General features: G+C 40.9%; 2 long non-coding RNA genes across 6 annotated transcripts; both read left to right on the top strand.

The window, feature by feature from the left end:
- The first annotated feature begins 32,240 nt into the window (after window positions 1–32,240).
- Window positions 32,241–32,757, top strand: LOC125786811 (uncharacterized). The gene is made up of 2 exons (XR_007428833.1): window positions 32,241–32,514; window positions 32,616–32,757. It is a non-coding gene; the product is annotated as an uncharacterized LOC125786811 (long non-coding RNA).
- Window positions 32,758–47,833: 15,076 nt separating this feature from the next.
- LOC125786809 (uncharacterized) lies at window positions 47,834–55,416 on the top strand. Of its 5 annotated transcripts, none has more exons than XR_007428829.1 (5): window positions 48,582–48,720; window positions 53,201–53,245; window positions 53,583–53,636; window positions 53,887–53,962; window positions 55,380–55,416. It is a non-coding gene; the product is annotated as an uncharacterized LOC125786809 (long non-coding RNA). The 5 variants fall into 5 exon arrangements; XR_007428832.1 differs by lacking the exon at window positions 48,582–48,720 and adding an exon at window positions 49,919–49,983; XR_007428831.1 differs by lacking the exons at window positions 48,582–48,720; window positions 53,201–53,245 and adding an exon at window positions 47,834–47,940.
- Window positions 55,417–62,924: the final 7,508 nt, after the last annotated feature.

Below are 62,924 nucleotides of genomic sequence, written 5' to 3'. Positions count from 1 at the left end.
TATCTACTGGAGTATTATTTTTTTTTACTACACAACTGTATTTAAGTACTAAAATGCTGTATCTGTATCTACTGGAGTATTATTTTAACTTCACTACTGTACTTAAATACTAAAATGCTGTATCTGTATCTACTGGAGTATTATTTTTTTTTACTACACTACTGTACTTAAGTACTAAAATGCTGTATCTGTATCTACTGGAGTATTATTTTTTTACTTCACTACTGTACTTAAGTACTAAAATGCTGTATCTGTATCTACTGGATTATTATTTTTACTTCACTACTGTACTTAAATACTAAAATGCTGTATCTGTATCTACTGGAGTATTATTTTTTTTACTTCACTACTGTACTTTAGTACTAAAATGCTGTATCTGTATCTACTGGAGTATTATTTTTTTTACTTCACTACTGTACTTAAGTACTAAAATACTGTACCTGTAGCTACTGGAGTATTATTTTTATTTCACTACTGTACTTAAGTACTAAAATGCTGTATCTGTATCTACTGGATTATTATTTTTACTACACTTCTGTACTTAAGTACTAAAATACTGTATCTGTATCTACTGGAGTATTATTTATTTTTACTACACAACTGTATTTAAGTACTAAAATGCTGTATCTGTATCTACTGGAGTATTAATTATTTTTACTACACTACTGTACTTAAGTACTAAAATGCTGTATCTGTATCTACTGGAGTATTATTTTTTTACTTCACTGCTGTACTTAAGTACTAAAATACTGTACCTGTATCTACTGGAGTATTATTTTTACTTCACTACTGTACTTAAGTACTAAAATGCTGTATCTGTATCTACTGGAGTATTATTTTTACTTCACTACTGTACTTACAGTAAGTACTAAAATGCTGTATCTGTATCTACTGGAGTATTATTTTTACTTCACTACTGTATTTAAGTACTAAAATGCTGTATCTGTATCTACTGGAGTATTATTTTTACGACACTACTGTACTTAAGTACTAAAATACTGTATCCGTATATACTGGAGTATTATTTTTACTTCACTAACTACTGTACTTAAGTACTAAATACTGTATCTGTATCTACTGGAGTATTATTTTAACTTCACTACTGTACTTAATTACTAAAATGCTGTACCTGTATCTACTGGAGTATTATTTTAACTTCACTACTGTACTTCAGTACTAAAATACTGTATCCGTATATACTGGAGTATTATTTTTACTTCACTAACTACTGTACTTAAGTACTAAATACTGTATCTGTATCTACTGGAGTATTATTTTTACTTCACTACTGTAATTAAGTACTAAAATGCTGTACCTGTATCTACTTGAGTATTATTTTTACTACACTAACTACTGTACACAAGCACTAAAATACTGTATCAGTATCTACTGGAGTATTATTTTAACTTCACTACTGTACTTAAGTACTAAAATACTGTACCTGTATCTACTGGAGTATTGTTTTCACTTCAATACTGTACTTAAGTACTAAAATGCTGTATCTGTATCTACTGGAGTATTGTTTTCACTTCAATACTGTACTTAAGTACTAAAATGCTGTATCTGTATCTACTGGAGTATTATTTTTACTACACTACTGTACTTAAGTACTAAAATACTGTACCTGTATCTACTGGAGTATTATTTTAACTTCACTACTGTACTTAAGTACTAAAATACTGTACCTGTATCTACTGGAGTATTGTTTTCACTTCAATACTGTACTTAAGTACTAAAATGCTGTATCTGTATCTACTGGAGTATTATTTTTACTACACTACTGTACTTAAGTACTAAAATACTGTACCTGTATCTACTGGAGTATTATTTTTACTTCACTACTGTACTTAAGTACTAAAATGCTGTATCTGTATCTACTGGAGTATTATTTTTATGACACTACTGTACTTAAGTACTAAAATACTGTACCTGTAGCTACTGGAGTATTATTTTTACTTCACTACTGTAATTAAGTACTAAAATGCTGTACCTGTATCTACTGGAGTATTATTTTTACTACACTACTGTACTTAAGTACTAAAATACTGTATCAGTATCTACTGGAGTATTATTTTAACTTCACTACTGTACTTCAGTACTAAAATACTGTATCTGTATCTACTGGAGTATTGTTAGGAGAAAATGTTTACACTGTGATTTTAACCCTATAGAATTTACTGTGTACCAAGAAGCCACCCGTCACACACTCAGCTTGTAATCTTATCCCAACCCAACCATGCTCTTGGAAATCTGAAATGGTTTATAAAACAGTCGTCATCATGGACCAAAAAACCATAGTGGTCACGGAAAACGTGCTCTCTGCGAATTCAGCCATTAGCAATATTTTCCAGTAATGCCAACGCTGCCATCTTCAACAACTCCAGCTCAACATTTCATACATGTTTATGTAAACTAGGCTAAGTGGAAACACGTTGAATGATTACTTCAGTAAGCCGATGACATTGTCTGACTTATTTACTGTTTAATTGTCTGATTAATTTACTTACTTTACTCAATAATGGCTTATTACTACAATGTGTGCGTAAAGGATATCTTAATAGTTGTCATTTCAATGCATCGCCCCAGGGGCCTATGCACAAAAACAGTGCGTACTCCATATTTCACACTCAATGCAGCGTTGGCATTATTGGAAAATATTGCTAATGGCCAAATTCATTGAGAGCGCATTTTCCGTGACCATTATGTTTTTTTTGGCCCATGATGATGACTGGCTTATAAGTCATTTTAACATAACTCAAAGTTCATCAGCTGCCATTTTCTTCGTGATTCAGGTGTGGGATTCTGCCTACTGTCACATCCTGGTCTCGTCTCGTGTCTGTGTGTCTTCCCCACGTGACCTGTGCTCCTCTGTGTCTCCCGTCTCAGTACTTTTCCACCTGTTTCTCATTTGTTGCTCCGCCCCTTCCCCAGGTGTTTCTAATTATAGTGTTTCCTGTTTCTTTAAATAGCCCTCCACTGCCACTTTGTCTCCGTCGGTCTTTGCACCTTCCCCTGTTTTGTCTCTCTGTTGTTTCACCGCGTTTCATAGCCCAAGTCCTTGCTCTGTGTTTACCTCTGTTTATCTCGTGTATATTTCTGGTTTCCTGTTTATTTCCATTGTTTTCTCCCTTGCCCTGCTTAGTTTAGTTCTCCTTGTCTAGTTTAGTTTCTTGTTTAGCTCTATGTTCCCTGTATTTAACCTTAGTCATTTGTTTCTCTTTTATTTCTTGTTTTCACGTTTATAGTTTATTTCCTTATTTATTTTCTAGTTTATTTCCCTTATATATATATATATATATATATTCCCTGTTTGTTTATTATCATCGCTCGTTTGTTATTGGTTATTTGTGTTTCTTTGTTTCATGTTTACTTGTTCCTCGTTTCCTTGTTTCTTTGTTATTTATTTAATAAATTATTTATTTATTTCGCCCTTACCTGCACTTGTGTCCGCTTTCCTCGTCACCCTGCCTGGGTCACGCCCATTTCCGTGACACCTACGCACGGTTTGATAAATCCAGATTTTTTTGTGCGTACGGAACTTTTCAGGTCTAGGCGTACGGAACATTTTAGTAGGAAGTCCACACAAGTCTTAGTACATGAGCCCCCTGGTCTCTAGTACTTTATACATGATACATTTTCTCCCCACCCTTCAGATTCATTCATATGTGGATAGAAAGATATTCTGTATTTTTCCGCTTGTCTTGTGAATTGCATATAAAGTCCTGTATGCTCATGTTTTTATATCTAACCCAGCTTTAGCTGACGATTTATCACGTCTCACTCTGCAGACTCCAGCCTGAATCCTGTTCAAGAAAAATAGGTTTTACTTTCAAGTCAGTTTTATAACTTACAGATGTGCAGCCCTCTGTGTTCACTGAAGCCTTAAAGGGATTTGCCAAATCCAGCAAAGCTCAGACGTCCCACGCCACACACTGCAGCACAATAGATTACAGTGTTTAAAGGATGAAGGGAGGCTAATGACAGAAGCATATGTAACTGTTATAAAGGTGTTACATCATTCCTCCTGTGTATAGAAGTAACTGTTCATTCTTTAATATGTACACTGAAAAACTGATGCGTAAAATTTCCTTTAAAAAGTTTTGCAACTTTCTGCATTTGTTTTTTTATGTAAATTTAATTTCAGATAAATTTAAGTAACTTCAACTCGGTTTCACAACCTAAATGTTACATAGAGTAAATAAATGAACTGAACTTCAGTCAATCCTTTCTTTTAGTAAACTTTGTTTAATTTTTGCATACAATATTACCTTATTACAATTACTTCTTTTATACAATATTACTCAAATAATCTATGATACATGATATATTATAATTCCTGAAATGTAAATATTTTTAGTTATAACTCACGTTCAAATATTTACATAATCTCAAAGATAAAACAGACCAAGCCATGTGTGTTTTAACTAAAAATATTTTTAGTTCAGGAATTATAGTATATTATGTATCATATGTGTGTGTGTGTGTGTGTGAGTCTCCAAAAGTCTCCAATGAGAAAAAGTCACTGGAGGGTCTGAAAAGTTGCTAAATAGAGCGACAAAGTTGCTAATTTGGCAACACTGGTTTCAGCCTTTTCTCGTTTTTTTGCCCTTTCTTGCGCTCACTATCTTCTTATAAGGCCGTTTTTTTCCTAGCCATGTCCCAATTCACTAGCTGGAGCAGCGGTAGTGTATTGGACTGCAACCCTGATGACATGGGTTTGATCCCGCGTGAGGAGCGGTGTGGTTATTTGTATATTTTTTAATTTCTTCTTGGGTTTACCTGCTTGATTTCACACAGGCATAAACCTAAACGCACCAAAATGCTCACCAATAAACCACGCAAGCACATTGTGTCCTCTGATTGGTCAGAGCTGTCTAGCGCAGTAGTAAGAAAGTAAATAAAGTGAGAAGATTCTGTGTTCCAGTGCGTATATCTGTGCAGTTTAATGCTTCTTCAACACTGAACGCTGAAACGAGTAGTGCGAGTAGTGAACGCTGCACAGACCGCGCATGTAAAGAGCATGGAGCAGCAGAGACAATGCTCAGACTAAAATCAACCCCACTATCTGGTCATGGTCTGGTTCTTTTGATCCACTCCAGAGTGTGATTACTGTTTTTACCCTGCTCAAACTAACCACCTAAGGGTCAAGGGAACCAAAGTCTGTTTTAACCAGACCAAAACAACTTGCACACACACCAAAGGGTAACGAAACTTTACTTTTATTTTAATAAATTTTCTTAATTTTCTTTTTGGAAGGCCCTGCCTCTGCTTTCCCTGCCTCCGCCATGATCTGCTTTCTCTCACATACTGAACAATTCCCGTCCGGGAGGGGGGAAAAACACTGCCCGCCCACACTAAAAACTGATTGGCTGTCTCACAGACTCTTTGCAGAGAACAGGCCAATCAGAACCCTCTCTGTTTTCTCTCTCTCCTTCCCACACGCGATTAGAGAATAAAAGTCTGTGGCCTGTGTGCGCGTTTGGGGCGCTCGTTCTGAATTCCGGGAGATTATATGTGACTCGCGGGCATCAGGGAGCCACTACCGAAATGCGGGAGACTCCCACAGCTTCAGGGAGACTTGGTTTGTCTGAATTTTAAAATCCTGTTAATGAGATGTTATTTCCACAGTATGAGGAGGAGGAAAATGTAAGCCACAAGAGAGAGGGCTGGGACTGAATGTGAATTTGACCTGATTATAGGAGCAATAGCCCTGTCTTTTGTAATTAAGAGGAAAGAAGGTCTCTGGTACAATTTCTACGTGATGAACTGGAGAAAACATCAGCACAGGATTTTATTTCATTAAAACTTGTTTAATGTTAAAAACTTAACCCATCAATCCCTTCTGCACACGGTGTCTCCGACTTAAATGGAATATAAACCAGCTTATATTATTGCATTTTTATATTATTGCACTCTTCTTCATTTGAATCAGGATACATGTGTAGAGGAGTGTAGTGTTATGAGTCATACTGAACCTCCCTGAAATGATCTGAAATAAAATACAATGCTATCATTTCCTGGCAGGACATTCAGGGGAGAGTCTAAAAAGCAGTTTGAATCCTTCCAACACTAACAGACTGTATCAGTCTTGTGTTATCAGTGCGATACAGATACAAGCACCCAGTCAATTTCCAGCATATGAAGCCCACATTTCAAAACAGGCTCTTTAAAATGATGCCTTTGGGCAGAAGGTACACTGTAAGCTCTGTTAAGTTGAATTTACTTTAAAAAAATTGAGAAAACCGGTTGCCTTAAAAAAGTGAAGTAATGGGGAATGAAAACATAAAAAAAAAAAGTTATGACAACTAAAGGGTAACTTTTATTTTTGTTTTACTGTGAGACCGGATAAGTTGAGTTTATTTACATTTTTTAAGGCAGCCGGTTTGCTCAATTTTTTGAAGTAATGGGGAACAAAAACTTGAGTAAGCATAAGTTAAAACATCAAATTATTACAACTAAAGGAGAACTTGATTTATTTCTAAGGTAGCCCAGGGGGAATCACTATGATCACACTGATGGTGAGTGTTAGTCAGAAACTGTTGGACACACCCAGTATGCAAATAGATTGTGACAGGAGCCAATAGAAAAGAAGCTGTTAATGACAACAGACTAAACTCAGTTATTATAAATTGGTCTAACTCAAAGATCTCAGTTTGAATAGTACAGTATATGTGCCCACAGATGTTCAACTAACTCAAAATAGTTGAGTATTGTTTAGAAATATCCAATTTTATGTAAAACAGACTTAAATCATTTGAGTTCAAACAATGTATGGGTTTACAGTGTAGCTTCCTTGCTTTTTAAAGCAAACTTTATTGAGTATTAGTATTCATTCAATACAAAAACAATTGTACAAAAAACATCAATAATAATACAAAATGAACATTTAAAAACAGTTCAAAAAGCACTGACCAGATTAGAAAAGGGTCCATTACAGATTTAAAAATGTCCATGGATGTTTTTTGTGTTGCCGTATGTCCATTGTTCTTTGTCTTTTGAGTTCGCAGGTTATTTTTTAACAGCATCTACTGAAATCTGAGTTAGGGGTGTGTTTTAAAAATCGCTACTTTGATTTAAATTGATCTTCATTTGAATGATCCGATATCAATTCATGTAAACCCAAATCGACCCTTAGAATTAGCCCATTATGAGTACAAAAAGGGGGAGGGGTGAGACCCGCAGCAGCTCCAGCAGACAGGAGCTAAACACAGAGATCTCCAAACAGAAACTTAACTTTAACTTTTATCATCCTAAAAAATCATGTACAACAATTATAAAATACAGTTTAAACCTGATTAAAATAAATTTGTACATGTTAACTGGCTTACTCACCCAAGATGAAGAAAAACTATTTTTTTATTTAAGTATTTACATCCTGAACTTCCCCATTGAAATTTAATCCATCAGGGTTGAGAAATAAAAAGTAATATACAGCTTTCCATTTAGCCACAGATGTCCTCTTCAAAATCCATCAGACTATTTTTATTCAGCACGCTTTGTTTTTTAGGAATTAGGCACAGAGCATGAGGACTTTTACGCTGAAAAGCACTCAGAAATCTATGCAGCATCACTAAAACTTTTTGTGCTTTGCCAGACCAACTAGTGTCTAGTCCGGCCTGTAACTTTACATTTAAAAATATGGCATCATTCATTCTCATTCGTTCAGATTTAACTTTATCTAATTGATTTTCTTCAATTAAATTTCTATTAGTTTTACTTTGCAATTCTACTAACTCCTCCATTAAGCTTTCGTAGTATTTATTTCGTTCTTTGTTTAATGTTTTGCATTCGGATTTTAAAAAAGGATTGTATTTGTTTCTTAAAAACTGCCCATAATTTAATATAATTAACTGTTTTATCCTCCTAACTTCTCTAATCAAATTTGTATTAAAAGCTTAACCACTGCTGCTAATTGATCAGATTCTACAAAAAAAAAATTAGTTCTATAGTTTAATGTTTGTGAAACATATATTCTATCAATTCTGTTTTTTGCACGATTGTATATTCCAGTAAAACCTGATTGAGTAGGCAATTTTTCTCTAAAAGTATAATTTTACAGAAAGTAAATACATTTTCTAATAGTTTTCCTTCTCTATTTATTTCATTTGTTTGAACAGGTATACGATCGTTTTTGTGTGTAATAGTATTGAAATCTCCACACAGAAAGATATCATAACCCACACAAAGTAATTCATTAAGCTTATTAAAGAGCGTCATTTTCCCTGCAATTTTAATTTGTTTTAGTTAGTTTTATAAACACAGTACAGTTCTAGTTAGTTACCTTTTTTTTTATTTTAATTACCGCTTTTACTAGTTTCAGTTAACAAAAAATGTTTTTTTTTTTACTTTCAGTTTTCGGTATTTCGTTTGTTTTCGTTAACAATAATAATTAGTTACTTAGCTATATTGTGATTATCATGCCAGAGCTTAAAATATAAAATGAAAAAAAAAAACAAAAAAATATAATTAAAAAAACAGACGACATCTCAAACTATTTTCTTGAGCCCGCCTCGACCCGGACCGAGGAATGTGGTGGGAAATCTCATTCGAGCAGAGAATCTAAGCTCGTTTTCGTGAGGTTTTAGTTTGTTCAGGTTCAGTGACACACGGCTGCATGTGCACCATTGCTGTAGGACTGAGGACATTTAAAGTAGGAGTGACCGCGCTGGGAGCATAGATTACACAGCTCTTCATTGGTACACTCCTTTACCTTATGTCCTAGTTCTCCACATTTCCAGCACCTCACAGCGTCGCAGTCTTTCACCTGATGTTCTGATGAGCTGCAGATAAAGCACCGTTGCAGCTGTCCCTGGTAGGAAATGCGACCATATTTATGGAGTTTGGAATATGTACTAAATTTCCCTCTTCATCTTTCCTAAGTTTGACTTTACAACGTCTAACATTGTACATGGCTGTAGAATCTCACAGAACCTCTGTAGAAATTGTTCCACGTCTGAATCAGCTTCTCGCCCAGTCCAAAACTTCACAAAAACATGCTTATTCGTGTCCACTGCAGCAGAGGAAATCATCTCCCACTCTCATCAAAAGCCATTTCCTCCAGATGCATTAAAGCCTTGAGAAAAATGCTGGATTCCACTCTCCTGGTAAAAAATTCATTTTAATTTTCTCTTATTTGCTAATCCAATTAAAGAATAATCAATGATCCCACATGAGGAGCATGAGTTGATTTATTTATTTATTTTTCCTTTTTTTTGGGTTTACCTGCTTATTTTGCAAAAACAGATTTTTTTGTGGCCTGCCATGTAATGGCTTAGAAAATATCTGGCCCACGGCCAAAACTAAGTGCCGACCACTGCTCTAGTCCTTTATCAGTGCTTACAGGACACTGTCCAGAGGATGCTGTCCACAGAACATGTTTACAGTATCAACAGAGGTTGAACCTTAAATTTTAGTGATCTATAGGCGAGCTGTCAACCGTTCACTATGCAGACTGATTCGGGAATGTTGGTGTGTCTTTTTATCGTAGGGGCGCAAAAGATACGGCTTGCGCAGCTCGAAATGTGCAAAAGGCATGTACTAATTATCTTATGTAATTAATTATGGGTGTGTTTTGGACGTAACGTGGAATAAACCAATCAATGTGTCAGTTGTCATTTCCTTTAAGAAGCAGGTGAGCTCTGACTTTGGCGCTTTCGTATCTTAACAGTGCGGCGCTTTTGTGCATCTCAGCAGAGACAGATACTGACCTGAGCGTTCACGCTGTGAAGCTCATTTAAGGGAATTTTATTCTTTATTCTGTTTATTGTTGAGTTAAAAGTCGGGTTTGTGCTCAGCAGTGTTTTCATCTGTGTGTGTGTGTGTAATAAGCAGGTGTGTATGCGCACTGGGCGCGCCTGACAAATGACTGTGGTCAGGGTTTTAATCAGTCAGTGGAGCACCTGTGTTTTCCACTGCCAAGATAGCAACATGCCAGAAATTTACCTGAACACACCTCACTTCCAGACCACCACACCCATCAGTGTAGATTTATTCCTGAACTCTGACACTATTTTAACGGCATGGACACAAGACGTGAAAATAGAATGTTGACGGGGTATAGCAGAGTGTTCGATAGGGCCCAAGAACTACTATTTGTTTTCCACAAGCCATGTAGGAGACACCTCAAACATGTGGAAGAAGGTACTGTGGTCAGATGAGACCAAAGTTGAAATTTTTGGCCTAAATACAAAACGCTATGGGCCCCTTTTTTGGTGATGTACAGAGCACTAGGTAATTGCGCTTTGTGCAGTTGGATTTAGAGGCGTGTCCTGTGTCTTTGGTTTCGTCAGGGTGCAAAAAATATGCCTTGCGCAGCTCCAACGGAAAGGGCGTGTTTTAATTTTCTTAATTATTTAAGGGTGTGTTTTGGGCGTAACGTTAAATAAACCAATCAGTGTATCTGTAGTCATTACCTTTAAGACACAGGTGTGCGCTGACTTCTGTTCATTCCTATTTTATAAGCGCATAAACTGACAGGCTGTGAAGATAAAGCAGCTGCTCATATAAGAGAGAAGTAATGTTATTTTATTCTTTATTCTGTTTATTGTTTATGTTAAAACTGGGTTTGCAACACTGAATATTAATCAAGCAATCGATTATTTACACTGAATGGGGACCCTCATTTACAATGCTGCTGAGCATTTACAGTTTATAAGGGCTAAAAAAATATTTTTACAAAATGAAATAAAAACTCACATTTACTATAGACGAATAAACTATATACGTAAAAAAGTAAAAATAGTGCATTTTAAAAAGATCATAGAAATTGACAAAAAAGTAAAGAATTTATATCTTATGAATAAAAAAATTTTAATCAATAAAAAACTAATTTGATCAATAAAAAATAATAATAATAATATAAAATATAAACTCCTTAAAAAAACGAATTTAAAACAATCACAGGCTTTCTGATAGTGTGCAAAATAATAAAAGTTTCAGTTCAGTTTCAAATCATTGAAACAGCTAACCAAAACCTCAACCTATCCTTTATATTTAACGATATCTCATTTAACTCATCTTAATTTATTTAACTAAACTGAGTTTTTATATTATTTATAGCCTCGCTCTGAATTCAGCTCTGCGCTGCAAAAGAGAGAGAGAGAGAAAGAGAGAGAGAGAGAGAGAGAGAGAGGTGCAGCGCATTTTGCCTGATTTCTCTTAATTAAATATCAGTAAATGTGTCTAAAGTGAATTTAATATCATGGATTTTACGCGTGCCTGCGGCATTTTAGAGCGCTGGACGATATTTTAATTAATTGCTGAAGACTCTGGGTGAGGTGTTTTTTGCTAAAGGTAAAGGTGGTAAAGAAGTGATGGTGTGTGGTATAGTGAGTGGGGAGCACAGTGCTCGTGGTGATCGTGATCCTGGCTGCGCCAGTGACTGTTGATCTTAGACGTGGTTTCACAGGATCAGTCGCGCAATGCTTTTTTTCTGCCGCCGAGATAGAAACACGCCCATCGTCGTTAATATATTCCTAAAGTCCAATGCTATTTTAAGGACGCGTGAGCAAGACGTAAAAATAGACTGTTGGCGGGGTGTACGATGGCAATACGCAGGGTGTATGATAGGGCCCTATGTGTTCCTCATGTGCATTCATAGTAGTGACTCTGTTTCACACCCAACACAGTTTATTTCTTTGGACTTGACGAACTGTAGTGAACTGTAGTGTTAATTGAATGAATGTATTATAATATATAATTTTATGTATATCATTTTATGTGAAATGGTAAAAATGCTGAAGCTAACAAAATTATATACAGTTCTGCTGTCAGCTTAATGGAGGTGGCATCCATTCATGGTTTCATTTCCTGCGTGCCTCCCCACTTCCCACAACCCTCCAAACCCTTTTTCTTTTCTTCCTTTCTTCTCTCTCTCTCTCTCTCTTTATATATATATATATAATATTTAAGGAAATATATATTATAGTTATTGTAAATTATAAACGTATATTTTATAATTAAAATAAAATAAAAACATTAAGAAATAAAAAGCATTAGTTTCCGTTTTTCAGTTGCTATCTGACTGACAGTGGTACTAACCAATCAAAACTGCTCTTTAAAATGGTTTCTGCTACTGTGTCTGCGTGCCCTTTCTCCTTATTTTGAGAAGGGTGTACTAATAAGTCTATTGGGCAAGTCATAGGACAATCTAACCAATCAGATTTATGATTCTCACTACGGGGGTGGGGCCATGGCTGCCTAACCCCTTCTCAGCGTTCTAATGAAGGGGCTACGCACTGGGTAGTCGTACAACGATGCACATGCTAGTTTGTTTTGATAGCTAGTTAGCATAAGATGTTCGGTAGCACCAGAATTGACCATTTACTGGATCAGCAAAGAAGAAGGGATGTAGAGACACACAATGTTAAAGTGAAAAAGAACAGAGAAATCCTCAACAGCCTTGTAGACTGTGTCGTATTTTTGGGGAAACAAGAGCTGGCGTTTAGGAGCCATGACGAAAGTGAAAGCTCCAGCAACAAAAGGTAATTACCGTGAACTGCTCTCCCTGCTTGGTTACCGGGATCCTGAATTAAGCCATCACTTATCTAAGTCCACTGTTTTTGTCGGAACCTCCAACCGAATTCAGAACGATCTGATCACTGCAGTTGCTGATACTATGACCGATGCCATGAAAGAAGAGGTTAGAAAAGCGCCGTGGGTCTCTGTCATGGTAGATGAGACCTCTGATGCAATGTAGCACAGTTGTCATATGTGCTGCGCTACGTCACTCAGAGTGGGGTAAACGAGAGGTTCTTTTGCTTTCAGAACCTGCAAGAGGACAAAGTGCTGCAACAATCTCAGAGCTGATTTTAGCTTTCCTAGAAGAAACGGACTGCAAGGCGAAATTAGTGGCGCAGTGCTACGATGGAGCAGCCGTCATGTCTCCGGGGCTGAACGGCGTGCAAGCGCGAGTGAAGGAGGTTATTCCGCACGCCCCTGTTTGTGCATGGCTACGCACACACTTTGAATCTGGTTATGTCCCAAGGATTGTCAAAAATTAGTGCGTGCAAGATTTTTTTCTCCTACCTCTCTGGCCTCGCAGCTTTTTTCACGCGATCTCCAAAACGAACACACCTGCTGGTTGAGTTCTGCAAACTCTGTGCTGAGTTCTGGAACTTCAGCTCGCGTCTTGTTTGTACCGTGTCCGAAAAGAAAGAGGAGCTCACACTACTTTTTTATGCAATTTGACCTAGATGCTGTGTGTTGAGCAGATGGATTTCTTACTCAACTCCACGGCTTTGCTTTTAACTTTCTCCTGTCTACTTTCACTCAGATTTTTTTCATTTGCTGATGTGCTTTTCACGGTGCTGCAGAACAAAACTCCTGATATCCAGTTTTGCCTCTCACGAATAGAGGAGTTCCACTGTCTGATCGAGAGGGACAAAGCAAACTTCGACCTCATTTTTGATGAAACAGTGACAGACTGGAGCATGCCACGTCAGCGGAGAAATGCAACAACTGACTTGCGGGGGTACTACCAGCGGCTACACAACACCATCATCGACAAAATCTCAACACAAATCAGGAATAGGTTTTCTGATCGCAGAAGATTGCATTTTCTTGCTCTGTTGGATCCTCGGCATTTCGCGTCATATAGGACAACTCTCTGTACTCTATGGATAATTTAAACGGGAAGAATCCTTGTGACATCCTACATTTCCTTCAAACGAACAGACTTGCGGACAGCCTCCCTAGGCTCTACTCTTTTGCGTGCCTAATTGTTACAATTCCTGTGTCGACAGCCTCCGTTGAACGGAGCTTCTCAGCTCTAAAGAGAATAAAAAGCTATACAAGAAACACAACAGGACAAGTAGGAAAAGCAGGAAAAGGATTTGCTGATTGAACTGAAAAGAAATGGGTCATTCTATGACAAAGTAATCGACCATTTTCTGGAAAAAGAGCGGAGAATGGACTTTATCTTCAAATAGGCTGCCTGACTGGTGAGTTTGGTGTTCTTAATGTTTTGGCTGCCCTGGCACACTGTGAACATGCACATGAGTGATCTTTGTTGAACGGTTGTACCTGTAGCATTCGTAGTATTTCTGAACGAGGTTTACAAAAAATAAGCACTGGAAATCTTTGTTGTGGTCTATAGTAAATGCTGCCTTTGTCATTTGTAGCTGTGTTTGTGGTCTGTTGATGTGTATTTTAAAGTTCATATAAACTGAGTCAAGAAAGTGTAAAGTTTGACGTGTAGGTCAGTGGGGGCGTGGTTAGAGAAGGGGTACACACTGTGTGCACTGCACGCCACTGATATGCACGTATTAAGATCCTGTGTTCTTCCTGTTGTGTCCTGTTGTTGTCTGGCTTTCCACTGCCCTCCTGCTTCCTCCCCTGCTGCCCGCTGTGATGCCGCCCTGCACTCGATCTCTACATTGATTCGTCGCTGCCACTTTGCACAGCTGTACTTTTTTTTCTCTTTTTCATTGATATTTTTTCTCTGTTCAGTTGTTTTTGTCCAATAAAAAACAAGAATCTTCAAAACAGCAACTTTACAGGAGCGAGAAAAAACCTTCTAAACTTCCAATGGTGGTCAATGTAAAAAGAGTTTATTTCAGGACATTTCGAAGTATTTCTATTGGTCCGTTCATCAAGAAATCTTGGCACAGTGTAAGGGACAGTTTGTGTGTTCAAATTATGTAGTAAACTAAAAACGACAAAAACAGAGATACTTGTTTTTCATTGGACAGCGACGATATTTATATATATATATATACAACGATGATAGATATATATAAACTCGGGCAGTGGAAGGCCAGGCAACAACAGGACACAACAAGAAGAACACAGGATCTTACAGTTTTTCTCAATTGGTTTGGCTCATTTCTTGAAACTGAGATGACATTCCTATAACTATAAGGTAAATTGGCCAAACAGACTTACAGTTTTTCGCAACACTTCAGATAACCAGCAAATTGTCATATGTCTCCCAAAACGTTCATTCTTGCTTCAAAATGAAGTCCCTCTCCCTTATAAATAGTCAGTACCATAAAAATGGCATAGATCCTTCTCAATTGCTTTGGCACATTTTCATTCATTTGGTCCTCCTGTCAAAATAAACTGGACGGTGCAGCACAACTACATGGATCCTCATCACATGCTCATATCGCTCCAAAAACAGTTTACCCATGTGTCAAAACTAATTTCCTTTCTCACACAAATCATCAGTGCCCCCAAAATGCACTGTCCCTTTGGCATTGTGTAAGTACTGGAGGTCAAAATGCTTAGATGTTTTGTCTTTATGGCAGAGGTCAGCTAAAGGAATACGATTTTCACACTGCACTCATTCTGCTAAAGGAAATTGTAACTATTTTTATTCACAAGTACATATTTACACATTACTGTAGGTAGAAAAGGAATAAAAATACAAAGGAAAATGTATCAAACATACTGTGTATACAAAATACAAAAACAAAACAAAATACATTACAGTATGTAAAAAAAAAACAGTCAAGCATCACAAATGCAATACAGTAACATTCTGACTTCTCTGTGTCACTCCCCTCTCTCTCCTGGTCACCCTCTTCATCTTCCTGGCCATCCATCCGCTGCTGTCTGTTTAACCATAAATTCTCATCAACATCGAATCTGATGTGTTCTTTAGCAATGCACCGTGGGAAGAATGCCTGAGCCATCCTCTACACTGATCACCTGTCATATCATCACAGGACTAGCATCAAAGTACTAGCACCAGGCCAAGCTGTATTTATACAGCAATGCCAGCATTCAAAATCATAGACAACACCTGTCAGGTAACAAACTGATGGATTGGTCACCTGTAATGTGGGACACTCCTCCTCAACAAAACCTGCTTTCACTTGTTACCTACTCACCTGATTGTCATGAACTTATGAAATGTTCCAAAATATGTGTTCTGTATTGTATTACAATTTCTTAATTCATTCATTTTGAGAATTGAGCAGACTATTCTGCAGATGATGACTTATACGATGAAATTGTGCTGACATGTTTTGGAGAGAACAACCATTACACTGAGAACCAACCAATTAAGATAGATCAACAAGATGCATTCTTTTGGAAAATGTACTAAATGTAGGATGATTGTGTTAAGTGTAGGCTACTGGTACATTACCATTTGCAAAGATGTACTGAGTGCTTGACATGTACAAAGCATTTGAAATGTGATGAAAGCAATGAGAAATGCCATTCTGTTATGAGGAACCGCAAGTTAGTTTGGGGATTTGTCCATGTTATTTTGAAAATGTCATCTCAGTTTCAAGAAATGAGCCAAACCAATTGAGAAAAACTGTAAAACAGAACAGTATTATTTACACATTTAAAAGTTCTTAAAGAAGAAACAGGATATCCTGAGATAGCACTTAGCAAAGAGAGTTACAGGCCTGAGCAAAACCCAAACAACCTTCAGAATCAACAAACCAGAAAAAACAACATGGAGAAAAGTCAAAAGTATTGGGACACTTGCTCATTTATTGAAACAGGATAGAGCTTTGGATGCTTCACTGGCCATTATGAAAAGCTCTACTGCTCAACATCACCACCCTGAGGGAGGTTTTTGTCATTTTTCAAACTGGCAGTGGCCTCAGTTCACTACCATTTCTAGGTTTAACCACCATTCAACCATTCTTCAAATCCCACTAAAATGTTGTCATGGGTAGGGGTTCTTAAATTTTGCACTGTACGACCACAAAGTAGGGTTAAATATATTTTGCAACCAACCAACCAGCCATTACCCCACCCCCTGACTCACACACATACACACAACTCACCCACATTCACAAAAAAAAAAGAAAATAATTATACAGTCCAGAAAATATTTGGACAATGACACAAACTTCATACTTTGAGCTCTGCATGCCACCAAGCTGGATTTTAACAAATGTCATTGAGATGTTATTAAAGTGTAGACTTCCAGGTTTAATTCAAGGGGTTGTACAAAAATATCCTATGAAATGTTTAGGAATGACATTTTCCATTTCAGAAGCTCAAAAGTAATTGAACAAATGAATTTTACTACAAATAAAAACTTCATTTTTAATACTTTGTTAAGAATCCTTTGCAGGCAATGAGTGTCTGAGGTCTGGAACCCATGAACATCACTAAACAATGGATTTCCACCTTTCCCATGTATCCATTTTTGCTATTTGCTTTGTCAACCTGGCTTGGCTTACACATCACACTTTTGGACTGGCTAATCGGCAGAAGGAGCCTGGTCGAGTATGCGTGAGTGCAGCGGCTTGCAGTAGATTCTGGAGGCTTCAGGTATCAGAGACCTCAGCAATTAGAGAGCTCACCAATCAGACACCTCACCATTCAGATATTCACCAATCAGATACCTCACCAATCAGATATCTCACCAATCAGATAACTCATCGGTCAGATACCTCACCAATCTTAAGATACCTTAAGATACAGAGGCCTCACCACTTAAGATACCTCACCAATTGGAGAGCTCATCAGTCAGAGAGCTGAAAAATTAGAGACCTCAACAGTCAGTTATCTCTCCAATCAGAGAGCTCACCAATCAGCCTTTACCAATCAGAGAGCTCACCAATCAGACTTTACCAATCAGAGAACTCACCAATCAGAGACCTCAACAATCGAGGAGGTCACCTGTCAGAGATCTAACCAATCAGAGAGGTCACCTGTCAGAGAGCTAACCAATCAGAGGGTTCACCAATCAGGGAGCTCACCAATTAGAAACTTCAGGAATAAAATACCTTAGTAATCAGAGAGCTCATCAATCAAACTTTGCCAATCAGAGACCTCACCAATCAGGGAGCTTATCAATCAGATTTTACCCATCATAGAGCTCAACAATCAGAGACCTCAACAATTAGAGGCTTCACCAATTAGAGACTTTAGGAATCAAAGACCTTCATAATCAGAGAGCTCACTAATCAAACTTTGCCTGTTAGAGACCTGACCAATCAGAGGGCTTTTCAATCAGACTTCATTAATCAGAGACTTCACTAATCAGAGACTTTACCAATCAGAGACCTCAACAATTAGAGGCTTCACCAATCAGAGAGCGCATCAATCAGGTACCCCACCAATCAGACAGCTCACCAATTAGAGAGCTCACCAATCAGACAGCTCACAAATCTGAAACCAAGCCTTTGTTGACTTTGAGAAAAGCTTGGGATCATGAAACCCGATGTCTTCTAAACAAGTTCATCAAGTTCTGACAAGTATAAAAACAATGGGACCATTTTTTTTAGAAGCATAATTTCTGAAGAATTACAGGATAGAATTACGCCGCTGTTACACGCTCGAAGATAAAAAAACAAAACAATGACATGTTGTTGACAATGATACGAGAGAACACAGGTCACTACATGTTGCATTGCTCAAAAAAGCCATCCTTATTTACAAAAAACATAATCCCATATTGTTGTTGGTTTTATGCAGGTATTTCACATTAAAATTAATTAACTGATTTGTGTTAGTGACTAAAACTGAAGACTGAAGAACCAAAAAGTAAAAAAAAAAAAAAAAAAAGTTGTCAAATGTAGTTAATAAGTGCATGTATGTAATTTCACTGTCCACTGACAGTTTGGGGCTTGAAAGTGCTTTTGGGCAGGACAACCCATAAAATCATTCATTTATCATTAGGTCCTCACATCAGCTATTTGTATATTGGGCATCTTCTGCTCCAATAGCGTACTTTCTGAACATCTCTTTCAGACAGCTTCCTCTCACAGCGTCCACAGTTAATCCTGTTGGATGTGGTTGGTCCTTCTTGGTGGTATGCTGACATTACCCTGGATACCGTGGCTCTTGATTCATCACAAAGACTTGCTGTCTTGGTCACAGATGCTCCAGCAAGACGTGCACCAACAATTTGTCCTCTTTTGACTTTTGGTATGTCATCCACACTCTAAAAAACAGAGGTACGATATGAACTCAAAGGTACACTCTTCATAATTGTACCCTCAAAGGTACAAAATTGGTCTTTACAGGGTCAGATTTGTTCCCTCTGAAGTACAAAGTCATTTCTAACAGCAATAAGTACATATTTGTACCATTTTAGCAGCCAAAGGGTACATTCAGTATTCTGCATCACTGTACTAATAAACAATATATATATATATATATATGTAATTGCACATTTTTTATTTGAAAGCCAGACAATTTTGGATCATCAAGTTTTTGAGCCATATTTAGTTGATGATAATGTTTATAATCTTTATTATCTTTATTGCCACAAAAAACATGGGTACAAAAAAGGACTTTCACTGAAAGGTTCTTTTTTGTACCTCAATATAAAGTACAGCCCCAGCGACAAGCTTTGTACTCTTTTAAGTACAAATCTGTACTTACTTTTCTTAGTATGCAATAATGTTGTGTGCATTGCAATATTTTGAGTAAAACTGTGCTCTTACCCTGCTAATTGGACCTTCACACTCTGCTCTTACTGGTGCAATAATGTGCAATTAATGAAGATTATATGTATATATATATATATATGTATATATCGTCGCTGTCCAATGAAAAACACTTATCTCCGTATTTGTCGATTTTTAGTTTACTACATAATTTGAACAAACAAACTGTCTTACACTGTGTCAAAATTTCTTGATGAACGGACCAATAGAAACGCTTCAAAATGACCTGAAATAAACTTGTTTTTACATTGACTTCCATTGAAAGCTTACAAGGTTTTTTCTCTCTACTGTAAAGTTGCTGTTTTGGAGATAAGTGTTTTTCATTGGACAGCGACGATATACACATTGTCTGGACAAAAAAAAAGAAATTTACTTAAAAACACACTCTAATATTTGGTTGAACCGCTTTTAGCTTTGATTGCGGGACACATTCGGTGTGACATTGTTTCAATAAACTTCTGCCATGTCATAATTTGTATTTATTTATTATTAATTTTTCAGCAAGATCTTGCAGCAGCAGCATTGATGATGGTAGAGTCTGACCACTGCACAAAGCAGCTCTTCTCCATCCAGCACATCCCAAAGATTCTCAATGAGGTTAAGATCTGGACTCTGTGGTGAACTCTCTCTCAATCCATGTGTGAAAATGATGATGATCTCATGCTCCCTGAACTCTAACCTCTTTCACAATTCCAGACCCATGAATCATGTCACTGTCTTATCTTGGAATATGTTTGTCTCATCAGGGAAGAAAAAAATGATCCATTGATGGAATAACCTGCTTGTCACGCCTGGCCCTGTTTCCTGTCTGTCCTCGTGCCTGTGTTGTCCCACGTGACCCGTGCCCCTGTGTTCTGCCTGTGATTTTCCATTACCTCATGTCTCATTTGTAGCTCCACCCCTTCCCCAGGTGTTTCCACTCCCAGTGTGTTTCCTGTTATGTTAAAAAGACTTCCTCTGTTACTTGTCCTCTGTCGGTCTTTGCACTGTCTCCTGTCGTTTGTCTTCCCGTATTCTCTCAGTGTTTCTCTCAGTGTTTCTCTCAGTGTTTCTCTCCGTGTCTATCTTAGTTAAATCCTTGTAGTTATCCTTACCCTGTCTAGCTTTAGTTATTAGTTTATTTCTTTGTTTATCTACTCCCGCTTTGTTTGTTAGTTATTATCTATCTAGTTTAGTTCCTTATTGTTTTCCTCGTTTGTTTTTGTCAGCCTCCCTATTTGTTTGTAGTATATATTTATCTTCCTGTTTATTCTGTTATTTTCTAGTTCCCTGTGTTTTCCCTAGTTTATTCCCTTGCCCTGTTTTAGTTTATCCTGCCTAGTTTTATAGTCTCCCCGTTTGTTTATCTTTAGTATCTCTTGTTTGTTTGTTAGTTTTAGCTCGCCTCTGTTTCTTGTTTTTCTTTGTTTCTTGTTTACTTGTTTATTTGTTTATTTATCATTAGTCTCTCTCTCTTGTTTATTCCTAGTTTATTTTCCAGCGTTTGTTTAGTTTTATGTTCTCTAGCCTCCCTCGTTTGTTTAGTTATTTTGTTGTTACGTGTTTACTTGTCTCTTTGTTTAATAAATTCTCACCTTACCTTTGATTACGTCCGCCTCCTCGTCTCTCTGCCTGGGTTTAATCCTGACAAAAAGACCGACCGTCATGGACGTAGCACAGTGGTATGCTGCTCGGAAGGCGGACCTTGAATATCTCCGGCTCCTCGCGGAGCAAATCCGGGGAGATGACCCGCTCCCAGCGCCTTTCCTCGGGTTGGAGCCCGTCAGCTCAGCTTCAGAGGCGCCCACCGAGACCCACAAGGGCAAAAGGTCTCGGAGGAAACAGGCCCAGAAAGCCCGCAAGGCGCGGGAGGACTCCCTCCGGAGCGGGGAAAATTTTGGGGGGGCGCTGGGGCTGCGTGCTATCAGCCTCGGTCCTCGCCTCGAGGAGCGCGGGGGTAGCAGGGATGCAGGTTGTGAGGAGTCCTATTTCTGGGACTACACCGACCTCCTCACACCTGCGTCGAGTGAGGAAGAAGAGGACTACCTCCCTACACCAGCCCGCTTGCCGCTATCTCCAAGAGCGGTGGCTGAACCGCGCTCCGAGAAACCCTACGCGGCGGGCCAGCCGCGGCCAGAGACTCTCCTCACACCTGACTCTACCGGAGCGATTACAACTCCAGTCCGGGTTTTCATTGCATCGGCAATCTCAGGTCCCACAGCTGCAGCGCTGGCTCTTCCAGCTGAAGGGCCGGCTTTCATGGCGGCTGCAGAGCTGGATTACGCCGCTGCGATCCAGCCAAGCTCTGAGACTTTCTCCACGGCGACCCAGCCGTGCTCTGGGATTATCTCCGCGCCGGTCTCTACCGGCGGTCCCGCACTTCGGGCTAGTGACTCTGCCGGCAAAGCTGCAGATCCAGTCCGGGTTTTTGCTTCACCCGCGGCTTCAGGCCCCATTATTGCAGCGCCAGATCTCTTCATGCCACGCCCCGTGAAGCACGCATCTGAAACGCTGCACCCCATGATACAAGCGGCAGCCGCGCCGCTCTTCGAGACTTCAGCGGCGGCCGCGCCGCTCTCCGAGATTTCAGCGGCGGCCGCGCCGCGCTCACAGACTGCAGCGGCGGCGGCGCCGCTCTCCGAGATTTCTGCGGCGGCCACGCCGCTCTCTCAAGCGCCAGCAGTCCCAGCTGCTCCAACTCAAGCACCAGCAGTCCCAGCTGCTCCAACTCAAGCACCAGCAGTCCCAGCTGCTCCAGCTCCGGCCCCAGCAGTCCCAGCTGCTCCAGCTCCGGCCCCAGCAGTCCCAGCTGCTCCAGCTCCGGCCCCAGCAGTCCCAGCTGCTCCAGCTCCGGCCCCAGCAGTCCCAGCTGCTCCAGCTCCGGCTCCAGCAGTCCCAGCTGCTCCAGCTCCGGCCCCAGCAGTCCCAGCTGCTCCAGCTCCGGCCCCAGCAGTCCCAGCTGCTCCAGCTCCGGCCCCAGCAGTCCCAGCTGCTCCAGCTCCGGCACCAGCAGTCCCAGCTGCTCCAGCTCCGGCACCAGCAGTCCCAGCTGCTCCAGCTCCGGCACCAGCAGCTCCCAGAACTATGTTTGGGCCCAGGCCCCGTATTTCCAGGCCTGCTCCTAGGCCTCCTGACTTTGCCCCCAGTTATGTGCCCAGGCTATCCCCACAGACTTTTGCCGGTCCTGGGCACCCACCTGTGTTTTTGGTTCCCCTGTCTCTCCCTGTCCTGGTCCCTGTATCTGTGTTCGTGCCTGTTCCTGTCCCCTGTGGTTTTACTGTTCCTGTCCCAGTCACTGTGTTTGTTTCCGTCCCCGTCAATGTTCTTGTCCCTGTTCCCATGTCCGGTCCCGTCCAGTCTCTGTCTCATGTCCAGTCTCCGTCACCTGTCCAGTTCCCCGTCCAGTCTCCGTCACCTGTCCAGTTCCCCGTCCAGTCTCCGTCACCTGTCCAGTTCCCCGTCCAGTCTCAGTCACCTGTCCAGTTCCCCGTCCAGTCTCAGTCACCTGTCCAGTTCCCCATCCAGTCTCCGTCCCCTGTCCAGTTCCCCGTCCAGTCTCTGTCCCCTGTCCTGTCTCCATCTCCTGTCCAGTTCCCTGTCCAGTCTCCCGTTCGGTCTCCTGTTTTCCCCGGCCTCTCCCTGCCGCCAGCCCCCGGGGTTTGTTTTTACGCGCCTCGGGAGCTGCGCGTTTAGGGGGAGGTTTCTGTCACGCCTGGCCCTGTTTCCTGTCTGTCCTCGTGCCTGTGTTGTCCCACGTGACCCGTGCCCCTGTGTTCTGCCTGTGATTTTCCATTACCTCATGTCTCATTTGTAGCTCCACCCCTTCCCCAGGTGTTTCCACTCCCAGTGTGTTTCCTGTTATGTTAAAAAGACTTCCTCTGTTACTTGTCCTCTGTCGGTCTTTGCACTGTCTCCTGTCGTTTGTCTTCCCGTATTCTCTCAGTGTTTCTCTCAGTGTTTCTCTCAGTGTTTCTCTCCGTGTCTATCTTAGTTAAATCCTTGTAGTTATCCTTACCCTGTCTAGCTTTAGTTATTAGTTTATTTCTTTGTTTATCTACTCCCGCTTTGTTTGTTAGTTATTATCTATCTAGTTTAGTTCCTTATTGTTTTCCTCGTTTGTTTTTGTCAGCCTCCCTATTTGTTTGTAGTATATATTTATCTTCCTGTTTATTCTGTTATTTTCTAGTTCCCTGTGTTTTCCCTAGTTTATTCCCTTGCCCTGTTTTAGTTTATCCTGCCTAGTTTTATAGTCTCCCCGTTTGTTTATCTTTAGTATCTCTTGTTTGTTTGTTAGTTTTAGCTCGCCTCTGTTTCTTGTTTTTCTTTGTTTCTTGTTTACTTGTTTATTTGTTTATTTATCATTAGTCTCTCTCTCTTGTTTATTCCTAGTTTATTTTCCAGCGTTTGTTTAGTTTTATGTTCTCTAGCCTCCCTCGTTTGTTTAGTTATTTTGTTGTTACGTGTTTACTTGTCTCTTTGTTTAATAAATTCTCACCTTACCTTTGATTACGTCCGCCTCCTCGTCTCTCTGCCTGGGTTTAATCCTGACACTGCTCTATATTCAGTATATTTAGGTAGTCAGCTGACATCATTCTGTTGCTGAACCTTTTTTGTCATCCTTACAATTTTTAGTTTATCAAAAATTTTTATTATAAAAAAACTAAGCTAAGTAAATATAAAAAGTAGTGATGCCAATCGATTAAATTTTTTAATCTGATTAATCACAACACAATTCTGTGATTAACTGCGATTAATCGCATTTGTTTTTCTAAAAAAACGCATTTTTATAGTGGATATTTAAATGTAACTAAAAGAATGAATGTAAGAAATGTAAAATGCAATTATGTGTATATTAGTGGTGTCAGTTAAAATAATAGTACATATTTGTTTGTTTGAGGGGAGAAAAAATCAATGCAGGGTGCTGCAATAAAGAATGCATGATAAATTGGATTGTTAATGTCTCAGCTTTGTTGTGAGGATTTCTGATTTAGAACTTAAATTGATGAGTATAAAAATCTCAGGGGCGAGGAGCAGAGCAGTGTGTGTGTGTGTGTGTGTGTGTGTGTGTGTTACTAATTCCAAATTAAAAGCGTGCATTAATGTTTTAACATTGACATAACTAATAAAAAGCACTATTTAAATTATTATTTATTTTATAAAGAGAAATATCTATCCAAACAAACCTGGCCCAAACAAAACTAGCCACAACCAGGCCTGATTACTGTCAGACCTGTAGAGTAAATGAAAAAAAACAACAACAACAAAAAACGCTTCAATAGAACCTGTCTGACAACATAAAGCAGAATAAAAGATCTCAACATGTAACATAAACCGATGAGAAAACACTGTCAAAAAAACAAGTCATTGACATATATCAGTCTGGAAAAGGTTACAAAATCATTTCTAAAGCTTTGGGACTGTGGGAACCACAGTGAGAGCTATTATTATTCACAAATAGAGAGAGACCAGCCTACCAAAATTACTCCAAAAGGGCATGAACAACTCATCCAGTTTAATCAAGATACTGTGGCATGATCTTAAACAGACTGTTCATGTTAGAAAATCCTCCAATGTGTCTGAATTTAAACAATTCTGTAAAGAGGAGTGGACCAGATAGACTCATTTCCAGTTATCCGTAAAGCTTGACTGCAGTTTTTGCCGGACAACCAAGTTATTAAAGTTAGGGTAGATTGGTTTGGATAGTTTTTTTTATTTAAAAAGTGCTTGTTAAATTCACTCAGCAGTGAACGCTGCACATACGCCGTTCAGTGTGTTAAAAGTTTAGCATGGAGCAGCAGCAGGAACAGTGTTTATTTATAGGTATGGTGATTATCAGGGTAATAAATCAGATTAAACTGCACCTGAACAGCCAATTAACACAAATAAACGGAGTATATTTGTTGGACAGGTCAAAAAAGTGGTTATTTGATTTATATTATAATATGATTTTGTGTGGCATTATTGTGAATTTATTTTGGACTTCTGTTTATTTGCTGTGATTATTGTGGAGTGTATTTTGGATTTTTGTTTATTTGCTGTGACATGTGCTGTGTTTTGGGGTTTTTTTTTTTCCCACTGATCGTTCTGTAAGACTGTCTAATTACCTGAACAGCTGAAACTGCTTCTTGCAATCCCCTTTTTCTTTCGCCAATCAGAACAGCGGGAGAGCGCGGGCATGTCGGTGGACTCTTATCATGTTCAGGTCAGGGGCAGCAACAGGGCAGGAAGCAGGACTCGCGAAGGGGACGCGCGGGCGAGTCGGAAGTGCGCAGACTCAGCAGCGGCAGCGGTGGACTCGGCGTGCGGCGTGGTGAGGACGCCGAGAGTGAGCCGGAGTACAGACCGCGAGGCTGGCTGGCCAAGCAGACTCGAGTGTGACACTTCCAGCAGACCTGGGAGGTTACTGAAGCAGGAGCACGCGGTGACGACGGCGGCCGTCGGGAGCGCGTTGGACTGGTGACCGAGGCCATACACTGTGGGCAAGCGGCTGCTGGTTCTGAGTACAGTTTCGACTGTGCTCAGAGCGGTGTGAGTAGAAACAGCCTTTTTATTTACAGTGTATGTGGCTGTAGAGTGATAGTTGGCTTGTTGTTATGAGGAGTTTTATTCAGTAACTGCATAAGTTAAGCGTTTGTTTTATTCACCTCATTATATATTAGAGGCTGATTAGTCTAAAGGAACTAGTTACTGTTTAGCCTTTCCTGTGCCCTGTTAGGGACGTGATTGGACCCTGTGGACTGAAGAGCTGCATCTGCCTGCTCTGGAAGCTGTTCATCTTAGAGACTGGGACATTTTGTTATTTTTTTTGTTAGTTTTACATTACATTACATTACATTTGGCAGACGCTTTTGTCCAAAGCGACTTACAATAGTCAAGTACAATGTAAAATAAGTTTAAAGGTAAAACATCTTTGGATAGGGATAAAAGGAGGTCAAAGGGGAATAATAGGATAGAGGAGTGAAGGAGGGGAAGAAGGAAATGAGGTTAGAAGTAGTTAGTGTGTTAGAGGTGTTAAGAGAGTAAGAGCTCTTTGAAGAGCTCTGTCTTCAGGAGTTTATTAAAGATAGTGAGAGATTCTCCTGATCTGGTAGTAGAAGGTAGTTAGTTAGAGGTGTTAGGAGAGTAAGTGCTCTTTGAAGAGCTCTGTCTTCAGGAGTTTATTAAAGATAGTGAGAGATTCTCCTGATCTGGTAGTAGAAGGTAGTTAGTTAGAGGTGTTAGGAGAGTAAGTGCTCTTTGAAGAGCTCTGTCTTCAGGAGTTTATTAAAGATAGTGAGAGATTCTCCTGATCTGGTAGTGGAAGGTAGTTAGTTAGAGGTGTTAGGAGAGTAAGTGCTCTTTGAAGAGCTCTGTCTTCAGGAGTTTCTTAAAGATAGTGAGAGATTCTCCTGATCTGGTAGTGGAGGGTAGTTTGTTCCACCATTGGGGAACTCTGTATGAGAACAGTTTGGATTGCTTTGTGTGAATGTTTGTTTGGTAAAGCGAGGCGACGTTCATTGGAGGAGCGCAGCGGCCGGGAGGTAGCGTAAGCCTTCAGGAGCGAGTGCAGTTAGGAAGGAGCCTGTTCTGACATCACCTTGTAGGCGATTGTAAGAGTTTTATATTAATTTTGTTCCTTTTTTTGTTTATCGGCTATCCATTCTGGTCTGAGGTTTTTTTTTTTTACCTTAAAACTTATGCAAATATTTTTAATCTGACTCATGCATGATTTTTAGCTGGTAATAATATAGTACAGGTCGCTACATGTTGCCCTTCTATTCAAGTGAGAAACACATGTCAGTCTTCGTCGGTGTTGCTTTCATATGAGAATTATGTTACCTAATATTTATTTTCATCATTCTTTATGTGATGCACTTCAAACCAAAGCAAAAATGAAATTAGCTTTAATTAATTAATTAATTAATTTAGATTAAAGGAGCATTAAGCATGATTTTTTGTAATAACATGATACACAGGGTGTATCATCAGGAAATAAGGAACATGCTAAGTTTAATAACTGGCAGCTTTTTTAGCAGAGCTTCAGCCAGTATTTTCTTATCTGAATTGTTTAGTATGTCATGGAAATCTGTGTGGCTTGTAGCCTCCAAACTTGCCCACCACCTATCCACCAATCCCATTTCCACCCTCAGGGTTGCCAGGTATATACAACAGCATGCCAAGGAAACAGGCAAGCTGGTTATTTTTCAGCTGAACAGGTACTCACTGAGCTTCAGTAATGTTTAGTAACCATAGCTGGGTCAGCTACAGCTGAAATTAAGACTTTGTGTTGCTTTACTCTGTGAGTTAATCTGGCAACCCGCATGAGCTTGGTGTCTTGGGAGAAGCGAGTGGGGCAGACCCATATAGCCAAATCCTTTGTTATTTAAATTATCACTTAAATTTGAAAATGTAAAAACACATCACTCACACCTTCAGATATTTAGATATTTTTTTCATTATAGATTAATACCCAAGACATCAAAACTATAAAGGAATGCATACACAATTATGAAGTAAATAAAAAGTGTTAAACTATATCCAAAATATATTTTATACTTTAGATTCTTTAAAGTAGCACCTCTTTTTATTTTTTTTTATTTATTTATTTATTTTTGCCCCCCCCCCTCTTCGGATTTTTTATTTGTATTGTTTATTAGTGTTTATACAAAGTTTTTTGGCACTGTGGGCATTGTGAGAAGAAAACAAACAAACAAAAAAATATATAATAGAAAAAAAAATTGAAAAAAATAAGTAGCACCTCTTGCTTTGATGCCGAGGTTTGAGGTAGAAACTGGAATGGTTGTCCAAATGTCTTAAAGGAGTTCTAGAGGTGATAAGCTTCTATAATACATTTATCTGCAAAACAAAATATGTTGTAGTACAGTCGCGAAACATGTTAAGCTAGCTAGTAGATTAACAAGCTGGTCACGTTATTGTTGAGAATCTAATGTTCTAAAAAAGGCACAGCACACCATCTCAATCTCATCGCAACTGTGAAACATGGTGGAGGGGGCATCATGGTTTGGGGATGCTTTGCTGCCTCAGGGTCTGGACGGATAGCCAACATCAACCAAAAAATGAATTCCCAAGTTTACCAAGACATTTTGCAGAAACACTTAAGAACATCTGTCCACCAACTGAAGATCAACAGAGGATGGATGATGCAACAGGACAACGACCCAAAACATAGAATTAAATCAACAACCGAACGACTTCAACAGAAAAAATACTGGGCCTTCTGGAGAGTCCTGACCTCCTGAACCCAATAGAGATGCTGCAGCATTCACACCAGATATCCCAAGAATATTATAGCTGAACTGTAACAGTTTAGTGTACTACTCCGCTCCGATTTCGCAGTGTGCATGGAGAGCTATCTTCATGGTGTACTGCATCCCAACAAGCATTGGGCTGTCTTCTCCAGCTCGCTTCTGAAAAAAAGCAAGATGGTGGCGAGTGTGAGAGATTTAATAAATCGTTCTCTTTATTTAATAAATAATTCCAATAAATTCTGTTATTTTAATATATAATTCCCTTAGTTTTAATAAATTATTCTGTTACTTTAATAAATAATTCCCTCAGTTTTAATAAATCGCTCTCTTTATTTAATACATAATTCCAATAAATTCATACAATTATTTCACTTGTGCAATGTGTCTCATTTCTTTTATAGTTGAGATTGTGTAAATATGAATGGGAGTTTGTTTAAATGTTTTCTTCTTAATGGATTATGATAATCATTTTAAATGTGTTGTGCTTAAGTGAATGTTTCCCCAAGGAGACTGGAGAATGGGTGGGAAAAAATCCCCCACAAGAGGTGTGGAAAAAAGGCGGGAAACAGAACAAAGGAAATGCCACAAAATGGCTTGTAAAAACGAAAGACAGCTTTAAACTTCAAATAAACCAAACTAAAACACAACCAAACTTAGAACTGGCTGAGCACCGCTTAGTCCTCTCTTTATGCTCTCTTTAAAGAGCACTGCCCATCACAGGGTTACAGTAATGGCACATTGTTTCTCGTTCCATCTCTTGACAGGGGTCTTGTTGTATTTCTCCTCTGTGTTTGTTACGGTTGTGACAGGGTTATTGTATTTTCACTGAACCAGCAACTCTTTTCTCCTTGGATCAGAACCGTAGAGTTCCCCAAGCTAACTTCAGAAAGTCCTTCTGTTTCTTGAATGAGACGTCAAACACACAGCAGCGTAAACATTTTTGGACTCCCTGAGATTCACTGTAACCTCTGAACCCCTCAGGGGGTTGAAGTTATTTCTGAGTTAAATTTGAACTCTTCAAAGTGTATTATGTCTTGGACACTTTGAATTCTTGACTTTGCTCTGCTTCCAGCATGCTCTGTGGACACCATGTTTGTAGAGGTTAAAAACAGTTGGTGCAAACAGCAAAACTTTGTAGAAATACCTGCAAAAGCACATTCAGTACCTCTGTCAGAATTCTTAGTTTTTGCTTCAAAAGCAAATATTTGTCAATCAGTTTGTCAGTGCCATCAGGATGCCTAGTCTGTGTGTCATTGCCCATGAACAAGGCACTCAAAATACTTAGTCATGTTGTCAACAGTGTACACAGGAAATTCACTAGTGTTAAAATTGCAGTGTTACTTACTTTTAGAGTTGAGTGTTAAGGTTGTGGAGTTAAATTGGGTTGGAATGACACTGCATTGTGTCAGTTTAATATTGAACACAACACAGTTCACCAGCCTAACACCCAAGATCGTTAATCACTTCATCCGGGATATTGGAGGCTCTCAATGAGGTTAAATTTTCTTCACTAACGCCATTTTGTCTTGGCGCCAAGCAGTGCCAGCAGGGTGAGAAAGTGTTCTATTGTCTTGCTTATTTAAAGGTTATAATAGGTGTTTTAGTGCATGTTTTTGGTGAGAAATTGTGTTTTATGGCAGTCTTTCTGTCTATGAACAGATAACTAACTGTGCGTCCACACCGAACGCGACGCGAGCGACAAAGCAGCCGGAAGTCATGCCTGTCGCTGCCTGTCGCCCAGTGTCGCTCGCTCTCATTTTCAATGAGAGCGAGCGACACTGGGCGACAGGCAGCGACGCGGCGCGAAGCGGGCGGTTTGAGCGATGCGAGAGAGTTGACGAGAGCTCAACTTTATGCAAATGAGCAGTGACGCGCGGCGGCGACTACCAATCAGAAACAGATTCTCATATGTCCGGTGTCCGGCCTGAAATCGCTGCTCTGATTTTCTGTTCCTACTGAAGATTTATTCCGCTCGCAAAATGGAGGAGAGGCTGATCATCGCTGTGTCCGGTTTCCCGGTGTTGTATGATGTGTCCCTGTTTGCATACAGGGACCTTAATAAAAAGAATGATGCATGGAAAAAGGTGTCAGAAATTGTTGGGGTGCCAGGTAAGGAAGTAGTTTACAGCATTTTAATGGTAATATTAAACTGATAGAAGATAGAATGTAGATGTGTTAAGTCAGATTAAGCTTTCATTCGTTTCAGTGCTGATAGCCAGCAAGAAAGATGTGTTTCAGGAGTACTTAAATGCTTTGAAATGATGACTAATCATGTGGTTTTATTATTTTACTAATCATATTGAAAAATAAGTGTACATCTTTATATTTTTGTCCAAGCCAAAAAAATAAAATAAATGGCATGTCAGTTTGCTCCAACAATAACTGAATGGTAAAGCAACAGTGTTTGATTAAATATAGTGTATAGGATTTTTTTATATGTTGTACCAATAACAAGAATTAGAGATTTATAGAGAGTTATAAATTGTTTTTTCCTTGTTCAATAATAATAAATGTTTTAACACATAAGGAGATTAATAGATAATCATTTTTATGCATATGACGTGCATTTTAAATAATGCGAAACGTTTGTACGAGTGTATAATGTTTTAGAATTGTGTAGACAGGCTGTTTCTGTATTCTTGCTGTCTGAGTGCCTGTGTTTGGAAACGCCCACACCAGCGACAGCTCGTTGAGTGAGACACGCCCCCAAGCGACTCATCGCCTGCTGCACGAGCGACACAGAGCGATTTTATCGCGTTCGGTGTGGACGTACAGTAAGTTGGCATTAGTTAGCCGACGTTATGTAACACTAGTTAACTAAACTAGCTAGCTTGCTAGCTAACTAGTTAGCGTTAGCTATTGGTTGTCAACCCGTCAGTGTTTTTAAGTCTGCTGTCCGTTTTGAAGTAAATAAAGACATCTTTTTTACGGGGAGTAAGTTGTGGATTTATATTTGTCGAGTTTTTAAAGTAAATCTATATCCTGCTAGTCTGTGTAGGTTATCTCTATTTAGCTGGCTAACGCTAACTGCCTTAGCATTTAAGGTGGACTGAGAAACTCAAATTAGAAGCCAGCTTTAACTAACGCTAACGTTGGCTAGTTTCATAACTATTAATTAGTGACTGCAGCACTTAAATTGAAATAAGAATTTAAAATTATAACCGCACTTTAACTGGTTTCATAAGTAGTATTAGCGACCGCAGCATTTAAGGTGGTATTTTTTTGTATTATCGACTGCGGGAGTTAAGGTGGATTTTTTTTTGTATTAGCGGCTGCGGGAATTAAGGTGGAATGAGAATTTTAAATTAGAAGCCCACTTCAACTAAGAATAAGATCTTTTGGAGCAGATAAACATGAATCTGTTGGTGCCCTGACTAATGCCAGGTGTGATCTATATTTTGGTATAGAGCTCTACGCTTTATACCAAAGAAGTCATTAATGTTTTGATGTTGCTGAACTGTGTTGTGTTAATATTGAAAATTAGATCTAAATGGATCTAAACACAAAACTTTGTTTGTTTTATTTTATAAAAGAAATGTGTACTCAGTAAAAATGGTTAAAGGTGGGTCGTAGTATGACCTGTGTTTTGATTGTGTCTTAAACGTAATTTAAATGTAAGAGTTAAAATATAGAGATTTTTTTTTTAAGTTTACATCACAGAAGGTCGTTTTTTTCATATGTTTCTCCTGGACTAATGGACTAATTTCCTGGATAATTTATGAGCAATAGTGAGTTATGGACAGTGTGTGTGGAAACATGTTTTTCTGTTTTATTTCCTTTAGTTAAAGAGAAATCTTCCATACCCCTCGATACACTGCTAAAAGTGACCGATGAGACTGGGACAGAGGTGGATCAAGATGTGTTTGCTGATCTCACAACCTCAAAAGACATCTGCTTTATCATTGAGAATGAGTGTGATTGTAGATGAAGTGTTTTCCTGTTGTATGGGAAATTATTTCGAAACTATATTATAGGATTTATAGGGACTATATTCTAAATAAAACCTTTACTGTTTTCACAGCCTCCTACTCAAACCTGTCCTCACCAAGCTTGACTTTTTTTGTAAATGGCAGACCTTTGTATTGGAATGACTGACTAGTCAAGTTATTGAGCAGTTGTTGAGCAGTGAAGCTGGTTAAAGCTGAATAAAAGTTTTAACTTTACTATGTGTGTGATGTGTTTTTGTAGTTTAAAACATCATTTAATCAGTAAGTGTAGAACAGGAATTGTCATCACGGTGTATTTTATTACACCACGTCTGTGTAGGTTATTAGCTCCTCACAGTGTTATTGCTGTGATTTAATTTTGCCTCATCAACATTGTACATATAACACCCACACCGTGTAAATTTCTACCACTCCAGTAGAGTAAACCTGGAACACTGATATAGAGTAAATGGAGTCTTTTCCAGTGTAAATATTTTACTCTTAAAGTGTTAGCATAAATAACACCAACAAAGTGTTAATATACTAACACTTTGTAAAGTGTTAAATTAACACTTAGGTGGTGGTTCCCATATAAACACTGAAAGTGTTAAATTTAACTCTTATAGTGTTAAATTTGCCATTTCAAATTTGCAGTGTACAGTGTAAATACATTCTGATGGTAACAAGCTTTTGATTTGAATCAAATCAATTAAAATTGTATGTTTTACACACAAAGTACAAACTTACACAAAACATGACTGTATGTGGGAGACTGACAGCAAGAAATTAGTCTGTAATCAAATATTCTGAGTAATATTCTTTTACTGTATTGTTTTCACTGCAATTTGCTGACAAAAAAATCTGACAGAAATTTAGGAAAGACAGACAACTGTGTGGCAGCACTCTGTACATGACACAAAGAAAAACTGCAAAATTAGAAACTTACTCTAAACATTCAAAACAACCTGAGACAACAACTTAAAGAATTATAGTGCTTTTTTATGCATTCTGATGCTTCTCTCTGTTGGGCCACATGTTTATGAGATGCACCTCTGGCCCGTGACTGAGAGCTGTTTGACTATTGGTTGATCTAAAACTTCACAAATTTCCCTTCTTAACTAAAAGCCAACAAAAGAAGAGATGGAGCCCAAAGCCCCCACCTCTGTTTCACCCATATACTGTATAAAAATGTGTGTGTTTGCTTGTTGGGTCAGAAGACTTTGACCAGTTCCAGTTATATTTAAATATGTTTTCCTATTTATTTTAGTAGATTACCATTTTCATCTATGTAAGTACCATCAAGAAGAAAACATTTAAACAAACTCTCATTCATATTTACACAATCTCAACACAAGTGAAACAATTTTATTAATTTGTATTCAAATAATTCCCTTATTTAAAAGAAAAATATGTATTAAAACTCAGGTAATTATTTATTAAATAAAGAGAACGATTTATTAAACAAAGGTAATTATTTATTAAATAAAGAGAACGATTTATTAAAACGGAGGGAATTATTTATTAAAGAGAATAATTTATTAAAACTGAGGGAATTATTTATTGAAGTAACAGAATAATTTATTAAAACTGAGGGAATTATTAATTAAAGTAACAGAATAATTTATTAAAATTGAGGGAATTATTTATTAAAGTAACAGAATAATTTATTAAAACTGAGGGAATTATTTATTAAAGTAACAGAATAATTTATTAAAACTGAGGGAATTATTTATTAAAATAACAGAATAATTTATTAAAACTGAGGGAATTATTTATTAAAGTAACAGAATAATTTATTAAAACTGAGGGAATTATTTATTAAAATAACAGAATAATTTATTAAAACTGAGGGAATTATTTATTAAAATAACAGAATAATTTATTAAAACTGAGGGAATTATTTATTAAAGTAACAGAATAATTTATTAAAACTGAGGGAATTATTTATTAAAATAACAGAATAATTTATTAAAACTGAGGGAATTATTTATTAAAATAACAGAATAATTTATTAAAACTGAGGGAATTATTTACTACATCAAGGAAAGTATTGGCTCATCGCTGTCAAGCCCCCTCCGCTGTCCTGGCCGCGGAAAGCACTCGCCCCGGCAGCGGAGGGTCCCGGCGGCGGACAGCGCTCGGCCGCGGCAGCGGAGGGGGCTCGACAGCGGTGAACCAATACTTTCCAAAATAATTCCCTTAATTTAAAAATATATTTATTTATATAATTTAAATATCTCTCTCACTCGCCACCATCTTGTTTTTTTCTGAAGGGAGCTGTAGCAGCCAGTCGCAATGCATGTTGGGATGCAGTACACCGCGAAGATAGCTCCCCATGCACACTGCGGAATCGGAGCGGAGTAGTACACCATCCGGGTACCTGTAGTGCACTACAGATCCTCAGTTTGGTCACATACTGCGTACTGCATACTGGCTTTAGGCAGATATAGTACACGAGTAGTATGTAGTATGCCATTCCGAATACAGCCCGAGACTCAGAGAGAGAGCAGATTTTCCTGAGGGTGGGGGAGCGCTCAGAGTAAACACACACACACAGCTCTCAGTCTGTGACTGTCAGAATGGCTCAGAAACCCCTTCATACTGCAGAATACAGTATAAAATTAGTACTTTTTATGATTATATTATTATTATAAGTTTCCAGTACTTTGGAGAAAGAAAATAACATTACTATTTAATCAGTATTTAATCAGTAAAAGGTAGCCGTTTATAATTTTATATGATGATTGTAAACACTTTATAGCAACATGCAGAGCTGCCAAAACCCTTGTTCCATATAAATAGTTCATTTTGTATGTCTGAAAATAAAAAATAAAAATAGAAAATCTGAATAGTGCCTAAAAAATTCCTGGTTTTTACCATATTCTGGCCATTACATGTTCAATTGAATAATTAAAGTGTCTTAAATGAATTGTGTAAAGGCTTCTAAGTGATATTAATTCGTAGAATTGACTATAATTATTTGATTATTGACTAATTATTTAATATTAGAGTGAAAAGCCTTCAAATGTGAGTATGTAATTTCAGGCAGAAATTAGTCAAAATAGGCTTGGAGCTTAATTATAATGTGTTACATAATACATATAAATACTTAATGTTGGAAAATAAATAATATTAATTTAATAAGAATTTAAGAATATTAAAATAAATAATTGATCCCTATAAAATGTCCTGATTATTGTGAATAATTATAAAGGAAAAATATTAAAAGGAAAAATATGTAATATTTAGAGTTTCAATATTAATATCTTACTATTAATAGTGTTCAAACTGCTTGCCAGTACTAAGACCGCAAACTGCACAAAATGTGAACCAATCAGCAGCTAAACCCGTAGGATGTCTGGGAACACCCACTGCGCAAAATATTACCCAATTAGGAATCAAGTGGGTGTGGTCAATGAGCTTCAGCGCCGGAGTACCGCATTCTCTGGTGATTGGGCAAGTACATGAGATCTCCCTGCTGCTACTCGCTGAGGAGCAGAGCCAGAAACTATTCAGGATTTTCAGAGTTTCAGAGTAAATATTCGAAAACTACGTGATAATTTCAGCTAAAGTAAAGCTAGAAAGCTTAACTAGGTTAGTTTAGCCACTCAAAACCGACTTTGAGGGACTTTACTGACTGCCGCACGTCGGTGCCGAGTTTCCGCGCGCGGGTTGCCAGATTGGCGGGAATTAAACACCCGGATTGGATTTGGTGAGTGATAAACTTATTAAAGTTAATAATTTCGGTAAAATGCTGATAAAAACGAAATATTTATTTTTTATGTATATTATTTTATTTTCGTACCTGGGTGTACACTATTTCTTTTTTGTTATTTTAGAATTCGTTAGATTATAATTCTTTTAGCATTTTGAGCTAAGTTTAGTTAGTTACTTTCCTATATTTCATATCTTATTTTTTGTTTTTATTAAATGCTGCGTAGCTTTAAACGCGAGGATGAGCTCCTGTTCACGCTCGGGTTCAGGCAGACAGTCTAACCTCTAGTATGCAGAACTATATTATTATTGTTATTAATTTTCCATTCTTTTAAATAGCAGCATACTTTCATTTTTATTTCTCAACCCTGACGCGACCCGGCCAGAGGAAAGTAATGTAAAATCTCAGGTCAGTCCAGGCTCCAGGAAATAGTTATCTGTCTTTTAATAATATATATGTTTATATAAATAACCATATTTAAATACAGTGGTATACCGGAATACCGTCATACCCAACCCTACTTGTGGTTACTAATATTTTGAAAGGAAATATTATCTGGTTAAAATAATCAAAGTAATACTACCTCAATAGTAAGTTTTATTATAATAACCAAATTCTCACCTCAATTTCCGAATCCCTTATAATATTTACCTTTATTATTATATTATACCCAAACACTCACCTGAATCCTTAATAACCATACTTACTTTAAACGCTGCTCTGAAATCCTAAAAGAACCTGAAACTAAAAAGACAAACAGTTATTAAACTAATTATATACTTATTATAGATACGTACCTGAGGACTGATTAATAAAATAGGAAACAAACCTAAAATAATAGCTACTGACACAATGAGTCTGTCCCAAAACCTAGTGAGCTCTCTATGTAGGCACTGACTACGTAGACAGCTGTTTAACTAGACAGCGTTCTAACCGTTTCCAGCCTCATAAGACACATTACAGGGACTCTCTAGTTAGAGAGCTATCACTAATAATAATAACAATAAATCATTATTTTAACATAGTGCTGGACGATATGGCCAAAATTTATATCACGATATATTCCTTAAATTCCGGTCGATACGATATAATTTCGATATTGATATAAATACTTTGAAGGCCTCAGAAAACTGCTTAGAAGCCCTGCAATCCCTGCAGCACTGCGGATTTAAATTATTATATAACTGTGTAATTTAAGACATTGAAACCTCCTTTCACAAAAACTGTAATACTTTAGAAATAAAAGTAGTCAAAATAAATGAATGCTCAATATTATTTGCATATAGCAAAATAATAACATGACATCCCTGTCAAACATAAGCCTATATAACTATTACCAATAAAAATAACTTTAAATTACAACAGGCAGAGCTTCTTATTCTTTGTGAACAAATTTAACAGATTAAAACAAGTGTTTCAACTAGGATATAGAATACAATAAACCTTTATAAATAAAGCGACAAGATTTTCCTGTCAAATAAACAAACCTACAGGCTTTATCAACTATGAATAACTTAGTTACAACATAAGCTATAAAAGTGCTTCAGTCAGTATAAGAAAAATATTGTATGTAGTGGAGTTGCTTGAAGTGGTGGAACAGATTAGATGTATTAACATTACCGCTGCTGGTCGGCTGCACTCTCCGGCACAATTTGCAGCAAAGCGGCAAGGGAGCGGACCCGCGGCCGAGCGAGCGGACCCGCGGCCGGCCTCGAGGACCCACGGCCGAGCGAGCGGGCCTCGAGGACTCGCGGCCGGCCTCGAGGACCCGCGGCCGAGCGAGCGGACCCGCGGCCGGCCTCGAGGATCCGGGGCCGACCGAATTGAGTCTACCTTAGCCTTGGATCCGCTCGTCCCGGCTCCGTTTGGCTCCAGCGCGAGACATATGTGCTGCGTAGCGAAGCGGACCCGAGCCTAGCCATTTTAACCTAGCCTTGCCTAGCCTAGCCTATTTGGCTACGTGCCTGTGTGGTTACGTCATCACGCACTGACGTAGCCCAGCTATGGGGGCTGAATGTGTTGAGCTCTGCGGCGAGCTGACGCCAGTAAAAAACGCCTGTCCATGATTCTAATACATATCGATATACCACAAAACTGATATCACCGTTATTGAAACATTTCTTATCGCGATAAATACCGATAACGAATTATTGTCCAGGCCTACTTTAACAATAAAATGTGTAGAACACCTACATAGTTTACTTAATACATTTATATTGATTAAATAGTTGCTAATAATCAAGCTGATACAAATAATTGAAAATTGTGGAGAAAAAAGTTTATATGCAGACAGACAAAAGCTGTCTTTTAAGCATGAAAGGTTTGTTTAAAGAATAGCACTCATCTGTTTTTGCAAATATGCATTTTATTTTATGCTATACACATTAACTATACACATGCAGTCATTTCATTTATTAACAATTAATCAATCAATAAATAAATACAACCTGTGTGAACTAGAGGTGGGCGATACCGGGAATTTTGGTATTGATCCGATACCAAGTAAACGCAGGGCCAGTATTGCCGATATCGATACTGATACCGATACTTTTTAATATTTAAGCTTTATAGATCCAAATGATCCAAAAACCTAGGATATAATTTCACCAAACATTGTAAGTGATAACAAAATACTTTAGTATCACAATCAATTTTTTTTGTTTAGAAACAATGGAACAGTAACAAAACAAAGTTTAAATATAAAGTAAAAAAATTAAATAAAAATTCTCCCCTCACTAGACATCTTTTCTAGTTCTTTGTTTCTTTGTTTCTTTTTTTTAATAGAAATGTCATTTGGAAAAACAATAAAAAATAAGGAATTGTCTTCCTTTCAGTGCAATTCAAATGCAAGTTTTTCTTAAATAAACAGAGTGTAAAAAAATATCACTCAACACTAATCTCCTGAGGTAGAGGCGTGTCGACTCGAGGAGAGCGCTGAGTGGGCGGGGCCAGGCTGAGCCTACCTGCGTGGCGGTTTGGATGGCTTTTCTGAGCCATGTGACGCATGTGCAACAACAAGAGACCAGAGAGTAGACTGTGGTGAATCCTCGTGCAAAGCAGTCAGTGCGTGCGGCAGAGAAAAAAGCTTGAATATCGATATTTTTACACGAGTATTGCTCAATACCAATACCAGCGTTGGTATCGATATTATCGATATTTGGATCGATCCGCCCACCTCTTAGTGTGAACAGTTAATTTACAAAACAGATAAGTGATATTCTTTAAACACAAAGGAACAAATCACTTTTCTGTTTTGAAAAAGAACTGTTCACACACTAAATAAATAAATAGCATATATAAAAGTAATTTTTCATTTCTTGCAGGGAGAAAGACCTACAAGATACTGTGCTCTGAATTCAAGTGTACCACTTCTGAGAATATTCCTGGATGACACCCAAAACACCAAGCCTGACTTTCGCCTGAACCATGAAATCCCTGACAGTGCTTTTAAACTCAGTCAGCACGAGAGCACCCATGGTTGGGGAGGGACCATTGAAGTCTTGGTTTTTCTTTTTTGGTTGGCCTGTGGCACATCATACCATGTTGTGTCGCGTGCTTTTTCTATGCACCGTGTAATTCACAGAGTGGCCAATGAAATGCGGTGAATCCTTCCGAAAGTTATCCGGCACCCAAAACCTGGAGAACTGCAGAGCATCTCTGATGACTTTGTGAGGCTGGGAAACCATGCAGCTTTTCACTCTGTAGTGGGTGCCATAGATGGGTGCCATGTGCGAATCAAAGCCCCTGGAGAACCTGATGCACAGTGCTACAGAAACCGGAAGCTCTACCCCTCTGTGCAATTTCAGGCTGTCTGTGACCACCAGGCAAAGTTTCTTGATGTTTTTATTTGCTTTCCTGGCTCAGTACATGATGCAAGGGTGCTCTGCTTTGTTCTACTCTCTGTTAATGTTATGTTCTGTTAGTGTGGTTAGAATAAACAATATAAACAATTCAATTGAAGTATGAATTTCAGTGTTATAATGAGCAACCTATTAAGTAAGTTTATATCAGTATAGAATACCTACTAAGGCATGCATTAGTTTTCAATGACTGCTTTAAAAACACACACAAATGGCAGTTCTCAACTTTAAAAAAAAAGGCAACTTTATTGTGAAACATGCATAAATTTATCTCAGTTAATTTTGTTAACTAACTTTTCTAGGAGGTTATACAAGCAGTCTGACCGATCCTGCTCTGCTCTCTTCTGTCTCCCCCTCAATTATACTTTAACAATAATTTACATATCTATACTACACTCAAATCAATACATAAAAATCAATAAAATACATAAATTATTCTACACAATTTCAGGTTAATCTTTGAACTTACTTTGTATTTATTTTTTAAGTTGTCCCATTTCTTTTACTTTGTCCGCAAGCCCCAAATCCAGAAGAATAGTTCTGTCAAAGAACAAACAAAAACAAATGATGGCATTAAGATGCTTTATAGTTGAGGAAAATAACACCATTTTAACTTCAGTGATCTACACAAAGGCTTCAATTTAAGTGTAATCAAACATTTTGCAAAATCTACCTACATATTTTAATTAGTTTAGAAAGATGTCTAAATGCATGAATGTATAACTTAAGCAATTATTAGCTTAATATTAGCTTAGATATGCTGTAACTGGCAATGCATTAGTTACGTATTAACTACTTTTCTAAAGTGGTTTTCTATCAACTTATTTGCCACAAACCTATTGTTTTATTATTGTAATCATAAGCAGTTAGCTAGCTGGTTGGATTAATGTATCAAAGTGTAAAAGCTGCATCATTTAAGATGGAATAGAATGAGAATATATTATCGTTTAACTAACTAGTTTAGCTAATATAAGCTCTTACTTCCATGCTGAGAGAGCTGAGTTTTTCTCCCCAGTGAAGAGCCTCTCCTTCTCTATGCGAGCCTTTATAAAGGCTTCTATTGCTGATCTGCTCCCTAAAAGAGTGGAAGTAATTTGTATATCTGAACACTGGCTATCACGTTAAACAGCCCACATACAGATCTTATAAACCCAACAGGTCTAAGTAACTATACAGAAAGGGATGACTGAGATAACTAATAAAATATTACGACGACTGAAAAAAAAAATGCTGATTATCGCTAGTCAGGCTACTTAGCTTTTGAGCTAACAAGCTAGTTAGCATCAGCCCATCTAAAACAATGCACTGGCGCTTCAAAACCCGCTAGCATAAATGCTAACACCTCGATATATATAAAAAAGAAAAAATGCGGATTTATGTTATTTTATGCCAAGAAAACTCATTAAACACCATAAAAACTTAAATAACTTACATTTGAAAATGACTTCACCGCTGGCCAATCCACTTCCGTCCGCCATGATGGAAGAAGTTGAGCTACGCTGTGCTGCCCCGCGCTGCATCATGGGATTGCCTTACCGGCTGAGGAAGGGTCTAATGCTCCCTTATTACAGGGTCAGAATAATGTATCTTAGTAGACAGCATTTTAAGGTACGAATTGGGACAGCCTACTTCTCGGGAACGCGCATCCCATGACGCAAGATGCTGTCTATGTAATAGTCTGTGTATGACCTTATTTAATTTTTGCTTTATGTCTATAGTGTTATTCACGAAAACACAGATCATTTCCATCTTGGTAAAAAATTGTATCTGAATGACCTTCCTCTAATCTAATATAATTTAACATGGTTTAAGAATATAAAATACTTTCTTAACAAATATTTTAATATTTAGCATATAGCTTGTCCAAAAACACAAAAAACGGTATGCCATGCACACTCATTAAACCAAAATAGGCCAATGACAATAATTAGTAATGTTTAAGAATATAAAATACTTTCTGAACAAACAATATTTTATTTTTTATTTTAAGCATATAGCCTAATAGCCTTTATTTTAAGCGTATAGCACTCTGCGCTTAACACACTAGCCGATACACGTGTTGTTTCTATCAACAACTAACTTGAAATAGCTTCATACCTCTGACTGTCCTTCGCATTGGACCAAATTTAACTCTATCTATCTTATGTAATGTTTCTCCTCACTTCAGAAGGCTCAGTTTTATTGGCTATTTAGCTACACACAGCTCTGCAATCTAAACTCTTCTGCTGTGGAAGCTCGAATGATGTGCTGAAAATCATTTATTTTTATTTTTGCAAATCCTGAAGACATCGCGAATAGAAAACCTACTGCCTGCTGACCGGCGTCGGAAAGCGGAGACGCCTCTGTTTACCAGCCGTAACTATAAAATAAAATATACCTAAACATATTAGTTACTAGCTATATATTTTTCTGACATTTATAAGGATTTATATGGACTTACTCCTAGATTAACATAGATGTTTTGTCTTTTGAGAATAAGACCGATACACCTGATGCTTATTCTCACTCATTCTCTCTCACATCGTGAAAGTCCAGTTTTGGAAATAAAAAAATGAAAAGAAAAAAGTTGTTTGACTAAAGATAAATCTATTTTATTTCAATTCGCTATTATTTAACTGAAATTCGCTTTTGTATTTGAAACAATCAGCTGCTAGTTTGGGCAGTTAATCGGACATACTTTCCCTCTGACACTGCACGACAAACGACGCATGATGAAGATGAAATTCAGCAAAGCAATCGCAAGTATTATCACACGCGGTGACATTGACATTGTGTGCTGATTCGTTGCAATTTTTTTTTCATTTGGGACATTATTCATGTAACTTGTCTGCTTGCTGACATGTGTTTAGATACTCATAAACAATATTTAATAACTTATTACCAGAGGTGGAAAGTAACGAATTACATTTACTCATGTCACTGAGTAATGTCATTGAGTAGATTAGATTTTATGAGTAATTTGTAATTTTTATAGTTTTTCAAATAGGTAATTTTACTTTTACTCAAGTACATTTTGACACAAGTCACTGTAAAAAGCCGTCTCTACCTGCAGCCCTGCCTGTATTGCGCTTCAGCTTCGGGACCCCTGCCATGCGATAAAATTGAGTTGTTTGGAGGGAGGTTATTTATGCATGGAGGAAAAAAAAGAACACAGCATTCCAACACCAACTCTTTACTGCTCCCCACAGTAAAATCTGGTGTAGGTTCATCATGCTGGGGGGCTGTGGATCAGTGCAGGTACTAGGAATCTTGTTAAAGTTGAGGGTCTCATGGATTCCAGTCAAAATCAGCAGATTCTTCAGAACAATGTTTAAGAATCAGTGAGAAAGTTGAAGTTAAAGCTCCGGGGCTGGATACTTCAACAAGACAACGACCCTAAACACTAAACACTGCTCACAATCTACTAAAGCACTAAAGCATTCATGCAGAGGAACAAGTACAACATTCTGGAATGATCATCTCAGTCCCCAGACCTGAATATTATAAAATTATAAAATCTGTGGTGTGATTTAAAGCGGCTGTTCATGATCAGAAACCATCAAACCTGACTGAACTGGAGATGATTTATAAAGAAGAATGATCCAAAATACCTTCAACCAGAAGCCAGACTCTCATTAGAAGCTATAGGAAGCATTTAGAGGCTGGTATTTCTCCTAAATTTATGCACCTGCCTAATATCTCTTGAAAAAAATAGAAATAATTATCTGATTGACTTAAACATCACTGACTATGTAAGATTAGGTTTATTTGCTGCAGCCTCTGTTTATATATATATATATATATATATATATATATATATATATATATATATATATATATATACACACACACACACACACACACACACACAGAGTCCCCTCCAAAAGTATTGTCACAGTAACCTGTTATTTCTGCTGTAGACTGAAAACATTAGGGTTTGAGGCAAAATATCAATATTTATGTTTTTATTTAAAGGTCTTTACATAGAAGGTTTTATATATAAGTTAACACCTTTAATAATATGTATTGTGTAGAAGGTACTGAACAAGTCACTGACAGGTGTGTTTTGTTGCTCAGGTGTGTCCTGATAAATCAATTATTCAAACAATAAACATGTTTATGGGTGGAAAAACAAGCGATCTTGAAGCTGAGAGAAGATGGAAAGCCATTGCACAAATACTATCCATAGCCAGAATAACTGTTTGGAATGTCCTGAGGAAAGAAAGTCATCACTGGTGTACTAAGTAACAGCTCTGGAAAAATAAGAGAACACTTTGAAATTATGAGTCTCTTTGATTTTATCAAAAAAAAAAAAAAAAAAAAGAAAATCTCTGGAATATAATCAAGAAGAAGATGGATGATCACAAGCCATCAAACCAAACTGAACTGCTTGAATTTTTGCACCAGGAGTAAAGCAGCATAAAGCTATCCAAAAGCAGTGTGTAAAGCCAGGCGGACACTGTGCGATTTTAGCCCGATTTTAAGCCCGATCTGGTCGGATGTGACTGAATTTCATGATCGGGCCGAATTTTAGCTTGATCGTGCGTCGTTTGTCGTGCAGTGTGAGAGGGGAAGCGATGTCCGATTAATTGCCCATACGAGCTGCGAATGGAGCAGTCGGACGCGACCAGGGATTTCTGACATGCCAGAAATTTTGGTCGCTTGTCTCACAGTGTGAGCTGTTTTGCGGGCCGATTTCTTAACGTCACGACCTGTTTTCCCAAATATATGCACAGTAACTATAAATTATTATTAGTCATATTTATTTCTGTCAGTTATAAGGATTTATATTTATGTTCGGTACACAGACTTATAGCTTAATATAGCAGACACAGGCATTCTGCTGTTTAATAATTTCAACAGATGCTTATTCTCAGTCAATAGCTGGAATTTTTGAAAAGAAAAATTAAAAGAGAAAATAACTTTGACAAACATAAATTTATTTTATTTCACTTTGCTATTATATCTGAAAAATAAAGCACATTGTCAACATCTGGTGCTGCCCGTCAATTATATACAACTTAAAACATGCACAGAAATATAAAGCTATATTTTATAATTCGTTTCTTTTCGCCAGGGCAAATTTATTAAAATTATAAATATATTAATTTATTAATTAAAATCTCGTCCAGTGCTCCAGAATATTAGCCACGCAAAGCCAGCTTAGCGCAGCGCGTGGCATTGCGCGCAGAATAACCTCTGTCTTCTAAAATAAACGTTTTAATAAATAAGGTCGGAGAGTGTAGTAAAATTAATGCTATTAAACTTACTAAAACTAATAAATGTACTGATAATTAATCAAGATAAATCGGACAAAATGCGCTGCGCCTCTCTCTCGCTCTCTTTTGCAGCGCGGAGCTGAATTCAGCGCGAGGCTACAGAAACTCAGTTCAGTTGAATAAAAATAAGTATGGGCCTGTAAGTACAAGCAAAGGACCTGTAAGTAAATATTGTCAAATATAAAGAATAGTTTGAGGTTTTGGTGAGCTGTTTTCATGATTTGAAACTGAAACTTAACTGAAACTTTGATTATTCTGCAGAAAGCCTGGGTTATTTTAAACGAATTTTTAATGAGTTTATATTTTATATTTATTCATTTTAATTTGTTTTCTTCTTTTATTAATCAAATCATTAAATATATATCTTCATAAGATATAATTTTTTTACCTTTTATGTCAATTTTTATGATCTTTTTAAAAGGTCCTATTTTTCCTTTTTTACGTATATATTTTATTCGTCTATAATAAATGTCAGTTTTTATTTCTAGTTTTTATATATATTTTTTAATCCCTTTTAAACTGTTAATGCTCAGCGGCACTGTAAATGAGGGTCCCTATCCAGTGTGAATAATCGATTGCTTGTTTAATATTCAGTGTTGCAAAACCAGTTTTTACATAAACAATAAACAGAATAAAAAATAAAATCATTTTATTTTATTTAAGCTGCTGGTGTTTCTTTCGCAGCCTGACGCGCAGTCATTTTTCTATGCGCTCTCCTTCTGTAAAACGGACAACCCGTAGAGTCCACGTCGCCTCAGCCACCTGCGAGTCCATGTACGTCTCTTCCGTGGACTTTCAGCGCACAACAGGGCACAAATAAGCAAAGAAGCGCTTTCTTTTGCAAGGCGACATGTTGTGTTGAAGCGAGAGTTTGTACGCAAAGAAAGCTCCGCCTACGGGCTGCGTTTAGACGTGCAGTGTAAGCTCCCCCGTCGCAGCAGGTCAGTCGGACCGTACAGTGTGTGCAGATGAATCGCAGGCGTTGTTCATACACGACAAACGATTCAAACGTGCAGTGTGAGCTCTCCAGAACGCATCCGATTACAAAAATCGCAAAAACCAAGGTTATTCCACCAAATATTGATTTCTGTACTCTCAAAACTTGAATGAAATGAATATGAACTTGTTTTCTTTGCATTATTTGAGGAAAATGAAAGCTCTGCATATTTTTGTTATTTCAGCCATTTCTTATTTTCTGCAAATAAATGCTCTAAATGAGAATATTTTTATTTGGGAGAATTGTTGTCTGTAGTTTATAGAATAAAACAACAATGTTCATTTTACTCAAACATAAACCTGTAATAGTAAAATCAGAGAGACTCAGAAACTGAAGTGATCTCTTCATTCTTTTTAGGGCTGTATGTCAAACAGGTAGATCAAGGAAAACGGAAAAGTAAATGACAGAAACATTGTGAGTTCTGTAAAGAAAAATAAATAATATAACTGTGATGTCAGCAACAACCTTCAGAGTGCAAACACATGCTTCACCAGCCGATGTAAACCACTAATTAGCAAGAAGAACAGGTAGCTCAGGTTGGATTTTGCCAAGAAGCACAGAGACAAGCCTGTGAACTGATTATGGACTTATAAGAGAAAGATTAACTTTTACCAATGTGCTGGAAAGGCTAAAGTGTGGAGAAAGAAAAGATCTGCTTATGATCCCAAACATACCAGCTCATCTGTGATACAGATGAAGCCTAGAGAAACATTTTGTATGTCAGTTTAAAAAGAGATGCATAGCCTTAAAAAACAATACAAAAGTCAGTGGGTCACAGGCTTGATGCAGTTCAACTAAATATTAAGTCTTATTCACTTTAATCTGTTTTAAGTTTACAGTGTTACTTATCAATACTTTGGTAACACTTTATAATGAGGGTACATGTCATGACATTAATTCCGGCATTCATTAAGGATGAAGTCATGAGGAATTATACAGGAACCAATATATGAGTTATGTATTAACTAGATTGCAGTTCCTACAGAAACTGCGAGTGTGATTGCAGTGCTGGCCGGGGTACCCAAACTTTTGACCCGTGGCTCCATTACACACAGTACTGGAGTTCTAGCTGCCGTCCTTCGATCTAGCTGCCATCCTCCGATGGCCCCATTCATTCCTATGGGGCCACTTCGTACGACAATCGTACGAAATTCGTATGTCGTAACGTTTCGTGACGCATATTTTCGGAAAGAGCTCAATAAGTTCTACAGGTCCTCAATTGGTTTCATCTTCGTATCTCAAAAATTGTGACGTACACGGCCGTGCAAAGTTCTGCCCATTCATTTTCAATGGGCAAAAAAGCGCACACTTACGAAGTTTTTACGAAAAACGTAAGTCCGATCGGAAAGCTGTATACAAGCCCACCATTCCCGATAAGGACGCACGTTTTGTCTTTTGAACGAAGTCGATATCTCGAAAACTGCGGCACTAGTTAACCGGACAAAAAACAGGTGGAATAATAAGAAGAAGAAGAAGAAGAAGAACTAGATTGCAGTTCCTGCAGAAACTGCGAGTGTGATTGCAGTGCTGGCTGGTATCTGCTAAGGTGTTGCTAGGTGGTTGCTAAGGTGTTGCTAGGTGGTTGCTAAGGTGTTGCTATGGTATCCGGGTTGGTTGCTAAGATGTTGCTAGGTGGTTGCTAAGGTATTGCTAGGCGGTTGCTAAGGTGTTGCTATGGTATCCGGGATGGTTGCTAAGGTGTTGCTAGGTGGTTGCTAGGGTGTTGCTAGGCGGTTGCTAAGGTGTTGCTATGGTATCCGGGGTGGTTGCTAAGGTGTTGCTAGGTGGTTGCTAGGTGGTTGCTAGGCGGTTGCTAAGGTGTTGCTATGGTATCCGGGGTGGTTGCTAAGGTGTTGCTAAGTGGTTGCTAGGTGGTTGCTAAGGTGTTGCTAGGCGGTTGCTAAGGTGTTGCTATGGTATCCAGGGTGGTTGCTAAGGTGTTGCTAGGTGGTTGCTAGGGTGTTGCTAGGCAGTTGCTAAGGTGTTGCTATGGTATCCGGGGTGGTTGCTAAGGTGTTGCTAGGTGGTTGCTAGGGTGTTGCTAGGCGGTTGCTAAGGTGTTGCTATGGTATCCAGGGTGGTTGCTAAGGTGTTGCTAGGTGGTTGCTAGGTTGTTGCTAGGGTGTTGCTATGGTATCCGGGGTGGTTGCTAAGGTGTTGCTAGGTGGTTGCTAGGTGGTTGCTAGGGTGTTGCTAGGCGGTTGCTAAGGTGTTGCTATGGTATCCAGGGTGGTTGCTAAGGTGTTGCTAGGTGGTTGCTAAGGTGTTGCTAGGCGGTTGCTAAGGTGTTGCTATGGTATCCGGGGTGGTTGCTAAGGTGTTGCTAGGTGGTTGCTAGGTGGTTGCTAAGGTGTTGCTATGGTATCCGGGGTGGTTGCTAAGGTGTTGCTAAGTGGTTGCTATGCGGTTGCTAAGGTGTTGCTAGGCGGTTGCTAAGGTGTTGCTATGGTATCCGGGGAGGTTGCTAAGGTGTTGCTAGGTGGTTGCTAGGTGGTTGCTAAGGTGTTGCTAGGCGGTTGCTAAGGTGTTGCTATGGTATCTGTGGTGGTTGCTATGGTGTTTCTAGGTGGTTGCTAGGTGATTTATATGCATAAATTAGATTAAATGGTGTTTGCACGTTGCTACGCAACGTGCAAATACATCAATCAGCTATGCACGCTAGGTTGCTCTGGCCGTTCGGGGGTGTCCAAACTTTTGACCCGTGGCTCCATTACACACAGTACTGGGGGGCCGGGGTGTCCAAACTTTTGACCCATGGCTCCATTACACACAGTACTGGGGGGGGCCGGGGTGTCCAAACTTTTGACCTAACGCTGATTTATCCCATAGCTGCTCCATACACTCACAGTACTGGAGTTCTAGCTACCTGTCCTTCGATCTAGCTGCCGTCCTCTGATTGGCCCCATTCATTCCAATGGGGCCACTTCGTACGACATTCGTACGAAATCCGTACGTCGTAACTTTTCGTAACGCATATTTTCGGAAAGAGCTCAATAAGTTCTACAGGTCCTCAATTGGTTTCATCTTCGTATTTCAAAAATTGCGACGTCCACGGGCGTGCAAAGTTCTGCCCATTCATTTTCAATGGGCAAAAAAACGCGTACTTACGAAGTTTTTACGAAAAACGTAAGTCCGATCGGAAAGCTGTATACAAGCCCACCATTCCCGATATGGACGCACGTTTTCTCTTTTGAACGAAGTCGATATTTCGAAAACTGCGGCACTAGTTAACCGGACAAAAAACAGGTGGAATAATAAGAAGAAGAAGAAGAAGAAGAACTAGATTGCAGTTCCTGCAGAAACTGCGAGTGTGATTGCAGTGCTGGCTGGTATCTGCTAAGGTGTTGCTAGGTGGTTGCTAAGGTGTTGCTAGGTGGTTGCTAAGGTGTTGCTATGGTATCCGGGGTGGTTGCTAAGATGTTGCTAGGTGGTTGCTAGGTGGTTGCTAAGGTATTGCTAGGCGGTTGCTAAGGTGTTGCTATGGTATCCGGGGTGGTTGCTAAGGTGTTGCTAGGTGGTTGCTAGGTGGTTGCTAGGCGGTTGCTAAGGTGTTGCTATGGTATCCGGGGTGGTTGCTAAGGTGTTGCTAGGTGGTTGCTAGGTGGTTGCTAAGGTGTTGCTATGGTATCCGGGGTGGTTGCTAAGGTGTTGCTAAGTGGTTGCTAGGTGGTTGCTAAGGTGTTGCTAGGCGGTTGCTAAGGTGTTGCTATGGTATCCAGGGTGGTTGCTAAGGTGTTGCTAGGTGGTTGCTAGGGTGTTGCTAGGCGGTTGCTAAGGTGTTGCTATGGTATCCGGGGTGGTTGCTAAGGTGTTGCTAGGTGGTTGCTAGGGTGTTGCTCGGCGGTTGCTAAGGTGTTGCTATGGTATCCGGGGTGGTTGCTAAGGTGTTGCTAAGTGGTTGCTAGGTGGTTGCTAAGGTGTTGCTAGGCGGTTGCTAAGGTGTTGCTATGGTATCCGGGGTGGTTGCTAACGTGTTGCTAGGTGGTTGCTAGGTGGTTGCTAGGCGGTTGCTAGGTGGTTGCTAGGTGGTTGCTAGGCGGTTGCTAAGGTGTTGCTATGGTATCCGGGGTGGTTGCTAAGGTGTTGCTAGGTGGTTGCTAGGTGGTTGCTAGGGTGTTGCTAGGCGGTTGCTAAGGTGTTGCTATGGTATCCGGGGTGGTTGCTAAGGTGTTGCTAGGTGGTTGCTAGGTGGTTGCTAGGGTGTTGCTAGGCGGTTGCTAAGGTGTTGCTATGGTATCCGGGGTGGTTGCTAAGGTGTTGCTAGGTGGTTGCTAGGTGGTTGCTAGGCGGTTGCTAAGGTGTTGCTATGGTATCCGGGGTGGTTGCTAAGGTGTTGCTAGGTGGTTGCTAGGTGGTTGCTAGGTGGTTGCTAAGGTGTTGCTATGGTATCCGGGGTGGTTGCTAAGGTGTTGCTAAGTGGTTGCTAGGTGGTTGCTAAGGTGTTGCTAGGCGGTTGCTAAGGTGTTGCTATGGTATCCGGGGTGGTTGCTAAGGTGTTGCTAGGTGGTTGCTAGGTGGTTGCTAGGTGGTTGCTAAGGTGTTGCTATGGTATCCGGGGTGGTTGCTAAGGTGTTGCTAAGTGGTTGCTAGGTGGTTGCTAAGGTGTTGCTAGGCGGTTGCTAAGGTGTTGCTATGGTATCCGGGGTGGTTGCTAAGGTGTTGCTAGGTGGTTGCTAGGGTGTTGCTAGGCGGTTGCTAAGGTGTTGCTATGGTATCCGGGGTGGTTGCTAAGGTGTTGCTAGGTGGTTGCTAGGGTGTTGCTCGGCGGTTGCTAAGGTGTTGCTATGGTATCCGGGGTGGTTGCTAAGGTGTTGCTAAGTGGTTGCTAGGTGGTTGCTAAGGTGTTGCTAGGCGGTTGCTAAGGTGTTGCTATGGTATCCGGGGGGGTTGCTAACGTGTTGCTAGGTGGTTGCTAGGTGGTTGCTAGGCGGTTGCTAGGTGGTTGCTAGGTGGTTGCTAGGCGGTTGCTAAGGTGTTGCTATGGTATCCGGGGTGGTTGCTAAGGTGTTGCTAGGTGGTTGCTAGGTGGTTGCTAGGGTGTTGCTAGGCGGTTGCTAAGGTGTTGCTATGGTATCCGGGGTGGTTGCTAAGGTGTTGCTAGGTGGTTGCTAGGGTGTTGCTAGGCGGTTGCTAAGGTGTTGCTATGGTATCCGGGGTGGTTGCTAAGGTGTTGCTAGGTGGTTGCTAAGGTGTTGCTAGGCGGTTGCTAAGGTGTTGCTATGGTATCCGGGGTGGTTGCTAAGGTGTTGCTAGGTGGTTGCTAGGCGGTTGCTAAGGTGTTGCTATGGTATCCGGGGTGGTTGCTAAGGTGTTGCTAAGTGGTTGCTATGCGGTTGCTAAGGTGTTGCTAGGCGGTTGCTAAGGTGTTGCTATGGTATCCGGGGAGGTTGCTAAGGTGTTGCTAGGTGGCTGCTAAGGTGTTGCTAGGCGGTTGCTAAGGTGTTGCTATGGTATCTGTGGTGGTTGCTATGGTGTTTCTAGGTGGTTGCTAGGTGATTTATATGCATAAATTAGATTAAATGGTGTTTGCACGTTGCTACGCAACATCAATCAGCTATGCACGCTAGGTTGCTCTGGCCGTTCGGGGGTGTCCAAACTTTTGACCCGTGGCTCCATTACACACAGTACTGGGGGGGCCGGGGTGTCCAAACTTTTGACCCGTGGCTCCATTACACACAGTACTGGGGGGCCGGGGTGTCCAAACTTTTGACCTAATGCTGTTTTATCCCATAGCTGCTCCATACACTCACAGTACTGGAGTTCTAGCTACCTGTCCTTCGATCTAGCTGCCGTCCTCCGATTGGCCCCATTCATTCCAATGGGGCCACTTCGTACGACAATCGTACGAAATCCGTACGACGTAACTTTTCGTAACGCATATTTTCGGAAAGAGCTCAATAAGTTCTACAGGTCCTCAATTGGTTTCATCTTCGTATTTCAAAAATTGCGATGTCCACGGGCGTGCAAAGTTCTGCCCATTCATTTTCAATGGGCAAAAAAACGCGTACTTACGAAGTTTTTACGAAAAACGTAAGTCCGATCGGAAAGCTGTATACAAGCACACCATTCCCGATATGGACGCACGTTTTCTCTTTTGAACGAAGTCGATATTTCGAAAACTGCGGCACTAGTTAACCGGACAAAAAACAGGTGGAACTAGATTGCAGTTCCTACAGAAACTGCGAGTGTGATTGCAGTGCTGGCCGGGGTACCCAAACTTTTGACCCGTGGCTCCATTACACACAGTACTGGAGTTCTAGCTGCCGTCCTTCGATCTAGCTGCCATCCTCCGATGGCCCCATTCATTCCTATGGGGCCACTTCGTACGACAATCGTACGAAATTCGTATGTCGTAACGTTTCGTGACGCATATTTTCGGAAAGAGCTCAATAAGTTCTACAGGTCCTCAATTGGTTTCATCTTCGTATCTCAAAAATTGTGACGTACACGGCCGTGCAAAGTTCTGCCCATTCATTTTCAATGGGCAAAAAAGCGCACACTTACGAAGTTTTTACGAAAAACGTAAGTCCGATCGGAAAGCTGTATACAAGCCCACCATTCCCGATAAGGACGCACGTTTTGTCTTTTGAACGAAGTCGATATCTCGAAAACTGCGGCACTAGTTAACCGGACAAAAAACAGGTGGAACTAGATTGCAGTTCCTACAGAAACTGCGAGTGTGATTGCAGTGCTGGCTGGTATCTGCTATGGTGTTGCTAAGGTGTTGCTATGGTATCCGGGGTGGTTGCTAAGGTGTTGCTAGGTGGTTGCTAAGGTGTTGCTAGGCGGTTGCTAAGGTGTTGCTATGGTATCCGGGGTGGTTGCTAAGGTGTTGCTAGGTGGTTGCTAGGTGGTTGCTAGGTGGTTGCTAGGGTGTTGCTAGGTGGTTGCTAAGGTGTTGCTATGGTATCCAGGGTGGTTGCTAAGGTGTTGCTAGGTGGTTGCTAGGGTGTTGCTAGGCGGTTGCTAAGGTGTTGCTATGGTATCCGGGGTGGTTGCTAAGGTGTTGCTAGGTGGTTGCTAGGTGGTTGCTAGGGTGTTGCTAGGCGGTTGCTAAGGTGTTGCTATGGTATCCGGGGTGGTTGCTAAGGTGTTGCTAGGTGGTTGCTAGGTGGTTGCTAGGGTGTTGCTAGGCGGTTGCTAAGGTGTTGCTATGGTATCCGGGGTGGTTGCTAGGGTGTTGCTAGGTGGTTGCTAGGTGGTTGCTAAGGTGTTGCTAGGCGGTTGCTAAGGTGTTGCTATGGTATCCGGGGTGGTTGCTAGGGTGTTGCTAGGTGGTTGCTAAGGTGTTGCTATGGTATCCGGGGTGGTTGCTAAGGTGTTGCTAGGTGGTTGCTAGGGTGTTGCTAGGCGGTTGCTAAGGTGTTGCTATGGTATCCGGGGTGGTTGCTAAGGTGTTGCTAGGTGGTTGCTAGGTGGTTGCTAGGGTGTTGCTAGGCGGTTGCTAAGGTGTTGCTATGGTATCCGGGGTGGTTGCTAAGGTGTTGCTAGGTGGTTGCTAGGTGGTTGCTAAGGTGTTGCTAGGCGGTTGCTAAGGTGTTGCTATGGTATCCGGGGTGGTTGCTAGGGTGTTGCTAGGTGGTTGCTAAGGTGTTGCTAGGCGGTTGCTAAGGTGTTGCTATGGTATCCGGGGTGGTTGCTAAGGTGTTGCTAGGTGGTTGCTAGGTGGTTGCTAGGGTGTTGCTAGGCGGTTGCTAAGGTGTTGCTATGGTATCCGGGGTGGTTGCTAAGGTGTTGCTAGGTGGTTGCTAGGTGGTTGCTAGGGTGTTGCTAGGTGGTTGCTAAGGTGTTGCTATGGTATCCGGGGTGGTTGCTAAGGTGTTGCTAGGTGGTTGCTAGGTGGTTGCTAAGGTGTTGCTAGGCAGTTGCTAAGGTGTTGCTATGGTATCCGGGGTGGTTGCTAAGGTGTTGCTAGGTGGTTGCTAAGGTGTTGCTAGGCGGTTGCTAAGGTGTTGCTATGGTATCCAGGGTGGTTGCTAAGGTGTTGCTAGGTGTTTGCTAGGTGGTTGCTAAGGTGTTGCTAGGCGGTTGCTAAGGTGTTGCTATGGTATCCTGGGTGGTTGCTAAGGTGTTGCTAGGTGGTTGCTAAGGTGTTGCTAGGTGGTTGCTAGGTGATGTATATGCATAAATTAGATTAAATGGTGTTTGCACGTTGCTACGCAACGTGCAAATACATCAATCAGCTATGCACGCTAGGTTGCTTTGGCCGTTCGGGGGTGTCCAAACTTTTGACCCGTGGCTCCATTACACACAGTACTGGGGGGGCCGGGGTGTCCAAACTTTTGACCCGTGGCTCCATTACACACAGTACTGGGGGGCCGGGGTGTCCAAACTTTTGACCTAATGCTGTTTTATCCCATAGCTGCTCCATACACTCACAGTACTGGAGTTCTAGCTACCTGTCCTTCGATCTAGCAGCCGTCCTCCGATTGGCCCCATTCATTCCAATGGGGCCACTTCGTACGACAATCGTACGAAATCCGTACGTCGTAACTTTTCGTAACGCATATTTTCGGAAAGAGCTCAATAAGTTCTACAGGTCCTCAATTGGTTTCATCTTCGTATTTCAAAAGTTGCGACGTCCACGGGCGTGCAAAGTTCTGGCCATTCATTTTCAATGGGCAAAAAAACGCGTACTTACGAAGTTTTTACGAAAAACGTAAGTCCGATCGGAAAGCTGTATACAAGCCCACCATTCCCGATAAGGACGCACGTTTTCTCTTTTGGACGAAGTCGATATTTCGAAAACTGCGGCACTAGTTAACCGGACAAAAAACAGGTGGAATAATAATAATAACTAGATTGCAGTTCCTGCAGAAACTGCGAGTGTGATTGCAGTGCTGGCTGGTGCTAAGGTGTTGCTAAGGTGTTGCTATGGTATCCGGGGTGGTTGCTAAGATGTTGCTAGGTGGTTGCTAAGGTGTTGCTAGGCGGTTGCTAAGGTGTTGCTATGGTATCTGGGGTGGTTGCTAAGGTGTTGCTAGGTGATTACTAGGTGGTTGCTAAGGTGTTGCTAGGCGGTTGCTAAGGTGTTGCTAGGCGGTTGCTAAGGTGTTGCTATGGTATTTGGGGTGGTTGCTAAGGTGTTGCTAGGTGGTTGCTAGGTGGTTGCTAAGGTGTTGCTAGGCGGTTGCTAAGGTGTTGCTATGGTATCCGGGGTGGTTGCTAAGGTGTTGCTAGGTGGTTGCTAGGTGGTTGCTAGGGTGTTGCTAGGCGGTTGCTAAGGTGTTGCTATGGTATCCGGGGTGGTTGCTAAGGTGTTGCTAGGTGGTTGCTAGGTGGTTGCTAGGGTGTTGCTAGGCGGTTGCTAAGGTGTTGCTATGGTATCCGGGGTGGTTGCTAAGGTGTTGGTAGGTGGTTGCTAGGTGGTTGCTAGGGTGTTACTAGGCGGTTGCTAAGGTGTTGCTATGGTATCCGGGGTGGTTGCTAAGGTGTTGCTAGGTGGTTGCTAGGTGGTTGCTAGGGTGTTGCTAGGCGGTTGCTAAGGTGTTGCTATGGTATCCGGGGTGGTTGCTAAGGTGTTGCTAGGTGGTTGCTAGGTGGTTGCTAGGGTGTTGCTAGGCGGTTGCTAAGGTGTTGCTATGGTATCCGGGGTGGTTGCTAAGGTGTTGCTAGGTGGTTGCTAGGTGGTTGCTAGGGTGTTGCTAGGCGGTTGCTAAGGTGTTGCTATGGTATCCGGGGTGGTTGCTAAGGTGTTGCTAGGTGGTTGCTAGGGTGTTGCTAGGCGGTTGCTAGGTGGTTGCTAAGGTGTTGCTATGGTATTCGGGGTGGTTGCTAAGGTGTTGCTAGGTGGTTGCTAGGTGGTTGCTAGGGTGTTGCTAGGCGGTTGCTAAGGTGTTGCTATGGTATCCGGGGTGGTTGCTAAGGTGTTGCTAGGTGGTTGCTAGGTGGTTGCTAGGGTGTTGCTAGGCGGTTACTAAGGTGTTGCTATGGTATCCGGGGTGGTTGCTAAGGTGTTGCTAGGTGGTTGCTAGGTGGTTGCTAGGGTGTTGCTAGGCGGTTGCTAGGTGGTTGCTAAGGTGTTGCTATGGTATTCGGGGTGGTTGCTAAGGTGTTGCTAGGTGGTTGCTAGGTGGTTGCTAGGGTGTTGCTAGGCGGTTGCTAAGGTGTTGCTATGGTATCCGGGGTGGTTGCTAAGGTGTTGCTAAGTGGTTGGTAGGTGGTTGCTAAGGTGTTGCTAGGCGGTTGCTAAGGTGTTGCTATGGTATCTGGGGTGGTTACTAAGGTGTTGCTAGGTGGTTGCTAGGTGGTTGCTAAGGTGTTGCCAGGCGGTTGCTAAGTTGTTGCTATGGTATCTGGGGTGGTTGCTAAGGTGTTGCTAGGTGGTTGCTAGGTGGTTGCTAGGGTGTTGCTAGGCGGTTGCTAAGGTGTTGCTATGGTATCCGGGATGGTTGCCAAGGTGTTGCTAGGTGGTTGCTAGGTGGTTGCTAGGGTGTTGCTAGGCGGTTGCTAAGGTGTTGCTATGGTATCCGGGGTGGTTGCTATGGTGTTTCTAGGTGGTTGCTAGGTAATTTATATGCATAAATTAGATTAAATGGTGTTTGCACGTTGCTACGCAACGTGCAAATACATCAATCAGCTATGCACGCTAGGTTGCTCTGGCCGTTCGGGGGTGTCCAAACTTTTGACCCGTGGCTCCATTACACACAGTACTGGGGGGCCGGGGTGTCCAAACTTTTGACCCATGGCTCCATTACACACAGTACTGGGGGGGGGCCGGGGTGTCCAAACTTTTGACCCATGGCTCCATTACACACAGTACTGGGGGGGGGCCGGGGTGTCCAAACTTTTGACCTAACGCTGATTTATCCCATAGCTGCTCCATTACACACAGTACTGGAGTTCTAGCTACCTGTCCTTCGATCTAGCTGCCGTCCTCCGATTGGCCCCATTCATTCCAATGGGGCCACTTCGTACGACATTCGTACGAAATCCGTACGTCGTAACTTTTCGTAACGCATATTTTCGGAAAGAGCTCAATAAGTTCTACAGGTCCTCAATTGGTTTCATCTTCGTATTTCAAAAATTGCGACGTCCACGGGCGTGCAAAGTTCTGCCCATTCATTTTCAATGGTCAAAAAAACGCGTACTTACGAAGTTTTTACGAAAAACGTAAGTCCGATCGGAAAGCTGTATACAAGCCCACCATTCCCGATATGGACGCACGTTTTCTCTTTTGAACGAAGTCGATATTTCGAAAACTGCGGCACTAGTTAACCGGACAAAAAACAGGTGGAATAATAATAATAATAATAATAATAATAATAATAATAATAAGAATAAGACTTAAGAAGAACAATACTGTGATTGCATTACTGCAATCACACTAATAATAATAAGAAGAAGAAGAAGAAGAATAAGACTTAAGAAGAACAATACTGTGATTGCATTACTGCAATCACACTAATAACTAGATTGCAGTTCCTACAGAAACTGCGAGTGTGATTGCAGTGCTGGCTGGTATCTGCTATGGTGTTGCTAAGGTGTTGCTATGGTATCCGGGGTGGTTGCTAAGGTGTTGCTAAGTGGTTGCTAAGGTGTTGCTAGGCGGTTGCTAAGGTGTTGCTATGGTATCCGGGGTGGTTGCTAAGGTGTTGCTAGGTGGTTGCTAGGGTGTTGCTAGGCGGTTGCTAAGGTGTTGCTATGGTATCCGGGGTGGTTGCTAGGGTGTTGCTAGGTGGTTGCTAGGTGGTTGCTAAGGTGTTGCTATGGTATCCGTGGTGGTTGCTAAGATGTTGCTAGGTGGTTGCTAAGGTGTTGCTAGGCGGTTGCTAAGGTGTTGCTATGGTATCCGGGGTGGTTGCTAAGGTGTTGCTAGGTGGTTGCTAGGTGGTTGCTAAGGTGTTGCTAGGCGGTTGCTAAGGTGTTGCTATGGTATCCGGGGTGGTTGCTAAGGTGTTGCTAGGTGGTTGCTAGGGTGTTGCTATGGTATCCGGGGTGGTTGCTAAGGTGTTGCTAGGTGGTTGCTAGGTGGTTGCTAGGGTGTTGCTAGGCGGTTGCTAAGGTGTTGCTATGGTATCAGGGGGGGTTGCTAAGGTGTTGCTAGGTGGTTGCTAAGGTGTTGCTAGGCGGTTGCTAAGGTGTTGCTATGGTATCCGGAGTGGTTGCTAAGGTGTTGCTAGGTGGTTGCTAAGGTGTTGCTAGGCGGTTGCTAAGGTGTTGCTATGGTATCCGGGGTGGTTGCTAAGGTGTTGCTAGGTGGTTGCTAGGGTGTTGCTAGGCGGTTGCTAAGGTGTTGCTATGGTATCCGGGGTGGTTGCTAAGGTGTTGCTAGGTGGTTGCTAGGGTGTTGCTAGGCGGTTGCTAAGGTGTTGCTATGGTATCCGGGGTGGTTGCTAAGGTGTTGCTAGGTGGTTGCTAGGGTGTTGCTAGGCGGTTGCTAAGGTGTTGCTATGGTATCCGGGGTGGTTGCTAAGGTGTTGCTAGGTGGTTGCTAGGTGGTTGCTAGGGTGTTGCTAGGCGGTTGCTAAGGTGTTGCTATGGTATCCGGGGTGGTTGCTAAGGTGTTGCTAGGTGGTTGCTAGGTGGTTGCTAGGGTGTTGCTAGGCGGTTGCTAAGGTGTTGCTATGGTATCCGGGGTGTTTGCTAAGGTGTTGCTAGGTGGTTGCTAGGTGGTTGCTAGGGTGTTGCTAGGCGGTTGCTAAGGTGTTGCTATGGTATCCGGGGTGGTTGCTAAGGTGTTGCTAGGTGGTTGCTAGGTGGTTGCTAGGGTGTTGCTAGGGGGTTGCTAAGGTGTTGCTATGGTATCTGGGGTGGTTGCTAAGGTGTTGCTAGATGGTTGCTAGGTGGTTGCTATGGTGTTGCTAGGCGGTTGCTAAGGTGTTGCTATGGTATCCGGGGTGGTTGCTATGGTGTTTCTAGGTGGTTGCTAGGTGATGTATATGCATAAATTTGATTAAATGGTGTTTGCACGTTGCTACGCAACGTGCAAATACATCAATCAGCTATGCACGCTAGGTTGCTCTGGCCGTTCGGGGGTGTCCAAACTTTTGACCCGTGGCTCCATTACACACAGTACTGGGGGGCCGGGGTGTCCAAACTTTTGACCCGTGGCTCCATTACACACAGTACTGGGGGGCCGGGGTGTCCAAACTTTTGACCTAACGCTGATTTATCCCATAGCTGCTCCATTACACACAGTACTGGAGTTCTAGCTACCTGTCCTTCGATCTAGCTGCCGTCCTCCGATTGGCCCCATTCATTCCAATGGGGCCACTTCGTACGACATTCGTACGAAATCCGTACGTCGTAACTTTTCGTAACGCATATTTTCGGAAAGAGCTCAATAAGTTCTACAGGTCCTCAATTGGTTTCATCTTAGTATTTCAAAAATTGCGACGTCCACGGGCGTGCAAAGTTCTGCCCATTCATTTTCAATGGGCAAAAAAACGCGTACTTACGAAGTTTTTACGAAAAACGTAAGTCCGATCGGAAAGCTGTATACAAGCCCACCATTCCCGATATGGACGCACGTTTTCTCTTTTGAACGAAGTCGATATTTCGAAAACTGCGGCACTAGTTAACCGGACAAAAAACAGGTGGAATAATAATAATAATAATAATAATAACTAGATTGCAGTTCCTACAGAAACTGCGAGTGTGATTGCAGTGCTGGCTGGTATCTGCTAAGGTGTTGCTAAGTGGTTGCTAAGGTGTTGCTATCGTATCCAGGGTGGTTGCTAAGGTGTTGCTAAGTGGTTGCTAGGTGGTTGCTAAGGTGTTGCTAGGTGGTTGCTAAGGTGTTGCAATGGTATCCGGGGTGGTTGCTAAGGTGTTGCTAGGTGGTTGCTAGGCGGTTGCTAAGGTGTTGCTATGGTATCCGGGGTGGTTGCTAAGGTGTTGCTAGGTGGTTGCTAAGGTGTTGCTATGGTATCCGGGGTGGTTGCTAAGGTGTTGCTAGGTGGTTGCTAGGGTGTTGCTAGGCGGTTGCTAAGGTGTTGCTATGGTATCCGGGGTGGTTGCTAAGGTGTTGCTAGGTGGTTGCTAGGTGGTTGCTAGGTGGTTGCTAAGGTGTTGCTATGGTATCCGGGGTGGTTGCTAAGGTGTTGCTAAGTGGTTGCTAGGTGGTTGCTAAGGTGTTGCTAGGCGGTTGCTAAGGTGTTGCTATGGTATCCAGGGTGGTTGCTAAGGTGTTGCTAGGTGGTTGCTAGGGTGTTGCTCGGCGGTTGCTAAGGTGTTGCTATGGTATCCGGGGTGGTTGCTAAGGTGTTGCTAAGTGGTTGCTAGGTGGTTGCTAAGGTGTTGCTAGGCGGTTGCTAAGGTGTTGCTATGGTATCCGGGGTGGTTGCTAACGTGTTGCTAGGTGGTTGCTAGGTGGTTGCTAGGCGGTTGCTAGGTGGTTGCTAGGTGGTTGCTAGGCGGTTGCTAAGGTGTTGCTATGGTATCCGGGGTGGTTGCTAAGGTGTTGCTAGGTGGTTGCTAGGTGGTTGCTAGGGTGTTGCTAGGTGGTTGCTAAGGTGTTGCTATGGTATCCGGGGTGGTTGCTAAGGTGTTGCTAGGTGGTTGGTAGGTGGTTGCTAGGGTGTTGCTAGGCGGTTGCTAAGGTGTTGCTATGGTATCCGGGGTGGTTGCTAAGGTGTTGCTAGGTGGTTGCTAAGGTGTTGCTAGGCGGTTGCTAAGGTGTTGCTATGGTATCCGGGGTGGTTGCTAAGGTGTTGCTAGGTGGTTGCTAGGCGGTTGCTAAGGTGTTGCTATGGTATCCGGGGTGGTTGCTAAGGTGTTGCTAAGTGGTTGCTATGCGGTTGCTAAGGTGTTGCTAGGCGGTTGCTAAGGTGTTGCTATGGTATCCGGGGAGGTTGCTAAGGTGTTGCTAGGTGGTTGCTAGGTGGCTGCTAAGGTGTTGCTAGGCGGTTGCTAAGGTGTTGCTATGGTATCTGTGGTGGTTGCTATGGTGTTTCTAGGTGGTTGCTAGGTGATTTATATGCATAAATTAGATTAAATGGTGTTTGCACGTTGCTACGCAACGTGCAAATTCATCAATCAGCTATGCACGCTAGGTTGCTCTGGCCGTTCGGGGGTGTCCAAACTTTTGACCCGTGGCTCCATTAAACACAGTACTGGGGGGGCCGGGGTGTCCAAACTTTTGACCCGTGGCTCCATTACACACAGTACTGGGGGGCCGGGGTGTCCAAACTTTTGACCTAATGCTGTTTTATCCCATAGCTGCTCCATACACTCACAGTACTGGAGTTCTAGCTACCTGTCCTTCGATCTAGCTGCCGTCCTCCGATTGGCCCCATTCATTCCAATGGGGCCACTTCGTACGACAATCGTACGAAATCCGTACGACGTAACTTTTCGTAACGCATATTTTCGGAAAGAGCTCAATAAGTTCTACAGGTCCTCAATTGGTTTCATCTTCGTATTTCAAAAATTGCGACGTCCACGGGCGTGCAAAGTTCTGCCCATTCATTTTCAATGGGCAAAAAAACGCGTACTTACGAAGTTTTTACGAAAAACGTAAGTCCGATCTGAAAGCTGTATACAAGCCCACCATTCCCGATATGGACGCACGTTTTCTCTTTTGAACGAAGTCGATATTTCGAAAACTGCGGCACTAGTTAACCGGACAAAAAACAGGTGGAATAATAATAATAATAATAATAATAATAACTAGATTGCAGTTCCTACAGAAACTGCGAGTGTGATTGCAGTGCTGGCTGGTATCTGCTATGGTGTTGCTAAGGTGTTGCTATGGTATCCGGGGTGGTTGCTAAGGTGTTGCTAGGTGGTTGCTAGGGTGTTGCTAGGCGGTTGCTAAGGTGTTGCTATGGTATCCGGGGTGGTTGCTAAGGTGTTGCTAGGTGGTTGCTAGGTGGTTGCTAAGGTGTTGCTAGGCGGTTGCTAAGGTGTTGCTATGGTATCCGGGGTGGTTGCTAAGGTGTTGCTAGGTGGTTGCTAGGTGGTTGCTAGGGTGTTGCTAGGCGGTTGCTAAGGTGTTGCTAGGTGGTTGCTAGGTGGTTGCTAGGGTGTTGCTAGGCGGTTGCTAAGGTGTTGCTATGGTATCCGGGGTAGTTGCTAAGCTGTTGCTAGGTGGTTGCTAGGTGGTTGCTAGGGTGTTGCTTGGCGGTTGCTAAGGTGTTGCTATGGTATCCGGGGTGGTTGCTAAGGTGTTGCTAGGTGGTTGCTAGGTGGTTGCTAAGGTGTTGCTAGCCGGTTGCTAAGGTGTTGCTATGGTATCCGGGGTGGTTGCTAAGGTGTTGCTAGGTGGTTGCTAGGGTGTTGCTAGGCGGTTGCTAAGGTGTTGCTATGGTATCTGGGGTGGTTGCTAAGGTGTTGCTAGGTGGTTGCTAGGTGGTTGCTAGGGTGTTGCTAGGCGGTTGCTAAGGTGTTGCTATGGTATCCGGGGTGGTTGCTAAGGTGTTGCTAGGTGGTTGCTAGGTGGTTGCTAGGGTGTTGCTAGGCGGTTGCTAAGGTGTTGCTATGGTATCCGTGGTGGTTGCTAAGGTGTTGCTAAGTGGTTGCTAGGTGGTTGCTAAGGTGTTGCTAGGCGGTTGCTAAGGTGTTGCTATGGTATCCGGGGTGGTTGCTAAGGTGTTGCTAGGTGGTTGCTAGGTGGTTGCTAGAGTGTTGCT

Source organism: Astyanax mexicanus, chromosome 22 (assembly GCF_023375975.1).
Source record: "Astyanax mexicanus isolate ESR-SI-001 chromosome 22, AstMex3_surface, whole genome shotgun sequence".
NCBI classification, from domain to species: domain Eukaryota; kingdom Metazoa; phylum Chordata; class Actinopteri; order Characiformes; family Acestrorhamphidae; genus Astyanax; species Astyanax mexicanus.
This window is presented reverse-complemented; position numbering and strand designations above follow the sequence as displayed.